The 72,089-nt window shown below is 37.0% G+C and overlaps 1 protein-coding gene and 3 non-coding genes across 6 annotated transcripts; all 4 read left to right on the forward strand.

The window, feature by feature from the left end:
* Positions 1-4,628: 4,628 nt before the first annotated feature.
* Positions 4,629-35,806, forward strand: LOC113338644 (flavin-containing monooxygenase FMO GS-OX-like 4). Of its 3 annotated transcripts, XM_026584020.1 has the most exons (9): positions 4,629-4,792; positions 29,558-29,997; positions 30,480-30,536; positions 30,899-30,969; positions 32,432-32,584; positions 32,704-32,786; positions 34,851-34,986; positions 35,111-35,284; positions 35,417-35,806. In XM_026584020.1, the coding sequence occupies exons 1-9, from the start codon at positions 4,647-4,649 to the stop codon at positions 35,609-35,611; spliced, it is 1,455 nt and encodes a 484-aa protein (XP_026439805.1). In that variant the 5' UTR covers positions 4,629-4,646; the 3' UTR covers positions 35,612-35,806. The 3 variants fall into 3 exon arrangements, with proteins under 3 accessions (XP_026439805.1, XP_026439803.1, XP_026439804.1); XM_026584018.1 differs by lacking the exon at positions 4,629-4,792 and having other exon boundaries at positions 29,264-29,997; XM_026584019.1 differs by lacking the exons at positions 4,629-4,792; positions 30,480-30,536 and having other exon boundaries at positions 29,266-29,997.
* On the forward strand, positions 7,900-7,971 carry TRNAP-UGG. The gene has a single exon. It is a non-coding gene; the product is annotated as a tRNA-Pro (tRNA).
* Positions 33,363-33,434, forward strand: TRNAP-UGG. The gene has a single exon. It is a non-coding gene; the product is annotated as a tRNA-Pro (tRNA).
* On the forward strand, positions 34,023-34,094 carry TRNAP-UGG. Its single transcript has one exon. It is a non-coding gene; the product is annotated as a tRNA-Pro (tRNA).
* Positions 35,807-72,089: the final 36,283 nt, after the last annotated feature.

The raw sequence follows: 72,089 nt of genomic DNA on the forward strand, positions 1-72,089 counted from the left end.
TTGTTACACCATTTCTCATCAAAGCAGTTTTCAAAGTGATTGAAACATATCATGACTTTCATCACTAGGTAAAGATAAACATGGTCGAAGTGAAACGCTTACCAACACATATTTAGAGATATAGATAGGCGAGGTATACTCGGCTCGAAATACCAAATATGTATAATCTAAGTCTATATATATAGCATACGACTTCTTGTCTTAAAGAGTAGGAGATAGGGTAGATAGACTTTTGAGTGACAGATAAGTTCAAGTCTTCACATACCGAGAATTTCCACCGGTTCCTTGAGTAGTTCTTCTTCTTGTATGATGAATCGCCATGAAGTCCTTGAGCTCAACTATACTTTCTATGCTAGTCCGAGACTTAGCTACAATAGACTATAAATCAAGACTTATAGTTTTGATCACTAACATTGACAAACATGCTTGATATAGAAACGCATGCGAGTTCGACCGAGCAGTGCTCTAACACTTATATTCATCTTGTGGTTGTATTGTGAGGCATAAATTATGAATGAATAACTCTTATCTATTCTTTATCATCTTTCTCTATTTCCCTCCCTTCTAAAACCCTACTTCTAACCCTCTGAATCCTCATCTTCTTCTCTCAAATCTCTATCAAGAGTTTTTCCTGCTTATCAACTGTTCATCCTCAATCGCCAGCGGCGACCGCGCGTCATGGCATCAGATGCTGGCGTTAGAACTCCAGCCGCGCAGCTTTCATTTGGCCGCCAACGAATATATGTGAATGGATAAACATTTAATCATCCAACGGCTCTAATTATTACCCCCTATAATCTCAAATCTTCTCAACTCCAAATTCACACGTTCTACACCTCTAATCTCATTAAAAAGTTACCTAAAAATGCCTTCCAGAGTTCGCGGTCCTAGATATATTGTAGAATAGGATTTAGATATTTGTAGAGCATATGTTTTTCAAACATGAGAAAATATCAATAGTAATTAATCTAGGTTGATTCTGAGTTTTGGGGAGAATTGTTTTATAATGTTCATCGCAAAAACGGAGAATCTATTTATCCGTGGATATGAAGGATTTTTGCATCGCTTTTAACAATTAGTTATCAAATCACGCACTTGCTAGGTCAACTAGTGAATAATAACCGTAACAGATTGAACGGTGATGGTGCACATGAATTGGAACAAAGAAAACTAGCGGTATCGGAAGTATCCAACGACAGACCTTTTGTTATCCAATCTTGTTTCAACATTCTTAGAGAGATCCATAGATTCAATCACTTTTGCCTCCCGGATGCTCCACCACCCGGCCATTGAATGAGGACGTCAATCACGTTATGTGGTATTTGCTTTAATCTAATGTAGTTGTTTTAATCCAGTGTAGTTGCTTTAGTCCAAATGTAATTTACTTTTAAATTAAGAAAGTTTCAAATTAATTATCATATTGATGGTACGAATGTAAATAAATTTTCACTGAATAAATAACCATAACACAATTTTGCACCAAAATAAAACGTAAAACGACAGTGAATCAGTTAGTTCCTACACTTAATCAGTCTACTCCATCAAAAAAACACCTAGGACATTTCCAGAAATGCTTTCCTGGTCGTTTGTCAGCCAAGAAAAACTATTTCAAGTCTTTTCACTTCACAAAGTATAGTAATAAGACAAGTTTGATCTACTGGAAGATATGAGGTGTTATATGTATATGAAAACTTATACAAACAGAGAGGATTTTGTTATTTAAAATAATCCAAACTAAAACTTGAGTAATAATTTTTAAGAAAGTATCAATATACATGTTACTCAATTAAACAATCAATATCAGTATTTACTTTCTCTCTATCGTTACCAATAACTATAAGTATCCCCAATCGGCTTAGTAATTTGTTATGCCTCATAATATCAACACATACTGCAATCGCCAATAAATGAATTATTTTCCCTCCATGAGTTTATATTTCTTTTGAATTTTTCGTAACATATCCAAATCTTATCGGATACAGTCGACTTCATGAAAAATAAAACTTCCTGAATTTTCCTTTTCTTCTCTTATTTTGCTCAGACACATGTATGTCCGTAAATATTATTTTTATCTGAGTTTCTCAGACTCTCAAAGTATTCTCGCAACAGGGAAAAGTAAGTCCGCTCCCTGAATTCTCTTTGTTAAGCTCCATCACTTGTCGGTCCATCACCACAAACTATTTATCTATGTTTTCTTTCATATTCGAGTTTCATCACCACCAGTCGAACCATTTTCTTATCCCTGCAATACCCATTCATCTTAAGCTATCCACCTGCAATCAAGTTCAACAACTGCCAATCTCTTCAACTATCACAGACTCTTTCATTACGAGATTCTAATACCCTGAAACCATCACTGTAGCTGATCATTCTTCCATTACTTGATTTACAGCCAACCAACAAAGAACATCATACTCCAACTTCACCACCAATCGTAATCACCAGTTCTCGTCCATAAATTTTGCAGTCACACAACCAAGATTCTCCTCCAACTCGAGCTGTCCATCTTCATTCTTGAAATCACCAACAGAATTCAGTTCGAGCTTCGTCTCTGTCATGATCATCTCTGACCACAGCTCATTCAACCATCGCTGAAAATCAATAGCAATATCCATACGTCCCTTTCAACAGCAATCACGACACTCTCCATCACCATTATCCCCACAATCCAACTCTTTTGTCTTCCACCAGCTTCTGCTCGAGTTCCTCTGCCATACTATCCATTATCCCATAGTAACAACAGTCACCACCAATCACCGATCCTCATCACCATTAACTCCGATAGCATCACAACATTCTATTTTTCCCGTTGTAGACGTCCAATGCAATCTCGTGAAGAAGATGGTGGTTGACCATGGTAGAAATTGCAGGTGCCCTTATCGATATTTGAATTTCAACTGCCCCTTTATAATTTCCATATCTGCCTTTACCAATTCCATGGAAATATGACAGCACCGAGTAAAAACAATGGAACCTTTCGAAATCCTGTGCTTTGAAACCTTTCGCCACTTTGAATCACTTCAACTGCGCGTAACTTGTTTATACAAGGTCGGAATGATCTCATTCTTTCGACATATGCTTCGTCTCTTCAAGACGGTGTGAAGAAATCCCAGATTTGAACTAGTTCAACTTATTTTTAGTTAATATAACCCCAAATACCTAAGAAAATTAAAAACAAACAAAACCAAAGAACAATGATACGAAAACTATCAATGAAGCAAAGCATTTGAGTACCAAACTAGTGAAAATAATGCACCTATCAATTTTGTATGTGTCTTCTTATGTAAAAGTGTACAAATTCATAAAAGACATGCAACAGGGTTTTGAGCATCCACTAATTCTTCGGGGATAATATTTGTATGCGTGATCTCCATCTCTACAGTGCTTGCAGTGTAATAACTTATTTTAATTTGTCTATAAGTTTCAAGTTTTTGCACAATGCTGCTAACTTTTATTCTTCTTTCTCCTTCATAGCATCATCTAACATATGTGGTTCCTCAGGACAGTTAGTATTTTGACATTGCGAATACATGAGCTTTTTCGACTGTGATTCAATGACCATTCTGATGTGCGAACAACCTTCTTGTGGACATTATGAATACACCCAAGGGCATTGTATCATACTTTGGTTAATCATGAAACATAATGGATAAACCTCTTTTGCTTCCACACATAGTATTTGTTTCTCTTTGCTTTTAGAAAACATGGTGAGTGGTGTTAGTTGGGAATGAGCTCTATAGGTTGGCTGAGAATGAAAATTGTTAATGGTGTGGTATTTATAATAAAAATAAAGTCATTATTATATAGCATCGGTAATTTTCAAAAAAATAACCGTTTATAAATAGAATCGTTTTTATATAGTTGTTGGTAATACACGTGCATCGATTAAATCAAATTAATAAGTACCAATTAATTAATAATGGAAAGCAAAACTTTAAGTCATAAAATTTTCTAATTCATTAATACTGCCTCGTTTGTTACAAGAAAATAAAGACTTTGATAAAAAATTGGGACAAATTTTGGCTTTTTGGTTATCTCCATTTGACGTATTTTCCATTCAACGCGCTCTTAAACAGTTTTTTCCTGGTTTTGTAACTTCGGTTGTTAACTTTCAAAACTTGAGCTCTTCTTTGCTTCTTAGCGGAACATTTTCCTGGATTAACTTTTAAAATTCACATATTCCTTTCCATCACATATCTTAGAAACAACAACTTCAAGTTTGGTAGCACAAAGACATTTCAATTTAGGAATCCAAATACTACAATAAAAATCAGAAAAAATTTAGCAGAGAAAATACAAAAGAAGTGAATTTTGGTGTGACTTGAGTGTTTGAAAGTGAGGATAATTTATAGCGGTAAAAACATCTAGCTAGTTTTTCACTGTAACAATCTAGCCGTTGGCGGCTAAACTTCGACCGCCGGCTTAACCTTAGCCGCCTCCTTTATCACTCCGGGCGGTTTTACTTTAGTCCGCCACCACTTTCATACTGGAGTGACCCACTTAACCCATCCACGTGGCATGAAAAAAAAAACATTAAATTAACAAATCTCTTATTAAATTACTACAGTGAAAACCTTTAAAAGATGTCATCACCAGCATACGGTGGTGGTGACATCCGTCGCTTCCCAAATCCTCTCGTCTCAACAATGAATTCACGAATTCCGTCCTCTCTAACATCAAGAAACATAGAAGTGATTGGCGCTGGAGCTGCTGGTTTAGTTGCAGCTAGAGAGCTACGCAGAGAAGGTCACAAAACAGTAGTCTTCGAACGCAGTAACCAAATCGGAGGAACATGGGTTTACGATCCAAACGATTCATCCAATCTCGAAACATAATCCATACTAGTCTATACAAGTCTCTTCGAACAAATCTCCCTAGAGAATCTATGGGTTTCCGAGATTACCCATAAAGAGGTGTTGCATTATTTGAAAGATTTTGCTAATGATTTTAAACTCATTGAGTTGATTAGGTTTGAAACGGAGGTGTTTCATGTTGGGTTGTTGAAAGATGATGATAAGGATGGGGAGAAATGGGTGGTTAGATCAGCTCAAAATATGAGAGGTGGTGGTGGAGAAGCTGTGGATGAGGTTTTTGATGGTGTGGTTGTTTGTAATGGGCATTGTACAGAGCCAAATATTGCTGAAAGTCCAGGTATATATGTGAATTCCATCACGTTTTTGAGTTTAGTTGATGTTTTTCTTTATTGCTAATGTTGGTCAATTGAATGATGATATGTGAGACTGTGGGCATGTTTAGTAAATCAGGATAGCCTGTAAAATAAATCTGAAATATGTAAAATGCCCTTTGCAAGGTAACTTCGATTGTTTACTGCTGCTTATTTTGGTGCAAATGGTCATTGATCTGCCTACTGAACATTAGAGCTTAAGAGACTAAGCTTACTCAAAGACAGTATCACTGTTTTTGTGTAGACACTGTCTTTGATAGAGTGAAATGGAAGTATTTTGAAGGTCCACATGATTTCTGAGCTTCAGAAACTGCAGGTTCAATTCACATATACCTAAAGCGGATGATTGTACTTCAAATTTTGGTCCTTAAGCTTAAGTAATTTTAGCAACAAATGTTGTGGTCATGAATGTTACATTTGTGCTCCATTTGTTCTGTCTAGGTATTAATGAATGGCCTGGAAAGCAAATGCATAGACACAATTACCATGTTCCTGAGCCATTTCGTGATCAAGTATGAAACAATCTATTTTTCTCCTTATACTTTTAGGTTTTGCATAATGAACTATACTTTGTTGTATTCGTTGGTAGATGCATGCTCTAGAACTTGCTTTAGTGATATCACTAGAGTTAGATGTTTTGCGGCTCTATGATGACGGAGGAATTAAGTCATTCGTTAGAAACAATATTCTCCAACAAGAGAGACGATGTAGTCGTTCTTATTAATGATTGAAAGTTGTAACTAAACAGTAAATGGTTCAGAAAAACCTATACAGACAATGGTGACAAGGAGGACAGTATCAACTATAATTGTATAGGGAAAGTGACTTTCTGTAGCAAATAATGCCTTTCATGTAGTAGCACAGGTGGATTAACCTAACAACAAAAGTTGCTATTATTAAATCATATGAAATGTAGTATTCTTTAATTTGCTGGCAAGTTTGAACCTTCTCTACTGCTAGCAATCTAAATTATAACTGCATATCCTGCTTACCTTGTGAAATGTTTTTCTATTTCGACGTTTGTCCACTGTTATATAAATCACAAAAGACACCTCCTCGAGACCCTTATAGTCATTTGTATTGCCAAGAACGTAGGTTGATAGTGTGTCCTGCTGCCAGAAAACATTTCTGATTTTTTTAAGGGAATGAATAAGAAAATACTGCTTAACTTAGAGTGTATTCTCTTACTTCTATTTTATGGTTACGAGTTCGTTGGACCTAATGCGAGTGTCCTATTCTAATTAAAAAAACATCATTTATTCTGATATAAGAATTCAGTTAGATATAAAGCTTCATCGTTTCTCCTTTTTTTTTTCTTTTAAAGAGAAGCTTCATTACATTCTGCAAGTCGAATTCCAAAGATTGCTTTGACTATCTGTGGCTAACTTGGCAACATTTAGGAGTTTGAAGTTTTGCACACTGGTTTGTTGAAACGAAAAATGAACTCCTTAGACTTACAAAGATCAGCAATGTGAAATACCATCTTCTTTTTTACGTTCCTCGGCGTTCTTCATCATAGTTGGGGAAGAAATTGACTGCAGTTAAACAAGTTTTGTGGGAAAAAAGCAACGAGAATATAGAAATGATAGACTTACCCGATTCGGAGTCCCGACAGTAAATCCCGACTGAGACAAGCAGTGGGCCCATTTGCCCGCACAGGTCTAGATGCTAGGAGCGCTACCCTCCTGCCCGTTGGATGTCCAGTCGGGATTTCAATTGGGAGCCCACTTGGTCAGTGTAGCGCTACCCATCCAAGCGGTCTAACGGACCCCAACCAAAAGGCGCTAGACGGACTAACGGCAAGCGAGATAAAGAAAGCAGCTGCTTTAACTTTTGTCGCGGGAGATCTCAAATGAGAATCAAGACTTTTGGCAAGACCAGAAGAGAATATGCTTGAATGTCATTGATGTTTGTGTCATCCTCCCATATCCTTTTCTTTCTTTAGTTAAGTATGTTTATTATTTTCTTGCCACTTTACAGGTGGTGTTAGTGATAGGAATGTCAGCTAGTGGTCAGGACATCTCGAGGGACATGGCTGTTGCGAAAGAAGTTCATGTTGCAGGAAGACCTTTCTCTCACTGAAGGCGTACCTACAAAGCTGCAAGGCCATGAAAACATGCGACTTCATCCTACCATAAGCCAATTCTTTGATTGCAAGTTAGAGCTGCTTGTTCCAAAACAAATCTATTCCAGAATTGTTTAGATTTAATGACACCGAGGAGACCTGCTAATTATAGACCGAACAGCACAGATAGAGAGTACCCATGATGATGGCAGAGTGGCTTTTCAAGATGGGAACTCGGTCGCTGCTGATGTCATTCTGCATTGTACGGGGTATGTTTTACTACCCTTGCTTTGGCCATTTAACGTAGCTGAATCCTATTCCTCCACTCAATTCATTGTAGGCTAGGCCATATTGGTGGTACTTGCACATTTTTCATTCCTGATCATTTCATACATGACTGACCCATTTCAATTTGCTATGATCATATCTCTCTAAACGTAACCCCTTGTAACTTTCTAGTACGAGTATCCAAGAGGCACTACATAATAATCAAGTGATCAGCTACACAGAGATTTTCTTTTCCTGAATCCTATAGTTGTGCTAGTCCTCTAAATTCAGTTAATAGCCTGTAAAATTTGAAGATGCCTGATAGCTGTGCTCAGATTAAAACTCTGATCATAATAAATTAGTTCTATTTTCTATAATAACAGGGCATTTGGTCTAGTGGTATGATTCTCGCTTTGGGTGTGAGAGGTCCCGAGTTCGATTCTCGGAATGCCCCAAATCCTTTTTATGGTTGTGCTTCTAATGGAAACATAAATGTGCAGATTACTTTGATATGTTGTTTTTTATTTTCCAGGTAGAGACCTATAATATTGACTGTGGATGAAAATTGCATAGGCGTGTGGGACCTCTTTATAAACACGTTTTCCCACCATTGTTGTCTCCATAGCTTCCTTTTATCGGTTTACCCTGGAAGGTACATCTTCATCTTCTCCAAATACAGCTGACCCTAATTTTTCAAGGGGAAGAAGGGGTAGGAGACAATATTGGAGGGACAATCTTCCATCAAGGGGCTATGCTTTGGTAAGGGATGCTCTTTATTTCACTATGATTTTTCCCCTCATCAACAACAATTTTTTTTTTTTTTTTTTCATCATCAAACCATAAGTATTTCATTCCAAATAGAAACTTTTACATGATGGTTTTCAAGAAGAACAAGTACATCATAATATGAAATAAATAGAAAGAAAGATGCAAAGAGCAAATAAATCGCGAAGAGAAAGAGCGATCTACAACGATAGCACCTAAGCCTTGTATTTTTGAGATTGGAGAAGAAATGGTATCTAAAATTATAATTCGACCATTTTGATAGATTTTTTTTTAGAAAAAGAGATGGTCCCATGATTGAGGAGTGATTTGCCCAAAAATTCTTCATATGCAGCGAATAACCCGGAAGACGTTAGATCTATTTTTATGATGAAGAAGAAATTGATCTTACCCTGCCGAATCGTTGATGTACTTGTAACAAGATAACCAAACACGAACAAAACGTTAGAAAGAAACACTCTGAAAGTGTTGATAAAATCGCCCCTAATAGCGAAGATAAAATCGCTGTAATAGCGAAGAAATTATTGAAAAACAACAAATAAATCTTAAATCACTCAAAACAAACGAATCTTTGCCCCTAAAGGACTAGATCTGAGCAAAGAAAGAAGAAGTTGATGAGTATTTTTCCTTTTTTTTTTTTAGGTTTAGGAGAGAGAAAAAAAATTTCTTTCTAATCCTCGTACACTCGGATTAACAATAATTTTACCCAACAGCGAAATTGGGGGTTGTAGTTTTGATTTATATTTAGAGTTCTCGGTAGTTAATGTATGCATACAACTATTTCTTATCAAGAATAATGAAATGAACAGCTCCAATAGAATGCTTATTCAGTACTGCGCTGACCGTGTGGACGCTTTTGTTCAGCATAATTGCCTTCTGTTTCCAGGTTAACCCTTTCCCTTCATCGGAATTACAAAGCGAGTTGCTGGTGTCTTATATGGTTGGATTTCACCTTTGTAATGGGTACAAATTACTTTTTTTTTAATGCAAACCAAACTATAGATTAATAAGCACAATATTACTGAATACTGTTTAACAAGAATGGAGGAGGTTCTCTAATCCAAGTACCAGAGATACCTACTACAAGAAAATCAACCTATTACTGCACCATATATTGCCACACCTTCAATATAGGTGTTGCAAAAGCAAATTTCTAGTCACAGTACTTTTCAGCTGCAGCTAAAAACTATAATTTACTGCTATAAAATAAAACTTTTGCCACACAACTGTAGCAACAATATGAAAAGAGTGTCGTAGAAAAGCATAATCTCTTGTTGCAGCAATAAAGATTGGATGCAGCAATAGACTTCTTGCTACATAGGTTATCGCGGCATTAGTAGGGGTTTATGCCATAATCATTGGGTGATGCAATAGGTTAAGTTTCTTGTAGTGGGCCTTCTTTTCGACCATATTTTGCAAGATTATTTGCACACTTATTTGCTTATCTATTTGTGTGCTTACAATACCAAAATTCAAAAGAAAAAATAAAATAAAACAAATATCTTCTACGATCCATCTTGACTCCCAAGGGACATCAGATTCTTCACCCTGTCATGCTTTAGCTAATGCTTCATAATCCACTTAAATGACTATCTTCTTGAATTCCCACTGAATTGCAAGCTTTAACAATTCCAAGACAGCTAAGCATTCCAAATGTTCTGGACCTGGTGCATCCTGGAAGTTCTTGTAGGCTGAAGCTAAATGAGTACCTGCAAAATTCCAAAGCAGACCATATCCTCCCTCCTTAGTTATACAACAGAAAAGATGCATCAGTTTTTAATTTAATAAAGTCTTCAGCAAGGAGGAGTCCATCTGTGATCAACAACTGCTCTGACAATACGATGGTAAGACCTGCATACAGAGTCAGAATCACTAAGAAATTTATTAATACGTGGATTAATTGCTGAGGGGAAGAACGTTTGTTGCCAAAAAAAAACGCAGTTTCTATCCTTCCAGAACTGCCACCTGATTACTACCATTATAGTCACCAATTTCTTATCAGAGCTTTGAATCTGGGAAGAAATCCATTTTGGTGAAGACCATTGTTGATCAGAAATCACATATCCAGCTCCAAACCAGACAACTCTTGCATATGGACAATCTATGAGAATATGCATGGTAGTTTCCACTGCACAACCACATCTGTTGTATTTTATATCCTCTTGAGGCAATCTTTTACTTATTCATTATTTGAAAGATAGAATATCTTTAGCGCATTTCCACAAGAATAACTTGATTCTAGGGACCAAATTCAGGCCCCAAATTCTTGTCCGGAGGTTTTGTATTATCATATGGAGGTTGTTCATTTCCATTACGATACTTTAAGTTTTATAATGCTTGATATGCAGACTTCACAGTAAAACGACCATTCTTAGTTCTTGTACAGACTAATTTTTCTTCACTATGAAGATGAACTCTTATGGCTAAGATTTTTTGAGCTATTTCATGATCAAAAAGATGAAGAATAAGATCAGTCTTCCATGTTTTACTAGTTGAGTCAATAAGCTCACCAACATACTTATAACCATGAGGGTTTTCAGAAGGAGGACCATTCCAAAGAGGAGACCCACTTATCCTGCCATATAAGAATCTGAGTACCATCTCCAACTGACCATAAGTTGTATTTGTATATGAACTCAAATTCTGAACTGATACTCTTCCAAGACCATATAGAGTTCGCCTTTTAGGGGCATGAAGATGATTGAAGTTTTTGAAATATTTAGCTCTTAGAGAACCTCTGCAAAAGTTATTTTTAACAGTGCAGAGTCTCAAGAAGACTATAACAGTTAAGCATGATTGAAACATATCACATCTCTGAAGTTAAGACCACCATCCGCATAAGTTCTGCACATACCAAACCATGTTGTGGGATAGAAACCTTTCCTAGACGGATTGTTCCACCAGTAATGCAGCTGTAGAGAATCAATTTTATAGATAGCTTCCTCAGGTAATATGAATGAACTCATCTGATGAAGAGAAACTGAATATAGAACATTTTTCAGCATCACTGACCTGCCTAATTGAGATTGTAGCTTACCACACCATATGGATAATTTTTTCTCCATGTTCTCAATGATAAAATTAAAGGATACTTTCTTCTTCTTATTCAGGATAAGAGGAATCCCTAAGTATTTCTCATTTGGATTTATTTTTTTAGCATTGAGAATGCCAATAATATCTGAAGCAGCATAGTTACCAAGTGCTTTTCAGAAAGAAATACTAAATTTTTGATAGTTTAGTAACTGACTTAAATCTAAGCTGAAAGCCTCAAGAATGCTCTGGAGATTTCTGATATTGTCAAGATTTGCTTTTACAAAGATTAAACAGTTATCCACAAATAACAGATGGCTTATGGGAGGTGCCTTTATCAGTGAACACCACTTCTCTCCAAAGCACATTCTCTTCATAACTTCAATGACAAAATTCCATTCTAGCATGTCAAAAGCTGTCTATATTTAACGCCAAATAGTTATCACCTATCTTTTTCTTTTTAAGTGTATGAATAATCTCATGAGAAAGAGAGACATTATTTGAGATGAGTGTACCTGGTACATAAGCAGATTGTAAAGGGGATATCACTCTATCTAGCAGAATCTTCATATTTCTTGCCATCAGTTAAGATATAAGCTTATAAGTGGTATTACACAATGCAATCGTCCTGTAATCATAAGGTGAACTTGGAGTCTTGACTTTAGGAACTAGCATAAGTCGTGTTTTATTTAGTTTCTTGCTAAGAAAACCATTCTTGAAAAAATCTTGAACCATAGAAACCAAATCATCCTTAAGAACCTCCCATTAAAAACTAAAAAAACTCGGAGGAAATCCATCCGAACCTAGAGCTTTCCATTTATCCATACTCTTTAGAGTGTCCTAAATCTCTAGCTCAGATGGTATACAGATTAGTCTTTCATTCTCTTGTGGAGTGACAACCAGAAAAATATGCTCCATAAAGTTGTTTGTACCACGATAAAATTGTCACAAATTGGGCCAGAATGTTGTTTGAACCATCATTCAGCAGTCATCTAAGTCTGCCATCCGGCCAACCAACACAACCCACCAGCCCGCCCAGTATGCCATGAAGTCTAATGATGGCCAATAGTCAAAGTCAACAACAATTAGTCAAGACCCTGTCTGCCATACCGGTCCGCCGGTCCATTTTATCTAGCCTACTTCACCGGTCCAGTTCGCGCAACTCGGTTTGTGGACTGGTTCTCCCAGTTTTGGTCCAATTTGCCAACCATGCTGCCAGTCGTGCTATCATCCAGTCCACAATTCAGTTTAGGAAGGGTTTCAAGAACATACAGAAACATAATGAAATTCCTCGATGGTATTTTTGAGACGCTGGTTGATCGTTCTGTATTAAATCCGTAGACCGTCTTACATAGGTTCCTTGCAAGTTTCATCTTTTCCATTATTACTCTTTTCGATTATTGTATCTATAAACAAAAAGTATGTTCAATCTTTATCTAAGGATCCATAGGAACACAACAATTCCTAAACAAAAAAAATTTGAAACAAAAAGAAAAAAAAGACACTACAGTCTACACTGATCGATTAAGAAAATAAATCAACTATCAACCCTAAATCGAACGAGATAAAAAGAGATAACGCTTATGTTTATGTTTAGGGTCGAGATCGGCGGCTTACCTGGTTAGCCTTCATCGATGATGACGACAGTATGTTTTGATGTTAGGATCTACCGTAACTTTGAAATATTCGTCCTTGGTGCACACAGTTATAATGCATCCATTTTTAAGATTAAAAAAAAACAAAAAAAAAAAACACAAAGGTTACAAGAAAATATAGTAGGGGTAAAAAATTGTTTAGCCAGGTGGATGGGCAAACAGGTTTTTCCACTATGATAAATGTACTGCGCGCATTAAAGTCAGACGCACGGATTAAGTACAACCACCGGGTGGTAAACATAATTCGCTGGCGGGTTTTCTTGGACCACACACGACTACTTTTTAATGGTCACCTGAATGGCTAGTGTTTCTACCCCAATAAATACTACTCGAGCTTGAGATCCCAAATTCACAACAATCTTTCATCCAATTATTTTTTTTCGCAATTTCAACCCCTTTCAATTTTCAACCATGAATTCTGGTTTTGATTCTTTTGTGGACGATATGGAAATGGATGAAACCTTGTATGAAGAAGAGGAGGAAGTTTATTTGCGTCAAATGGATGAAGACGCAATTCAAAATAGAAGGAGGCAAAATTTTATGTTGCAATTACAATTAGGGATAATACCAAATCCTTTAGAGCCACATGAAGTTATGACCAAAAGAAGAACATGGCGAGATCGACATTTTTACCACGACAAGATGATGCTAGATTATTTTAATCATGGATGTGTCTATTCCGATGAGGATTTTTAGCGTCGATTCCGCATGGGCCGCAACTTGATGCAAAGGTTATTGCCGAGCTTTGTCAGATACAACCTTCATTTAAGTATCAGTATGAATGTATGATGCAGGACATGTACGAGGATTTTGTCTCGAACAAAAGGTCACTAACGTCCTTCATATACTACGTTACGAGGTAACGGCGGATTCCACATATGACTATATCCGTATTGGAAAAACAACCGCTTTTAGGTATCTCAAATTGTTTTGCGAAACAATAGTTGAGCATTTTGGTCCAACTTTTTTAAGAAAGCCTATTCAGGAAGATGCCAAAAACACCACGAGGGGTTTTCCATGAATGTTAGGTAGTCTTGAATGCATGCACTAGACGTGGCATACGTGTCAGGTTGAATGGGAAACTCAATATAAGGATCATTATCCAAAACCAACTATAATTTTGGAAGCGTCGGCTACTTATGATTATTGGTTTTAACATGCTGTTTTTTGGACTCCCTGGTTCAAACAACGATGCCAACGTTTTGCATAAGAAATGAACAAAATTATGCTAACTTGCATCATTCTGTATAACATGGTCATTGAGGAAACCATATATGACCCAACCTAGACTAGTTTTCCAAACGACGATTTAAGGTCGAGGCTTGAGTGCAACATGGCCGTCCGGCAAGAGATTCTAAGCTTGCCATCGACAGAATCCAAAACCGAGGACTCTATGGAAGGATAAGGGAGGACCTAACTAAGCACCTTTGGGATATAAAAGGAGGAAGAGACGATGCGTGGGGGCGTCAAAACCAGGGTGGACGAGACCGAGGCAGATAGATGTTGTTTTTCAATTTAATGTTGTTTTTTTATTAGATGTAATGCAGTGAGACTATTTAAATTAATTGATAGGTTAAGACAATTACATTAAAAGTAATTTTTACTAAACATTAAAATTAAACTTAACCAATAAAAATAAAAATTAGCTGCATAACTAATCAAGACGGTGTTCATCTTCGTCCTCTTCTGAGGTATCATCGGCATCGTCTTCCTCATTCTCATACCGGTTAGGTTGTTCAGGGACTTGTTTCCGCTTTATCCATTTCTCTAGCCCATGTAGCAAGTTGTCGTGGATTCATTGTTGAAGTGTTCAAGGAGAGTATCTTATTCATCTTAAAATCCATGTAGTGTTATTCTCGCGAAAGACAAATTTTTCGAAGTTGCCTTATCGCAATGTCACAGTCCCTGCTTTTATCTTATTTTACCTTCAGCTTGAATTCCTTGTGCTCAGAATAGTTGAACTCGTTTGAACATCTTTTTGATGCTCTTTGGGATGCGTCTCTTGCTTGCTTTTCCATCTTTCTGACCTCCTCCTCCTCTTCTCTTGGCGCTGGTGTTAACGTCCAGATTGGTGTTGTGTTGTTCCTGACTACTTGGAGATCCAACATATAGAGATCTATTTCCTTCCGGTGAGGGAAGCAGACCCACCATTCTAAAATCTCCATAAGAAGTTGTGGTAGTCAATTTGTATAGCTGCTTAGTTCTAAGAGTACTCAAAACTGTCTAGGTCCTAAGGTTTTTCCGCCTTGCAGTTTCCTCGTTAAAAAAATCTTAAGTGTCGTGTTATTTACTTTACTTCCTCGTTATATTGCTTAGTATTTATAATTAAAGTAAATATAATTATATTTTAATCAACACTTGGTTTGATACAATTTCGAACTTACGCTATGTACCAAGTGTACATTTTGTTTAAGTAATCTTCTTGAAAGTTCGTGTCTGTATTAGGTTACACAAGGTGTGGCTTGCAAGGGTTTATACGAAAAGTAGTGTTCTTGGTATCCTCGTTATTTCAAAATCCATGTATAAAAAACTAAATGTGAGTGGTTTGAATAATCTTAATATGCAAGATGAATTCTGGAAGTAATTAATTATGGAACACTGATTCCTTCGTTTTTTTCTTTTGGGTGTAATGAGGAGTAAACAAAAACATATTTTTTTCTCAACGTTCTTTTGCTAAATCACTTTGGCTCTGGATCTAACCCTTGCAGTGAAACTCATTGATATTTGTAAACTTTTTGGATAAAAATCCTAGTAGCTTCGTTCCTATGGAAATTGTACTAACTAAAATGTGGTTCGTATGGAATGAGAGATGCAATAGAGTGTTTTAGAGAAAACAATGCACTCCTCAATAGTTTTCTTTAGTTACACAAAAACATATTCTTTTCTGGACAAAAAAAAATGGAAACACTAAAAAGAAAATTCCTAAATCTAAACCGTTAACAAAACCTTGGACTGGACCTGTTAAAAACAAACAAAAAATCAATGTTGATGCAGCTTGGATATCTAAGTATAAAGTGGCTGGATTTGCTCTAGTTCTTAGAGATTATGAGACGAAACTTGATTATTATATGGTCTGTATGTTCTGTTATAAGGCCACTCAAGTTTGTTTCAGGATTGACTATTATAGATCTCGTGATTCAGGATCTGTAAATAAAACAATGATCAATCGTTGCTAACAAACACCGTTATGTGTTTAATCAATTATCAGTAAGAGTCAAGTTATTTGTGCAGGGTTACTTTGAATATTAAAGATTGAAGACTATAACACTTTTTCTTTTTGGTATCTGATTTTTGTGATACTTCATGCGCACTTGATTCCATGGGATCCAAACAATTATTTTATTTCGATGGACATCAGACTTGTGAAAGATCGAACACATTGTCTAGTTGCTTCTTCTTGTAGAGTTGCTTGTGAAAACGCAGGGGTACCAAGTGCACCACCAACTTTTTTGTTTGGAAAACCGTATGGACAAAACCTAATACAATTGCAAGTTGACCAACTGAATGATGCTTGAAAATATGTATATAGAGTTTATATCTCTAACCTCTTCTCGATCAGTATGTATATAGACAAGAGTCTGTGAACCAGATTGTTAAAAAGAGTACTTGGACGATCTCAAAAATCAATATCCAAGATCAATCTAGTCGTATCTAAATAATCCAATCGGAATTCTGCCAAGTAATTAAACTTGTTATCTATCTTTCAAGATACGAATTCTACAAGAATGAGTCTCACAATCGATCACAATTAGATGGACGTATCTACTAAGATCGAATACTTACAACTTGCATAAATCCAATTATAAATATAAACAATGTAATGTGAAAAAGGAAAAACACAAGACACCAGAAGTTTTGTTAACTAGAAAACTGCAATAGCAGAAAAACCCCGGGACCTCGTCCAGATTTGAACACCAAACTGTATTAAGCCGCTACAGACACTATCCCACTATCAGACTTCACACTGAAATGTAGTTGAGACCAAGTACACCCTCCAAGCGATTTAGTTACAGTCGTACTCTTTACGTCTCTTGAACATCGCAAGGATCTACGAAATTGATTCTCTTAGTTGACATCCTTTATGGCCTAAGATTTTTTGATACCAATCTGCCTCTAGTAGATAAGCATATTTGATTTCTGTTTAGATTAAAGATCAAGGTGAGAAAATTTGTTTGCAATAGACAAAGCTAGCAAACCTCACATATCCGGAACTTATGACTCAAGATCAGCCTAGATTCTTAACCACCTCTCAAGAAAAATCTCCAAATGATCAATTAATATCAGTTTTCAGATATCTATATTGAAAAATCACAACGTCTGAGACGAAGAGAACTTTGCGATTACTATCTATCTTGCCTGAAAGAGACTACGAAAACCTCGATAACTAGAAAAAAAACAATATCATGATACATGAACTATCAGGGTGAAGATAGTCGGACCTGATTTCACGAATCCCCAAAGTGAAATCTTTTAGTTGTAGACCTAATTATGTTTCTTAGAGGAAACCTATGTCTGTAGAGGACGACTCTAGAATCAACTAGGACACAAAGTGTCAGGGATTGAATTTCCCAGTTGAAAGAGCATCTTTATTTATAGTTTTTAAAGACCAGGGGTTGCTTAGAAGTCAAGCTAAGATAACTTGAGAATCAAGCAAACACTTTTAGGTTTTGAAAATATAATAGAATAATATACACTAGGAACCGATTCTGGAACTGTGTATAATGATTGTTCGGTTTGGCAAGTATGCCAAAAGAGTTAAAGTAATTTGATGTTCATTTAAACACTAAATAATTTAATCATGATGCATACGCATAAGTAATTGATTGATCAATGAAGTCATAAAAATGTTTAAGAAAGTTCAAACAATGCTAACATATTTAAAAAATAAGTCTTTGAGCATCTGCTAAAATCTACAGGGACGGTTGGTACAACGATTCATGAACCATTAGGTTTGTACGCGAATCAGGATGCAACAGTTCGGGAACCGGGCTCACCAGACCTATAAGACTAACGAACTCAGTTGACTATGGTTCATGAACCGGGTTCGTCGATTACTAGTCTTTAATACCAACTTCCAAATTTCAGTTCACAACGATTTGTGAACTGTCCCCATCTGATCTTGCGGTTTGCGAACTGGTTCGCCAACCCTCATGTATTTCTGAAACTCAGATATCTATGGTTTGCGGTTTGCTATCCTTTAATAAGATAGTTCAATACTTCTCTCTTATGATGTTGAAACATTCCCGTGTGATAAACTCATTTGCTTGGGAAATTTTCAATTGATCCACAAATTAATTCACACAACAAATTGTTTAGAACTGCTATTGTTAAGGATCGGTGAACATCTCTGCTTAGAATCATACTTCGAGATTTTTAACGAGATAAATTTGGCTCGAAACTTCTTTTTTATAAATTAACTAAAAGTCATACGACATCGTCTCAAAAAGCTTGAATGGTAAGATAGTGAGTAAAATAGAATGGTTCAGTCTTCATATACCTGATGTAGAAGTTCTCCACATGTTTTCTTCGATCTTCATCTTCGAGGGAAATGTCTGATACTCAACTGCCAAATTATAACCTAGTCCGAGACTTGACTTAGTAGACTAGAAATCAAGATGTAGTTTTGATCATCTAACATTGACAACAAGCTGAATATAACCAAACTTGTGGGTTCAACCGAGCATTGCTCTAATATCTTGGATATAACTTGTTCACCATGATTTATTATTTCTATAATCTTTGTATTGGTTTGATATTTGGAGCTTCTATTGATTAAACCGAATATCCTTTATAGTCAACTTTATCTACAATCATTTTCGGATTTGGGAGATATACAATGAGGTGGTTAATGTAACGGGTTATTCATTTACTATTTCGGGTTACGATACAACATAGTTGAGAGCAGAAGTCTTCACAACAGGTGAAGCAACTCATGATAATGGACTTTGTCTTTGGATTCACATGGGCAGACCAGACTGGTTGTAGCATAAAGATACTGAAAGAACTAAGTAATTAGGAGTAGTTGACTTGGTCTCAACTATACGAATTTACAGTAGCCAATTTGTATAATGGCTTAATTATGAGAGTATTCAAAACTGGATTAGGTCCCAGGGTTTCTCGTCCAATCAATTTCCTCATTAACAAATTCTTGTGTATTGTGTGATTTACTTCACTTACGCATTATATTTGTTTATCTTTATAGTTAAAGTAAATACACTGGTACGTTAATCCACTTGGTATTTGATCCCATAATTGGTTCGGTTTTGAACCTATGCTATATACCAAGTTACTCCTTGCAGTTATTTTTTTCTGTAAGATTACACAAGGTGTGTATTTAATAGGTTAATATGAAAACATTGTGGTGTACCAGATACTATCATCATTTCGTTTTACATTTCTGTTATTGTTTACTTGGTACTCAAGATCAACAGTATGGTGACATATAACAAGATCCATATATTTTACAACATAACAGATTAGCTTTATCCCTTGATTTTCAAGATGATACATAGTTTCATTATCCATGTGATAAATATAACTCGAGATTTAATTATTTAAGCCAACAAATGCATTCATTCTTATCCAATGTTTTATCCTTTTCAGAATGGACAATATTAATATCAAATGCATGAGTGACGCAATAGACGAGAATGATCCTATAAGAATTTGTTTAGTTCCTACATAAATCCAATACGAATGGGATGTTAGCTAGAAGAAAAAAATCAACCATCTAACTCGAACTTTAATATATCTTCACATTATTTTTATAACCAGTGGAGACAATAAAACATGTTCAGTCATATCTAATGTAATAATAATCTACTGAAATTATTATGTTTTTCGGATTGAATAGATCAACCAACTCGATTTAACTTAAGTATTGTACTACTCTGAAAATGCGGGGGTCTAACAACCATACCCAATAATTCGTTTGGCAATCTGAGAGGACTTACTCTAATATACTTTCTATAGAATCAATTAGACATTCAGACTCAATCTAGAGAAAAGTATATACAAGAGTTTTATATCTCTAACTCTTAATTCAATCTGCAATCAACAAATAGAAATCTGCAAGCCCGATTAAATATAAGAGGAGTAACTTGAACGGTACCAAAGACCAATGTTCAAGGATCAATCAATTTCAATCAACAACCAAAGGTTGGATTTCCCAATTGATTAATTCAATGCACAACCTGTGATATTTAAATTATATAACAAAATATAATGTGGAAAGAAATAACACATACACCAGAATTTTGTTAACGAGGAAACCGCAAATGCAGAAAAACCGCGGGACCTAGTCTAGATTGAACACCATACTGTATTAAGCCGCTACAGACACTAGCCTACTACCAATTAACTTCGGCTAGACTGTAGTTGAACCCTAATAAATCTCACACTGATTCAAGGTATAGTTGTGCTCCTTACGTCTCTGATACCAGTAGGATACTACGCACCTGATTCCCTTAGCTGATCTCACCCACAACTAAGAGTTGCTACGACCCAAAGTCGAGGACTTGATAAACAAATCTGTCTCACACAGAAAAGTCTAATAAAATTGAATAAATCTGTCTCCCACAGAAATACTCAAGAATTTTCATTTCGTCTTTTGATAAATCAAGGTGAACATGAACCAATTGGTAAACCGGACTTATATTCCCGAAGAACAGCCTAGTATTATCAATCACCTCACAATAATCTAAATCGTATGATGACGAAACTAGATATTGTGGAATCACAAACGATGAGACGAAGATGTTTGTGATCACGTTTTATCTTGCCTATAGGAGAAATTAATCTCGAGCAAATCTTAGAGAAGATAGTACTCAAACGATAGAATCGGGCAAGATCAGAACACGCAACTACAAGAAAAATAGTTGAGTCTGGCTTCACAATCCCAATGAAGTTTTTCAAGTCGTTAACCTACAAGGTCTCGGTAGAAACCTAAGGTTAAAGGAAAATCGACTCTAGTTGATGCAACTAGTAACACACAAGAGGTGTGGGGATTAGGTTTCCCAGTTGCTAGAGTTATCCTTTATATAGTTTTCAAATCAGGGTTTGCAATCTAAGTTACCTTGGTAACAGAGCATTCATTATTCACCGTTAGATGAAAAACCTGATTCAACCAAGCTAATATCTTTCAACCGTTAGATCGAACTTAGCTTGTTACACACAAATGAAATGTACCCTCATTTAGGTTTATGTAACCGTACCCAAACGTGTACACCATGTTGGCTTATCAATAGTTAACCGAAGTCAGCCATATGATTAACTCTCATATCAACCATATTCATCTTAACCATAACTAGTTCAAATGACTCAAAAGAAACTAGTTAAAGAGCCGTTCAATTGTTATATTCTCATAGAAGTATACAAGAACACAATTGAAACAAAATTGGTTTGATTCACTCGAAAAAATTCATGAACATTATAGCCACGGTTTGCAGAGATTGCATTCCTTATTTTATAAATGTTTAAGTTCATGTACACAACCGATTTTAGAAAGTAACCCACTCAAGTATGCAAATGGGTACGCATACTTAAGTATCCGGACCGAGTTTGGTTATGCCAGTACGCGTTCGGGTGCGCATACTTTAACACTCTTCCAAACTCCAGCAGAATTTCACGGAGGTGAACTTTTCGTCAAAATGCGTATGGGTACGCATACTTGCCCAGACATCAGCAACCACCAGTACGCGTACTGGTACGCATACTTCAGGCCGGTTTTGGACTTGCACAGTAATGTGATTAACACACTATGTTTATATCCAAACATGGTTACTTGATTTTAAACTCTTTATTTCAATCATGGAAACTTTCTTAGAGGATGACAATAGTCGTTTTCACAATACTATTAGCATCAAAGCGATTTTCAAGTTATTGAAATTATCATAATGAAACATTCCAAGTCTTCACCAAATGAGTGTATCACACAAACCATGTAAGATGTTACTCGGAAATTTTCAAATGATCATATTCTGACTTTCGTCAAGAATGTAAGATGAACTTGGTGGAAGCGAAAGCTTGCCAACACATATTTTGCGAAATACGTAAGCGAGTTAAACTCAGCTCGAAATCTCAAATGTGTATAGTATAAAACTATATCGTAACACGACTTATGTCTCAATATAGGATATAGACTTTCCAAGTGATAGATGAGTTTCAGTCTCCACATACCTTTTGTTGATGAAGTTCCACACGCTCCTCTTAGTAGTTTTTCGTCTTCAAATGATGAACGCCGTGAAATCTAAAGCTCAACTACACAATCTATGTCCTAGTACGAGACATCTAAATAGGCTAGAAATCAAGACTTATAGTTTCGATTACTAACATTGACAAACATGCTTGAGATAGCAACGCATGCGAGTTCGACCGAGCAACGCTCTAAAAATCTCCTCCTTTGTCAATTTTAGTGACAAAACTATCAATACATATGGATTACAAAATAAATAAAAACTTTGTAGCTTCTCATCCAAATGCTTGATCTCCTTGGCATATTCAACACGACTCGAAATCTTCGTCACTTCCAAGTACTCCATGATTCTAAACGTGTTCAACTCAGCATCATAGTTGTTGAAGATCCGTAGCGATAACAATGAGAAAAAAAGTGCTCTCGATCATTGTTATATAGTGTCATAGTATTATTATACAACATCAAAGTTCAATTGTATCACAACTTTGACAACAATACTATGGTGATATGTATCACTCCCCCCTAGTCAATACATCATATCAGTATGAAAACCACTCCCCCTTACATAATGATCCGCAAACCATATGTACTTGTAGTATGAAACTACACATTAATTCTCCCCCTTTTAGTCAATATAAATTGTCAAAGGTACGAAAACTAGTGGGATCCTCATGAAATTTCCATAGAGATTCTTCATGACTAAAAGAGAACAACATACCAACAACTTTAGATGCAATCATAAATCCGAAGCTAAATGCATTCATCATGGAGTTTATAAAGATACAAGATAACCCCTATAATATTCCACAACCACACTCCCCACAAAGATATGGTAATTAAGCACAAGTTCAAAAAGAACTCTCCCCCGTAAAATTTTATTCCCGAAATAACAACAAAGGCGACCTTAGTTTTACAAGAAAAAAAGGATTTCTTTGGATATAACCAAACCACATGAACACATGAATTTGTATCCAAAAATCTCAATTGAATCAACTACAAAAATGATCAATTCAATTGGTCATGCTCGACATAAGAAAAGTTACGGAGCAACACAGTACATATACAAAGATGTGGATCAGGGAAGATCAATATTGCGGAATAAACAAGAATTCATTATATTTTTCATCACTATTTGCATAATGACATATAATAGACTTAATCCTTGTAAACAAAAGTTCATCATTTCTTCCATCAATATTTGCATAATGACATAAAATGCTTAACTTTTGTAAGTCAAAAGTTCATACTATCTTTTATCAATACTTTCATACCGACATATAATAAAGATAACTTTTGAACAAATATGGGACAGTCAAGGTTCACGTACGTAAACAACATATCCCATAAAAATTTGCAATATATAAAACCATAAAGATTAATACTGCAAAAATCATCTTCCAAATAACTTAGAATTTAAATAAATCTAAAAACATTGAAGATGAAAACCTTTGGAAATAGTTATGTGTAATCACAATAATGGCTATTCCAAACCCTAGTAATCCTTCTTAAAAAACAAGAATAAAAATTCTTAAAAGAAGTTTCCTAGACAAAATCAAAACAACTTCTATGAAGCATTTCACTTACTTTGAATACTCTTCTCATATTTCTTATATTCATCAAGCTCATCTTCGATCAGATCAATCCTAGATTCAAGATTATCCATCTTTTCTTCAAGTCTCTTGGAAGAAGCTTTGAGTTCAATTTTCAGGGCACGTACTTGTTCCAAGACGAGATTCATTGTTAAAGAGAGCTTATCAAAATGAGAGACAGATGAGTTCCCATCTGGAGAGGAATCACGTTTGTCAGAGCACATCTCATTATCGGAAGAATCAAAACGAATCTTCTTAGAGGGAAAAAGAACAGTCCAAACATCACGTTCTTTGCTTGAAAGACTTGAAGAGGACATGATATAAGAGATAAATGAAATGTTCATACCAAGGAGAAAGTCTTCATATTTAAAAGGGATGAAGATAGGGGATAAATTTCCAAAAAGACCTTTGACCAAAACCCTAACAAAAATTGGTTATCCCCAGAAAAAATCTTAAATGAAGAAGCCATTCATGAAAAAAGACGGTTCTAGGCTAAAATAAATAGAAACAGAACAACCCTAGAGAATTAACAGAAATATTTCATCACAACCCTCTTGAAAATTATGATTCTTGTCTAAGAGAGATAGACAAGAATCATCATAAACAAAATTACAGAATGTAACTGTTCCAATCCAATGCAAGACCGGGAGATTTCTTGCGAGGGGATGAAGTATTTGTTATTCCTTATTTCTGTTTTTTCTTTAAGAAAGAAGAGTTACGCACATCATTATTTTCCTTTTTTAGCACAGTTTTGAATACCTTGATTGTTAATTTTCGCAAACTATGCAGCGCTTTGGAAATCTCTTTTGAAAAGAAATAGGGTTTCATAGGAGATTTCTTTTTATTCTTATGGAAACATCGTTTAGCAGAGGAGAACTGATACTGATATTTAGTGCTAATGAATTTAAGATGATCCTGATGTTCACACAAGGAGACCAAAATATTTGGTAAGTTCTTGTGGTTCTCCATATCATCCTTTTTGTCAGGGACTTGAGAATGATATGAAATCAGGAGGAGTTTGTTGATAATGTTTAAAAGACTCAATCGAAGAGGTTCGACATATCTTATCACAATCACAATTGAAATTGACAACCTCCAGTCTTAAATTAAGCAGTTGACATTCCAGATCTTCAATCTTTTTAATCAAAGCTTCCTTTTCCAATTGAAACACTTCTGGAGAAGTAAGATTGTTCATCACGGAATAATCAGGACTATTAGGAGGACAAGTATGATTATCAGCAAAGAGATTAAGAGGACATTCATAGATTTCATCCTCTATACAATAGTCAAGAGTATCCATCTATGCTTTAGTTAACTCACCCAACTCCTATCAGGATCTTTAGGAGTATCATGGATACTTCTGTAGCACTTGAAACTAGTTTTGCTAACATAGTTTTTCTGAACTTTCTTATCCGTTTTATTGATTGACTGAACTCTCTTTTGAGACTTTCTTTTATTTCGTCCAGATCTTTCTTAAGCTGTTGTATAAACAGTGATAGAGTAGAATTAAAGCAATCCTCATCCCTTTTATCAATCAATTTAGGACGTCGAGACTTTCTATCAGATGTAGCAACATGGTTGCTTAACAAATGACGTTTATCTCTTTGTTTAAGTTCAAGATCGAAAATTTTAAGCTTTCCAACAAGAGTATTTCTGTAAAGTTTCTCAAGGTTATTTCCCTTAACGATAGCATGCTTCTTAGAATCGTATCTAGATGGTAGCGATCTGAGAATTTTCATCACAATATCCTTTTCAGGAATAGTCTTACCCAATGCAAAAGATGCATTAACAATTTCAGACGCTTTGTAATTAAACTCATCGAATGAGTCTTCATTTGCCATACGAAGGTTTTCCCAATAGGAATTTAGGATTTGAAGCCTGGCTTCCTTCTCACTGATATTACCTTCAAATATGGTTTCTAAGATATCCCAAGCATCTTTAGACCGAGTGAACGTAGTCACATGGTGCTGAAGATATGGGGTAATGGCATGTATTATAACATTCAAACCGTCGTAATTTTGCTTTGCAACAAGAATCTCAGCAGCATCATATGCACCAATATTCTTTGGAACGGTTGCATCTCCTACTGCAACAACGGGAGCATCATCATAAACCCATGATTGAAAATCACGCGCTTGAAGAAAGGTACGCATAGCAATTTTCCATCATAAGTAATTTGAGCCATCGAAGACTGGTGGTACGTTTATAAAGATAACACCTCTGTCCATATCAGATCGCCACAAACACAGACTTATAAGGTCTTTAACGTGTTTGCCTGCTCTGATACCAATTGAAAATGCAGCTCTCTAACAACCACACCCAACAATTCGTTTGGCAATCTGAGAGGACTTACTCTAATATACTTTCTAGAGAATCAATAGACAGTCAGACTCAATCTAGAGAAAAGTATATACAAGAGTTTTATATCTCTAACTCTTAATTCAATCCGCAATCAGCAAATAGAAATCTGCGAGACCGATTGAATGTAAGGAGTAACTCAATTTCAATCAACAACCAAAGGTTGGATTTTCCAATTGATCGATTCAACACACAACCTGTGATATTTCAATTATATGACAAAATATAACGCGGAAAAAAATAACACAGACACCAGAATTTGTTAACGAGGAAACCGCAAATGCAGAAAAACCCCGGGACCTAGTCCAGATTGAACACCACACTATATTAAGCCGCTACAGACACTAGCTTACTACCAATCAACTTCGGACTAGACTGTAGTTGAACCCTAATCAATCTCACACTGATTCAAGGTACAGTTGTGCTCCTTACGTCTCTGATCCCAGCAGGATACTACGTACTTTATTCCCTTAGTTGATCTCACCCACAACTAAGATTTGCTACGACCCAAAGTCGAAGACTTGATAAACAAATCTATCTCACACAGAAAAGTCTATATATTGAATAAATCTGTCTCCCACAGAAATACCCAAGAGTTTTTGTTCCGTCTTTTGATAAATCAAGGTGAGCAGGAGCCAATTAATAAAACAGACTTATATTCCCGAAGAACAGCCTAGTATTATCAATCACCTTACAATAATCTAAACCGTATGATGGCGAAACTAGATATTGTGGAATCACAAACGATGAGACGAAGATGTTTGTGATCACGTTTTATCTTGCCTATCGGAGAAATTAATCTCGAGCAAATCTTAGAGAAGATAGTACTCAAACGATAGAATCAGGCAAGATCAGAACACACAACTACAACAGAAATAGTTGGGTCTGGCTTCACAATCCCAATGAAGTCTTTCAAGTTGTTAACCTACAGGGTCTCGATAGAAACCTAAGGTTAAAGGAGAATCTATTCTAGTTGATGCAACTAGTAACACACAGAAGGTGTGGGTATTAAGTTTCATAGTTGCTAGAGTTCTCCTTTATATAGTTTTCAATTCAGGGTTTGCAAAATAAGTTACTTTGGTAACAAAGCATTCATTATTCACTGTTAGATGAAAAACCTGATTCAACCAAGCTAATATATTTCAACCGTTAGATCGAACTTATCTTGTTACACACAAATGAAATGTACCCTCATTTAGGTTTATGTAACCGTACCCAAACGTGTACACCATGTTGGCTTATCAATAGTTAACCGAAGTCAGCCATATGATTACCTCTCATATCAACCATATTCATCTTAACCATAACTAGTTCAAATGATTCAAATGAAACTAGTTAAAGAGCCGTTCAATTGATATATTCTCATAGAATTATACAAGAACACAATTGAAACAAAATCGGTTTGATTCACTCGTATAAATTCATGAACATTATAGACACGGTTTGCAAAGATTGCATTCCTTATTTTATAAATGTTTAAGTTCATGTACACTACCGATTTCAGAAAGTAATCCACTCAAGTATGCAAACGGGTACGCATATTTAAGTAGCCGGACCGAGTTTGGTTACGCCAGTACACATACTGGTGCGCATACTTCAACACTCTTGCAAACTCTAGCAGAATTTCACGGAGGTGAACTTTCCGCCAGTATGCGTAAGGGTACGCATACTTTCCCAGACATCAGCAACCGCCAGTACGCGTACGGGTACGCATACTTCAGGCTCCCGGTTTTGGACTTGCACACTAATGTGATTAACACACTATGTTTATATCCAAACATGGTTACTTGATTCTAAACTCTTTATTTCAATCATTGAAACTTTCTTAGAGGATGACAATAGTCGTTTTCACAGTACTATTAGCATCAAAGCGATTATCAAGTTATTGAAATTATCATAATGAAACATTCCAAGTCTTCACCAAATGATTGTATCACACAAACCATGTAAGATGTTACTCGGCAATTTTCATATGATCATATTCTGACTTTCGTCAAGAATGTAAGATGAACTTGGTCGAAGCGAAAGCTTGCCAACACATATTTCGAGAAATATGTAAGAGAGTTAAACTCATCTCGAAATCTCAAATGTGTATAGTAGAAAACTATATCGTAACACGACTTATGTCTCAATATAGGAGATAAAGTAAAAATAGACTTTCCAAGTGATAGATGAGTTTCAGTCTCCACATACCTTTTGTTGATGAAGTTCCACAAGCTCCCCTTAGTAGTTCTTCATCTTCAAATGATGAACGCCGTGAAATGTAAAGCTCAATTACACAATCTATGTCCTAGAAATCAAGAATTATAGTTTTTATCACTAACATTGATAAACATGCTTGAGATAGCAACGCATGCGAGTTCGACCGAGCAATGCTCTAACATACTCGTCGATATATTCAAATATATAATATATGCAAATTTATCGGATGAAAGGTGACAATACCTATTCCAGAATGAATTAGGGATATTCCGTCTGTGATCTTATGAAATATTTGGAAAGAAAGAAATCATAGAGCTAGAAAAGCTCTAAAGTTGTTGTCATCAACAGAGCTCAAAATATCATATATTCTCTTCGTGCTTAGCATTTAGGGGATATTGATGAAAAATGCTAGCTGACATGATGGTTAATTGGCCTATTACCATCTGTAGTTATTGTTGTTTTCTATTTCTTTTATTATTAGATAAAGAGTACTTTTACAAGAAACTAGTTGTGAACCTAGCAAGAAGCTGAACTTCATCCTACTATATCAGTCGAACACGATGCCTTGCTAGCCTACCAGCGAGCCTTGTAAAAAATCGGCCAAAGGGATCCGAAGCAGACAAGGATACAAGTTTCATTGTACTTTTTCTTAATCAATTAATTTTTATTTTTTTATTATTAAATAAAGAATATTTTTACAAGAAACTAGTTATGAACCTAGCAAGAAGCTGAACTCCGGCCTACAACATCAGTCGAACACGATGCTTTGCTATCCTACCAGCGAGCCTTGTAAGAAACCGGCCAAAGGGATCCGAAGCAGACAACGGTACAAGTTTCATTGTACTTTTTTTTTTAATCAGTTAATTTTTACTGATCATAAAAGAATAAAGACCTCAGTTAAAGAAAAATTCACAGTCGATACGACACCCATATTCTATCGGAATAAAAAACATTAAATTAAAAAAATCTGCAGCAGAATAAGGAATCTCTTATCAAATTATTACAGTGAAAACCTTAAAAGATGTCATCACCAGCATATGGTGGTGGTGACATCCGTGGCTTATCAAATCCTCTCATCTCAACAATGAATTCACGAATTTCGTCATCTCTAACATCAAGAAACGTAGCAGTGATCGGGGCTGGAGCTGCTGGTTTAGTTGCAGCTAGAGAGCTACGCAGAGAAGGTCACAAAACAGTAGTCTTCGAACGCAGTAACCAAATCGGAGGAACATGGGTTTACGATCCAAACATCGAAAGTGACGATCCATTAGGATTAAACCCATCTCGTAATATAATCCATACTAGTCTATACAAAAATCTTCGAACAAATCTCCCAAGAGAATCGATGGGTTTCCGAGATTACCCATTTGTAACCAAAGATGGGAATGATCAAAGAGATAATCGAAGATATCCTGGTCATAAAGAGGTGCTAAATTATTTGGAAGATTTTGCTAATGATTTTAAACTCATTGAGTTGATCCGGTTTGAAACGGAGGTGTTTCATGTTGGGTTGTTGAAAGATGATGATAAGGATGGGAAGAAATGGGTGGTTAGATCAGCTCAAAAAATGAGAGGTGGTGCTGGTGACGGAGAAGCCGTGGATGAGGTTTTCGATGGTGTGGTTGTTTGTAATGGCCACTATACTGAGCCAAACATTGCTGAAATTCCAGGTATAGCAATTTTATCATGTTCTTTGTTTATTGCTAATTGAATATTCTAATGTTGATCAATTGGGTTTGATAATATGTGAGACCATAAGCATGTTCCAAAAAATAGGTTAGCATGAATCTTATAGTCCTGTAAAACAAATACTCCCTCCGTCCCCCATTAAGTGACCTATTTACTTTTAGATTTTGTCCCATTGTTAAGTGACCTATATCACTAAACAAGAAGATATTTCTTAAATTATCATTTTAATTGATTATAAGAAATATATGAAATATGCATAATTTGATAGGCATAATTATATTCGTTATGTAGGTGTTTTAAAATGCTTTTCAATGATATAAAGTTTGTGAACATCAATGATGTTTTGAGAGATAAATCATTTCAAAATTTCACTAATTATTATCTATAAGGATATAATTGTAAAATATGCTTAAAAATATTCTTTTCCATTGCTTGCCTTAAAAATTGTGCAAATTTGAACTAGGTCACTTAACAGTGGGACGGAGGGAGTATCAAATATGTAAGGATGACATCTTGCGAGGTAGCTTTGAGTGTTGTTGGATCTTATTTTGCTGCAAATGGTCATCAATATGCCTACTTCCATCCATGTATGTAGGAAAATTAGAGCTTGAGCGACTGAGCTTACCCAAAGCCAGTATCACAGTTTTTACTTGGACGTCTTTGATATAGTGATTCAGTGAAACAGAAGTGTGTTGAAAAGGTCCACATGATTTCTGAGCTTGGTGATGCCAGAAACTGTGGGTTCAATTCAGACATACCTATGGCGGATGATTGTGCTTCTAATTTGGTCCTTAAGCTTAATTAACTTGAGCAGCAAATGTAGTGGTCATGAATGTTTCTTTTGTGTGCCTCATTCGTATGTGTTGTATATGTTCTGTATAGGTATTGATGAGTGGCCTGGAAAGCAAATGCATAGCCACAATTACCGTGTTCCTGAGCCATTTCTTGATCAAGTATGAAACGATTTATTTTTCCTCTTATACTATATGTTTTTCATAATGAAGAATATTTTTTTGTATTTGTTGATAGACGCATGCTCTAGAACTTCCGTTAGTATTAGCACGGGTTAGATGTTTTGTGACTCTGTAATGGTTAGAAACTAGATAAACGATGTGATCATTCTTATTAATAATTAAAAGTGTAACTAAGCAGAAAATGGTTTGGAAAAGAAGCTATTCATATAATGGTGACAAGGAGGAGGATAGTATCAACTTAAATTGTGTTCTTCATACTCCATTGGAAAAGTGACATTGTGTAGCAAATTATGTCTTTCATGTAGTACAAAGGTGGATTAACCTAACAACAAAAGTTTGTATTATTAAACCATGTGAAAAGTATTCTTTAGTTTGATGACAAGTTTAAACCATTTCCACCTCCAGTAGTCTATATTATAACTGCATATCCTGCTTACCTTTTGAAATGTTTTTCTACTTCGACGTCTGTCGACCATTATATAAAAATCACAAAAGACACCTCCTCAAGACCCTTATAGCCATTACTGTGCAAGATACATTAACGTTGCCTTTTCTGAGTTGTGTTGCCAAGAATGCGGGCTGATAATCTGTCCTTCTGCTGCCAGAAAACAAATGTCATGTCTTTTTAAGGGAATGAAAAACAAAAGAGTGATTACGATTGTGTTGGACCTGCAAACCCAAGTTCCATATTATAGCTACTCCTCTTGCTAGCAGTTTTTACTATTTAGAGCAGATGACCATTGTCATTTTACTACTATATCTATACTCAAAGGCCACTGGAGGTTGCTGTTCTGAGACAGAATGCAAGTGTCCTATTTTTTATGAAAAACCTCATTTATTCTGATAAAAGAATTCAGTTAGATATAAAGCTTCGCCGTCTCTCTCTCTCTCTCTCTCTCTCAGAAAAAAAATAAAATAATAATTTATATTGAAGAGAAGCTTCATTTTTTTTTTCAAACTAGTAATCCACAGAAACTAATCCTTGGCGAAGAAAATAAAAAAGAAGCGATAACTTTTTAATCAGAATGCTTTCCATTGTGTAAGTCGAATTTCAAGGATTGGTTTGACCATGTCTGAGGTTAAGTGAAATTGTTAAACTTTTCTCAGTGATTGAAGTGAAATGCTTTACATTGTGCAAGTCAATTTCCAAGGATTGCTTTGACTATACCTGTGGCTAGCTTGTCTTAACATTTAGGAGGTTGACGTTTTGCAAATTGGTTTGTTGAAACAAAACTGAACTCCTTAAGTTTTCAATACCATCTTCTTTCTTACATTCCTCCATGTTCTTCATATTAGTTGGGGAAGATATTGATTGCAGTTTAATAGGTTTTATGGGAAAAGCAAAGAGAACATGCTTGAATGTCATTGATATTTGTGTCATCCTCTCATATCCTTTTCTTTCTTTAGTTAAGTTCGTTTAAGCTTTCCTTGCCCTTTACAGGTCGTGGTCGTGATAGGAACGTCTGCTAGTGGTCAAGATATCTCCAGGGACATTGCTGAAGCTGCAAAGGAGGTTCATATTGCAGGAAGATCTCTCACTGAAGGGGTGCCTACAAGGCTGCCAGGCCATGAAAACATGTGGCTTCATTCTATGGTAAGCCAATTCTTTGATTTCAAGTTTGAGCTGCTTGTTTGAAAGCAAATCTATTCAATAATTGTTTAGACATAATGATGCTAACAAGACCTGCTAATTATATAGACTGAACAGTGCAGATAGAGAGTGCCCATGATGATGGCAGAGTGATTTTTCAAGATGGAAGCTCGGTCACTGCTGATGTCATTCTACATTGTACGGGGTATGTTTTACTACCCTTGCTTTGGCAATTTAACATAGCTGAATCCTATCTGTCTATTCAATTCGTTGTAGGCCATAAGGGCCATATCAGTTGTACTTGCACATTCTTCATTCTTGATCATTTCAACTGGCTATCCTTATGTGATACTCATCTAGCACAAAGGGTTATTAGTAGAATAGGGAGGAAGTAAGTGATGCAAACTTCAAATTCTCATTGTATTCATTGTCAGGCATTATATTTACTAAAACTAAACACTGTCGTAGATATAACAATAAAGGAGGAATTCCAACTAATCATATCTCCTAAACATAACCCCTTAAAACTTTCTAGTACGATTACCCAAGAGGCACTACACAATGCTTAAGTACATCACCTGCTCAGAAAGTTCTTTTTTATTTTTCCTGAATCCTATAGTTGTGCTAGTCTGTTAGATTCGATTATTGTTCTCATCTTGTTTATGGTGCCTTCCTTAGTATATCATCGGAGCCTGTAAATTTCGATGATGCCTGATAGCTGTAATTAGATTGAAACTCTAATTTTGATAATAATAAATTAGTTGTGTTTTCTTTAACAATTGGGCATTTGGTCTAGTGGTATGATTCTCGCTTTGGGTGCGAGAGGTCCCGAGTTCGATTCTCGGAATGCCCCAAACCCTTTTTGAAGAAGGGTTGGGTCATTTCTGTTTGATCTAAGAGATGCTTCTTCTTTTTTTATGCATTGACCAGAGCGTAATGAGTTTTATCTTTTTTCTGAGCTGTTATCTGTTTAACCCTACAGTTGTTAATAACACTAAATTACACATTTAATTGTGTTGCATAGTTTGAAGAATGGCTGGGTCATTTCTGTTTGATCTATGACATTTCCTCACTTATATAATCCATAGACAATTAGAAAGTGAAAGGCTGATCTGAATCATTGAAGAGATGCTTCCTCTTTTGTATGCATTGGCCAGAACATAATGAGTTTTATCTTTTGTCTTAGCTGTTGTCAATTTAACCCTACTGTTGATAGTAACAGTTGGCTACACAATTACTTGTGTTGCGTAGTTTTCATTACATAATTAGTGTAGCTATATCCTTCATTATATTCCCTGGTTTGAAGTCATTGGATTCGATGGAAACTGATATCATGTGTCTGAGATGCTGATTCTGGAATTCCAAAGCAGCTCAAATGGGTTCGATCAGTTAGATCTCTAATTATAACGAAAAGAAATGAGTTCTATTTTCTCTAACAACTGGGCATTTGGTCTAGTGGTATGATTCTCGCTTTGGGTGCGAGAGGTCCCGAGTTCGATTCTCGGAATGCCCCTAACCTTTTTTTGATCTATCTCGCTTTGGGTGCGAGAGGTCCCGAGTTTGATTCTCGGAATGCCCCTAACCTTTTTTCTTCTATTAAGATGGTCAAGAAACGAGACGTAGATCATGTTATGTCCGTCCGTTCTTCATGGATCATGGTTTTTACCATTTTATTAAGTCACCAATTAAGTTTAATTAGAAACCACATAGAAATAAAGGACATTCATTACCCAACTACCTATTTATAATTTCCCTTTCAAAACAATTTTTTGCATCACTTGCTTTGATGCACTTGGGCTACCTTCATATTTTATATCAATGATATGAAGATGGAGAAAGAAAGATGAACTTTTTGATATTGAGAACATATTACCTTTTGCAACATCTGCATAATCCATATTGTGCCATGGTTGTGTAGATTGTGGACACCTTTAGCAAGTTATGAAGTTCTATTATGTATGACTTCTGTTGGACAAGACACCTGTCAGTACTCATTGGGTCCAGCTATGTGTTTATGTTGTGTCGAAGTCTTCTCAGTGTTTTGTAAGAGACCGTTAGCAGATATCTTAATCTGAACTTGGCTTTACCATGTCTAACCATTTTTCAGTTCATAGACTTCTAATGGAAACATAAATGTGCAGAACTCTCCATTAGCAAATGAAGCATATAATGAACTACCGAATTACCAATCCAATCTTGAGTAATGATTTTATTCGATAAGGTTTTTTAATATCACAATAACATTTTTAAGTTGTTTTTTATTTTCCAGGTACAAATATCACTTTCCTTTTCTGGAGACCAATAATATTGTGATTGTGGATGAAAATCGTGTGGGACCTCTTTATAAGCATGTTTTCCCACCATTGTTGGCTCCAGGGCTTTCTTTTATTGGTTTACCATGGAAGGTATGAATTGATCGCCTTTTGAAATGACTCCAGCAGAATGCTTATTCAGCACTGTGCTGACACTGTGGATGCTTTGGTTCAGCATTTGGTAAAAGGTGGATTCATAATTGCCTTTTGTTTCCAGGTTATCCCTTTCCCTTTATCAGAATTACAAAGCAAGTGGGTTGCTGGTGTCTTATCTGGTCGGATTTCACTTCCATCTCAAGAAGAGATGATGGCAGATGTAGAAGCCTTCTATTTGGAACTTGAAGCTGCCGGTTTACCAAAACGTTTCACTCATAACATGTCAGATTATCAGGTATACTTTGAGCAAACTCAACCTCTTCGTCAATTAGATTACTTTAACTTGTAGTGATTGAAAATCTGAATGAAGGCCTTATACCAATTTAAGCTAAAATGGTGATAAATTTCTTTCTTTTCATCGATTCAGTTCGAGTATGGCGACTGGCTTGCTGCTCAGTGTGGGTGTACACATTCAGAAAAATGGAGAAAGCTTATGTATTACGAGGCATCAAAGAAAAAGAGAAGTCAACCAGAAACTTATCGCGATGAATGGGAAGCCGAACATTTGATTTTGGAAGCATATGAGTACTTCCGGCAGTGTATACCAACATCAGTGCGATAACGTGGTTACCTTCTCGTACTCATTGTGCATGATACACTGTAATACTGTATTGATTAATTTTCAATGGGCTTAGACGTAAACCCAAAACATTCAATAGGTCGATGCCCGTGTGCTGTCAATGTCAATCTTGATTCTTGAGCAAGACGCATTTTCTTATTCCTCCCTGGCTAAGAAAAAGAAACATATTTTGAGCCATACTCAAGGTTCGGCTGATAACCTATATTTTTGTCTAGATTCGGCCGATAACTCAAGGTTCGGCTGATAACTTTTCAGCCAAACTTAGACAGATGTATGCCTCAAAACAGGTTTCAAGAAAAAGGTATCCATCCATCTGCGCCGTATGGAACTACACTGCGGATTGATTTTAGGACCAGGAGGAAATTTCGACCGCCCGTAGACTGGGTATGTCTCATTATAAAGAGCACAGAAAACTTCTACATTGCTAATAAACAACATTTGCTTATATTTTCATTTCATTTTCAGTGATGTCTTTTTGTGTATACTCGTATCACTTATGGCTTTAAGAGTTTATGCAACTGCAAACAAGTTATCTTTTCTTCCTGTCCCGAAGACTTGGGAATTATTTGGGGTATATTGGGATTAAATAGATGGGTTGAAGGTGGAGTCCATATTCAGCTGTGACGTTTAAAATCTCAGTCGTTAAAGTGTCATGTAAACTGTAAACATTCTCTGAAATAGTGTCCAAAGTACTGCCTTCCTTGCTTCCACCCAACTAGAAGTTAATCCATCACCTGGATAACCAGGCAGTGAATGCCTGAAAAGAAAATATCCTGAAAATGTTTATATCTCCATTTTTCCAGTTATCGCGTGGATATATTCATGAGTTGTGCAAAGTAGATTAAGAGAAACTGACAAGTTATTTTCATGATTCCTATGTAGAAGTTGAACTATTCATGCTATAAATACAGACGTTTGTTGCTATTTGCATCATTGGGGAAACATCCATGTTATTATTTAATTATTTAATTTGTTGGTGGATTTGTTATGAAATGGTCATGGTTGAATAAACGAATTATCAGTAGTAATATTTAAAACAGAATGGTAGGTATCGGTCCAGTTAGAGGAAACGAATTTAGGAACTGATCCAACTACCTCTTCAAGGAAAGAGTTTTTTATTTTTATTTTTGAACACTGAATTATTTTATTTTATTTTTAAATCAAAGAAACTTGGCCTCCCATGTGTCATTTAATTTACTTAATTATTCGGGGATTTCCTTTTGTTTTTTAATGCACAGCCAAACTGAGAGTGTGAAGCCAAGAAAGTTGCCAAGAGTTCAACCAGTAACAGTTCTAACTTATCTGGAGAGTTTTCTGATGTGCGCGTCTTGCTTGCTAGGTACTACTACTTGCTAAGGTCAATGCAAGTTGGAATTCAGTTGTCATTAATTAAGGAAAACATGAATGTGACTTGGGTCGTGTATTTACTTGTGATGCCTACGGCCTACTGCACACTCTTGTGACTGGCATTTGGTTTATGCTCGTGACAAATAAATTGCTTCAAAATCGTGTAGCTGCCGATGGTTCTTAGTTTTCCACTTGAATAAATTTTGTTATATTTCTGATTAGTAAGTGATTCAATTGTAGGAAAGAAGTTCTGGTCAAACACTTGGGGTTAAACTGAAAAAAGAAATGACGACTAGACTAAGAAAAATAATTTCAATTTTTCAGTTGAATAAATTTTGTTATATTTTTATTAAAAATTCTTTACAGACCGAGCTGAAAAAACCAGGTCAAAGCCGCCAGTCACAAATCCATTCCTGCACGTCTTCCGAGGACATGAGCCCACTGGAACCCACAAAAAAGAAAAAAAATTGTGTATGGCAGTTTTGAGCTGGTTTGGTTTTCTCGGTCCGTAAAGAAGCACCGTATTTTTATTTAGTAATGTGATTCAAATGTAGGAAAGAAGTTCAGATCAAACACTTAGGATTAGACTAAAAAAAGAAAATGATGACTAGACTAAGAAAAATATATTGAAAGATTCATATGCAATGTCTCTCGGTCGAGATCTTGCTTAGATTCCCGGTTTCGCCCTACGACCGAGGCGAATTTTCCAACTTTGGCAGGATGAGATCTGGCCATAAGTCAAAGGGTTGAGAAATCCGACCTCACCGAGATGAGTTAATAAGTCAAAGGGTTGTACATGAACTTTATTTTAAAAAAACTAAAGTCGTCTCATGAAGACTCGATTTCTTTTTGTTGTGTGAAGTTATGTTCATAGTACAAGGGTTGAGTTCAAACTATTCTAAAATTCCCAATGTCCTTATCAACTACTTAACGAAGTGCTGTAAAATTTAGAAATAAAAATTCCGAGGTTTTACCGAGATAATATTGTCATGTTGTTTCGGTTCTGGCGGAAATGAAACCAATATTTGGGATTCACTACATTCAATATATGCATCTTAGTTTGACAAAATACAAGGTTTAAAAGAAAAATCTTTTCCTAAGATAATAAAATAGGTTTTAAACAAAATCGTATTGGCTAGTTTGCCCGATTTTTCAAATGACGTGCTATTTATTATCCAATTATCGAAAAATTATTGCAATTCAAATGGGCCTTTTGTGGGGAAAATATTCGAACTCCAAAGATATATAATCTTACTAACTAAAGAGATAGTTGATCATCCCGATGCCTTCTGGGCATTTTTTGGTTAAAAGTAGATATTTCTACAACAACTCAGCTTAGACGGCTAAGGCTTGTAGTTCTAGATCTTGTATATGGAAGTGTAATATCTAATGTCTAAAAAAGGATTTCAAAATAAGATGATATCATCTGACATGACAACTAAATTTCAAAATAAAATGTTACCTAGTGTCTGAAATCTGAGTCGAGATAAGTTTATTATAAAGTTTCCGGAATTTTTTTTTTTTTGACTACCAATGTCCTAATTCTGTGACAAATTCGTTTCTAAGTTCTAGCTAGACAGGAGTTCATTTGAGAAATTATGCAATTCTTCCGATTCCAATCCATACTTAACTTTGGTTGGAATAATAATTGTTTTAAACTAACCAACTTTTAGAGAGAAAAAACACTTTATGGAAAACAAAATATTATTTGATTGATACTCGATTGCTTGGTTGTTTTTTTTAACAAAAATGAATAAAAATTATTTCTTTTTAAGGAATGCTTTAAGGTATAGATGGGAGTTATATGATGAACTCTCTGTAAGCAAGCTTGGTAGAGGTTTTTATCTGATTAAATTTGAATCTCGTAATGAAATGTTCAAAGTTCTTAGGAAAGGAACTAGAGTGATTTGTGGAGATACCTTTTTAATTCAGATTTGTAACTTTTCGGTCCTTCCTGAAAATTTTGATATCACTAGTGAGGTTTTTGAGATAACCTTTCACAAACTATACCCTGAGCAGACTAGAATCCTCAATGTAATGGATGACACTCATGATTTTAGAGAGATGATATCATTTGATGATCTTATACACTATTTCAATAGTTACAACTCCATGAAAATTAGGCTCAGAATAGACATTTCTCAACCCTTTCAGTATTGCTCCTAATGACAGACAGGGTGTCAACTGGATTGATTTCGTGTTTCAAGAACTTCCTAGGTTGTTTTGCAACTTCTGTCACAGACTTGGGCATTTGCGCGAAGACTGTATTGATTTATATTTGCTTAACCATCAAGAGATGCTGATTCAAGCTCCTCATCAACCTGTCCAACAAATTATTGAGCCATTTATTTAACCTGAGTATGATGATTATTATTATGAATATATGATCACAATGCTGATATAGACGATCTTGGTTATGATTGGAGTGACTGGGGTTTAAACCCTTTTGATTCCCCTGCTTCTTCTAGCCAAGACAAGTCTGCTCTCTTTTTCTCTGGTGGTGAAGGATACAATCAAGATGGTTTCCATTCTGACACCTCTTCAGATTCAGAAAGAACCATCTCTGCAGTGTGGCTTGTTGAAGAAAACATCAACTTCATTGAAGACCACTACTTTTAGCAAGATTCTATGCCTTCAGCTCAGCAACCATCTCAGTCTTCTGAAGTGCAGCAATATTTTAGTCCATCCAGATTTCTTGTATCAGACATTGAAGATACTGAACTCATATCGGATGCTGATATACCAATTCCATCTCTTAAGAGACTCAACCCTGAACAACAAGCTTTCATCTTCAGTGATGGAGTTGGCTCTTCTTCAAGATCAAATTCTTCTCGACAAGCTAGTCATTGTTGAAGAATCCTAACAATAGACTGTTGTTTATCAACCTGTAAAAAGACTCAAGCTTGACATCATAGACCAACCAACCTATGAATCCTCTTCCATCTCTTTCAACTCTACTGTCAACAATGCACTAACTGGTGAAATTTCTTCGCGTCCAACACCTACTTCCGCACCTGCAAACTCTAAGTAGTAACAATACCAGAATCTAAATATGATCATCCACACCCAATGCAACAGAGACACATTCAGTGGCCGGTGGATGTATATACCACTTTTTGGTTACATTCCTTGTTAATAGTCACTCTGGATTATGTTTAATAGTGTGCTTTAATTTTTCTTCAGTATTAGTATCTAGATTGAGCTGATGGCCACCACCTTTTTTTGCTTGTTCTCTATGTTTGTATTACAATCTATATTTTGGGTATTGTATGCATCTACTTAATAGGGTTATAGTTATATATAGGTAGATCTATTCTGATCCTTGTATTAAACTAAACTCTACATCTTTCATGCTTTTATATTGAATATAAACCTGTATAGTTTTATAGCTTCTTCATCTGTCTGTATTGTCCTTCTATTAGCTAACAATCCTCTCATATATAATCATGTTATATATTAGTCTTGAATATGCTATAATCCATTTAAGTTCCTAAAAATTGTGGAAAATCAGTGAATTTCACTTTACTCTGATAAATTGTTTACTTTTTGTGTGCTGCTTGAGCCTCTTTTTCATTTTTTCTTACTGTTGTTCGATCCAGATCAATAACTCTCTATTGCCTCTAATTTAGGTCCTTATAGATCTATTTGATTTTGCATTTAGATCTTCCCATCTTTTGCTGCTAAATTCTATCTTGTTGGGTAATTATGTTCCAAAATATTTCTTCTTTCTTCAACCTTAAATCTTTAGTTAACCCAATGTTTGACTCTTTGATTCTACTCTTATCCCGGTCTCGTATAAGCTATCCAATTAATTTAATTGTGTACTCTTTTCGATTTAATAGCTATGTGGTCCTAAGATTTTATCAATTCCTTGAAAATTGTTGCTTTAGGTGTTAATTAATGTTTAAATTACCATTTCTCATATTTCTCCCTGTTATTTGTTGTTTTATTTACAATCCCTAACCTTTCTCCTCTCCTAGTTTTCACCATGATTCTTTTTAGTGGCTAATCACATTGCATGCCTTTTATTACTCTCTAAAACCTCTCATCAATCTCCTTTTTTGGTTATATCTAAGCCATATTTCACTTTTCTTTAGCAGCAAGGCCCAATAATCTATTACTTATACTATTTCATAATGACTATCCTAGCTTGGAATTGTCAATGTATAAACCATCCAACATCTATTCAACATTTAAGAGGGCTGGTTACCCTCCACAAACCCATCATTTGTTTCTATCAGAAACCTTAACTAACGATCATCATATGAGAAACCTAACACAATCCCTTTAGTTTCATAATTACTTTTCCATCCCAAAAATTGGAAGGCGAGGCGGTCTCTGTCTAATGTGGGACGATAACCTCAACGTCCAAATATTATTTTACTTACAAATTACATCCATACAAAGGTTACTCCACCACCCCATGAACAACCTTGGCTATGCATAGGTATTTATGGCCCACCGCATCCAGATATAAATAAAAACCTATGGCTAGACGTGCCAACAATCTTCAGAAACACCAACTTGTCTATGCCTTGGCTTTTACTAGCAGACTTCAATGACGTCTTAGATCAATCAGGAAAAAAAAGGAGGAAGGAAAGTAACTTATGCTCAATCTCAACCTCTCCTCACAATGATGGACCAAATGGGATTTATAGATTTGGGATTCAAAGGCGACACATACACTTGGACAAACAACCAAATGGGGAAAGATAACATTTTAGAGAGATTAGACAGAGCAATGTGAACCCAATATTGGCATACTGCGAACCCACATGCAGCAGTTATTCATCTCCCGAGAATAGCATCTGATCACGCCCCAATTCTACTACAAGAGAAAGTAATAGATTGGCAAGGAACAAAAAATTACAAATTTGAACACCTATGGATCTCTCATCTGAAACTCAAGCGTGGTTGAATCGTCTTGGGAACAACAACAAGAAGATATCAAACCTACCCTTGACCTTTAATTAAAACTCATAACAACTGGTCAAACTCTCTTGGAATGGAACAAGGAAACTTTTGGTCACCTGCCAACTATGATCAAGAAATCTACAACCGAGATAAAATTTGCTCAACATCAGTATCCTACCGAATCTGGCAACGATCTGGAATTTTGGTTGACTCAGGAAAAATAGTTAAGAATTGATCATGCACAACTTCTACAATGTCATGCAACATACTGGCATCAAAGATCCATAATTCAATGGTTACAATCGGGCGATCTTAACACAACTTTTTACCATACTAAAGAAACCATCCATAAGTATTGCAACAATATAAAACTACAAGACCCACAAAACAACTGAGTTAACAAGAAGGTTGACATTAGTCAACTCATTCTTGATCACTACTCTCAACATTATACAGCCCCACCTACAGTGATATACGAGGATCTTTTTATAAATATCAACTCAAGATTAACTCCCAGACAATCAGACCTACTTACCAATAAGGTAACTACAACATAAATCAAACAGTCCATGTTCTCCATAAATTCAGAGAGTGCTCCTGGTCCAGATGGTTACACAAGTAAGTTTTTTGAAGTTTTATGAAAAATAACTCGATCCCAATTGTTACCAACGGTTCGAAGTTTTTTCAATGATCTTAATATACATCCTCTAATGAATCACACAAATATAATACTAATACCTAAAGTCGACCATCCATCAAAACCCTCATAACTCAGACCCATAGGGCTCTGTAACATCAGATATAAAATCATTACAAAAATCCTAGTCAACCGTATTAGACCCCTTATACCTTTCTTAATAAGCCCTTATCAAAGTGTCTTTGTTCCACAAAGGTTAATTCATGACTACATGGCAGTTGCAGGAGAGCTCTTTAACCATATCAGAACCTCAAACATCACTAAAGATCCAAAAATAGCTCTCAAATTGGATATCCAGAAAGCCTACAATAGCTTAGATTGGGGATTCATCAAAACCGCTTTCACCAGGCTTGGATTTCCATCAACCTTCATAGATTACATTATGCTATGCATCACAACTGTTACATATTCGATCAACATAAATGGTTCACCTCACGGTTACATCAACCCAACTAGAGGTATCAGACAAGGAGACCCGGTCTCTTCCCACATATTCATCATATGTGCTGAAATCCTGTTTACAAATTTAGGAAACCTTCAAAACCAAAAACTAGTTTAAGGACTTAACATATCAAAAAAAAAGCACCACCCATTATTCATTTAATTTATGCTGATGATCTACTAATCACATTTAAAGCCTCGACTCAGAGTAACCATCATCTTAAGTCCCCGCTTCACTCTTATGGAACTTCAGCTGGCCAGGTAATTGATACTTCCAAATCAATAATCATCATCACCCGAGATTGAATCCGATCAAGATAAGTGATCTTCAGAAATTCTTTGATATGATGGCAACATCAAAACCTCAAATAAGGTATAGTTTTTAATCACACCTTTGCGCCTCTCCTATAAAGATTAGCTCGAAAGGCTAAAAGATGGATGATAAAATGCCTAACTCAAAATGGAAGATTCTCTCTCATCAAAACCTCCCTAATCCCCACCACAAATCACCTTATGAAAACACAAAACCTACCCAGCAATGTCCACAAACAAATAGACCGTATCACCAGGAATTTTTTCTTGGGACATGACTCGACGGTTAAAAAGCTTTACCCTCTTGGTTGTAATAAAATAACAAAATCAATATCCGAAGGAGGGCTAAGCGTAAGAAAAAGAAGTGATCATAACAAAGCTCTCCTTTTGAAAAGAATTTGGAATTTGCATGAACAACCTAACTCCACATGTGGAAGCCTTTTAAGTGAAAAATATCTTGATTAGTAACCAATTCTACAAGGCAGCGATTACATACCATCTTCCTCTAGTGCTCGATGGAGACAACTAGCATTAATTGTCCCTACCATGCAAAAATTGATATTTCTTCATATTCGAAATAGGGTATCAACACCAACAGAAGCCAATTAGATTCCACACTCACCAAATCTAGACCCAGCATAATGTTACCTTATCCTAATGGTAGATGATATCATTGATCCGATCTCTCATAACTGGATCCAGTAAAAATTAAGCACCCTTCCCAATCTTGTAGCCCGAAAAATCATAAACATGCACCTTCCCCAAGATAGGATCCAGGACAAATTTATCTGGCCACACTCAAAATCTGGAAAATACACTACTTCATAGGGATACAAATGTCTTACTCATGGCCAACCTACTCAAACCCCCATCCCACCTACCACATTCCCGTGGACCTTACCATGTTCACCAAAAATTCGGTTTTTCTTGTGGAAAGCAATCAACGAAGGTCTACCAACCTTTTATCGCTTACATCACATCCATCTGACCAACTCTGACATTTCCCCCTGATACAACACTAATCCTGAATTAGTGATTCACTTGCTAATTCACTGTCCAACGATGACTTCATCTTGGAACACCTTGCTCACTCAACTTTCAACCACACATAACTCCAAAAATCCCCCCTCATTTACCTTAACGCCCCAGACAACCATTTCTCAAATCCTACAATAAACAACACCAATATCTGTAATCTCCTCTTTTTGTTTTCTATTCTGTACTGTATGGTTGGCTAGGAATGAACTAATATACCGCCAAAACCAATCAACATCATAAGAAATCTTAACATGGGATCAAAAACAACAATAAATTTTTTTGCGGCACTAGATTCCTTACTTCCGGTCCTACCATGAGATTCAACAATACTTAACCACCCAAGAGGCACCAAAAAGATCTCAACAATCTCGCTAGGATGGTCCACTCCGAACATGAACTGGATTAAGATTAAGACAGACGTGGAAGCCATGGGTCATTCTGGTTTTGCAGGTTTCATTTGCAGAGACTCTGACGCACAGACTATAATGACTCTAGCTCAACCTTTAGGAATTACGACTTCCTTGATTACAGAAATTTAGGCTCTACTTTTGGCTTCAAGGGCAACAACAGAAAGGTAATGACCAAAAGTTTTCTTTGAGACAGAATCATAGAACCTTATGCGATTCATTACTTCCCCGACACCACACGCGCACGCGCGCAGACACACACAAACACACAAACAAAAACACACACACACACACACAAACACACACACACACACACAATGATTAAGGAAATAAAAAATAGAATTCGACAGATTCCGCAGGATGCTATCCAACACACCTATAGAGAAGGCAATCAAGCAGCAGATGGTTTGGCCAATCATGTGGTAGATGGAAGTCATAAGGAAAATTTCTCAACTAAAATATGAGACCAGAAAATCCCGATTTTTATCAGTCAAATTATGTATCATGATTCTGTGGGAACCACATACCCACGTCAAATTGCACCTAATCTCTTATTAATAAAATGCACATTTCAAAATAAAGGAAAAATACAAACTCAATTAGTAATTAATATCAATAATCTAATCCTTTATTCATGTTTCAATAAAAAAAATAAGAAAAGAACTAAAGGAAAAATAGAAACTCAACTGATAATATCTAGGGCTGAACATCGGGTCGGTTGGGTCGGTTTTGGCCTCACCCGCCACCCAACCCACTGATGGTGGGTGATAGAGATTATCACCCGCACCCAACCCAATATCACAGCGGGTCAGTTTTCACCCGACCCAAATTAAGGCGGGTTGGGTCGGGCGGATGGTTGGTATACCCGTCCAATTTAATGGTAAATTCAGGATCTACTCTTCACGAGCAATTGAACAAGATGATCAATTAATTCATAGAAAATAAAAATATCATATATTTTAACTTTTAATATATGAAAATAAAAGAAGAAATTTACAGAAAACCATTACAAACAAATCAAACCCTGACTACAAGGTTTGTGTTTCTTCAAACCAAAATTTACTTACCACAACCTCCAAACTACAATCTATCACCATGATTCCTCAAACTTCAACTTCGATTACCCTTCCCCACTTGGATTCACCAAAATCTCAATCCAAGGTTGTTGTTTTATTTCACCAACAACTTGTCTAGGTCGACCCCAAGAAAGAGATCTTCAAGTCTTCTTTCAAAATAAACCCTTCCAATTGTAGTAAGTATACGAATCAACACACATCCAGCAAACAATCTCTGTAACTTAACATATTTGACAAAATCTTGAAAAAAGCGACCATGAATAAGAAAATGAAAAACCCAATACCACATAGTAACATCCCAGAGAATGAATATGATATCTGCATTAACAACTGATCATGCGGATTTGATCCTAATAGTTTACTAGATGTTTCAGTTCCATGACCAAATTCTAGGTCTAATTGAAATCAAAAAGAAAACCTTAATAAATAATAATAATAATAATAATGAATTTTAATTTCCTTTGCTAGCTTCTTGTTGTTAAATTTTGATGGTGGAAGAAAAGACGATAATAGAAAGAAGCGATTAGGTTTAGTCTCAGTTATATATGAGAATTAAACGACTAGGATTAGATAATTCGAGGATTGTGATATTTTGGGCGGGTGGGTGGGTTGGATTGGATGACATAAGTTATCACCCGCACCCGACTCAACATACAACGAGTTTTGATATTGTGACCCACAATCGACCCACACCTAGGCGGGTTGGATCGGATACACGTATATTTTGGTGGATGTAGGTTGGGTTGGCGGGTTAGGTCGGTTTTGTCCCGTCCTAATAATATCAATATCACAAGTTCACAACTACTAGCTTATTCATCTTATGTATATAGCTTTTTGTTTTTGAAGGATGGTTATCTCATAAAAGGGTTCAAGAATCGGAAACGGGAATCATGTGCAGGACCCAAGAAAGAATAATAAGTGGTGGGGGAGAGTCGGGAGACTACTGTTCAAGACAATAAATCTTGTTCGATTATTTTAAAATAAGTAGCTGCATTTTAGAGAATCTAGTTAAATAGTCTACTCTAGCCTGCAAGTTTCAATGTTAAACAGCTATGCCACGTTATGAGTTCCTCGTCTTCCCAATCATGTTCCACATCTTTGTCTATTCTGACAATTTTAATTTAACAAACTTAAGAAACCAATAAAATACTCCATAATGTGCGTAAATTGTAGTAGCATAAAATCGCACACTACATCCACGGATGAAACTACTAAACTAAATCAAAGTGAAGATGCATGAACAAACATGAACACATAGATATACGTGGTTCGACGTCCACAGGGTGAAAGGAATGATTAATATTACTTCAAGTTTGGTTACAAGTGATGATCTCTAACAATAATGACTTCTTTTCTCTCTAAGTGTGAACTTTCTCTCACTTACCCTTTTACTCTCTTCAATCCCTTATATTTATAGGCTAAGACTGGGATACAACGAAGTTACAATGTAATTCATGGTGTATCTATCTTGTTGTTCCTCCTCGGACCTACCTTGATGCTCCTCCGACTTGTTGGTGGGTCGATGTGGTTCAGGTTCCTGATGGTGTTATACCCGAGGCCGATCCCTTGATGTTATTTGGTCCGATGTCTCCCTCTCCTTTCTCGTCTCTTTGTTTTGACTCGCTTCCTTTGCTTGACCGAGTACCTTTTGATCTTCTGTCAGTCATTTCAGATGATTGGAGACTTGTCACATCCGACAGCTAGGTGGTTGTCACACTCGGCCCATGTGATTTATCTTTCTTCGTGCATGATCGAGTTATTCGGTGCTTCTTTTCCTTTGTTTCCTGGTAAAACTTAGCTTAGGATCTTGCCACCTAGACCTGTGGATTAGTTACACCTACATTTATGCCCCTTCTTTCACTCGTGTGCTTGACACGAGAGGAAGAAAATCGTTCGACTTCCCACGTCCCTAATCATGTCGTGAATCCCGCCATGATTATCGTGCTATGAAATGCTGATGTTAGGGAATCCTGATGTTTGGTCGCTCTTCTTGGTTTTATCTGGCTTTCTTTTCTGATACAAGTCTGGCGGTGTGTGTCTCTGTCGTGGGTCCTTTATTTGGCCAGGTTGGCTGATGCATCAAATGTACTTTGCCGTGGGAAGTATGGATTTACATTATGGCCGAAGGAACTGAGCAGAAGAATACAAACTGCTTCTACAGTATGCATACATGCCTCTAGTCTTATGCGAAATTTCGAAGCAACTCTTGGTTCAAAGGTTGTTGAATGTTGTCGTCGTGCTGTGGTATTTCTTGTAGCTCCACTAACGAAGGATCTTACTGGTTGGTCTCTGCTAACAATTGTGGATCGCTACATTTTCCCCGAGCTATCCGCCTGCCTTGGTAATCATCGAAGCTTTTTTCAAGATGACCTTCTAGTCTTTGTGTGAACCATTCCCGAACTAATTAGCCCCAAGATAATCTGGTCATGCATTTTTTCTGTTTGAAGTTGTTGCGATCATGCCTTGGTGGTTAATGTTCGAACTTCTTCTGGTTCAGTTGTCGCCAGTTCTTGACCAATCATCGTTTTTGAAGCTCTTTACAGGAACGAGGCTACCTGCTATTCATGAGGGGAAATGGTACTTGTTATACCTCAAGCACCTTTTATGAGATGCATTCAAAAACTTTGATATTAGCTTAAGCATCACAACGAATCAAGCGACAAAGACATGACAGATTGTCCACAAATTAGGACGCGAGCGGAATACTATTCATGTTCAATGTTTCAGTATGCTTTCATAGAGTTAAATCAAGATGTGTACTAGTTGATAAAGTTCAAAATGAAAGAGCAATACAAAGCTGTAGGCTTTGCACCTTACTATCCTATTGTCAAGGGTTTTCCGTCTTAGCTACCTTGCACCAGGTTCGTGACAAGCCCCGAGAAGCCCGCATTTAATTTTTATGACGAAAGAGAGGGTATTCTATATTTAGCATTTCTACAGCCAAGCATGTTATTATGCGATTGTAGGTATGCGAATGATCGTTTTGGTTCCTGCAATACAGTTCACTAAGCTTGCTCATGAGACATTATGTATCCACAGTAGGAAGACATGCATGGCTAATTCAAGCTATCAATATGGCATGTCAAATTGTCGGGTGTCTGTCTACTGTGTTCACTACGGTTATGCGAATGAATCAACAAGTGAAATACATAATAGGACAATTTTTCGTGGTAGATGGTACTTATCTTTCTTGCTAATAGGCTGACAGTCTTAGCATCCCCGGTATGCTCCAAACGATGAGGGTGTTCTCGTGCCCCTCTAAAGCATTTTTCTTCCGTCAGTCTTGTAATTGTATGATTGTTGTTGAAGGGACTGCGCAAAGGAATACAATCTGCCTTGTCCTAGTACGCGTACTTCCCCCTATTCGTTTGTGTAGTCCCGAGACGACAATCATGACCCTGCCTTAGCTCATACTGTTGACGATGAGGTTTCATATGCTGATGATTTGGTAGGTCCTCTGTCACCATTGTGTTTCCCCTGTTATTGATATACATCGCGTGCCCCTGTGGGTTCCCAAGTGAATCCTCCAAGTGCCACTTGCCCTTGACAAGTTAAGTCCATTACAAAATGTGCAATGCCCTTGCAGCTTTCATGAGTGTTCCTAGTTTAGCGCACATGTATTCCTGTAATACTAAGCATTTCAAAGTAGGCATTAGTTAATATTCCATATCTGTCGAACACACTCAACAAGGAGGGTCATCGGGACCAATGCCATATCCCGATTGAGGTATTTCATCATTGGTGCTTTGACCCAATGGAAGTGTATTAGGTCTTGCCTAGGTTTTATAGCCAAATATCCTGGGTGCCATCAAACGACTATCTCGGATCAAGTGAGTTACCAAGTACTCATGCCTTGATAATCGATCACACTTGCGATGGGAGTAATGTTGTATGATCGACTATCAAGTACTCATGCCTTGATAATCGGTTGCTGGTTTCCAACCACCGGAACCCTTAGGCTACCTCGGAACTTGCACCCTGCCACCGCCCCGAGTATCGAATAGCCAGTCGACTGTAAGTCACCTCGGCACTTGCACACTGCCACTGCCCCGAGTACTAATAACCATTCGAGTGTAAGTCACCTCGGCACTTCCACACTGGCGTTGCCCCGAGTACGAATGATCATTCGAGTGTAAGTCACCTCGGCACTTCCACACTGGCGTCGCCCCGAGTACGAATGACCATTACGATTAGCTCCTGACTCGTTCAGGACTCTTAGATCACCTCGGATCATTCCGTTTGATGACCCGAATACGAATGATCCGTGTGTTACAATACGCTAACAACCCAAGGCGTCCCCCAGGTTATTTAGTCACCATAATATCGTGTATTGGTAACCTCGACTCGATAGTTTTGGTCGGGACCAAAACTTTTGTACCATCACGGGCCATTCCATTTGATAACCTGAGTACGAATAATCTGTCGCTGCGTTTGTCACATCTTCTTCTTACCGTTGTATGTTTGATCCAACACATATTGCGTTCTTCATATATTCAGTTTCGGTATCACTTGGCTGCCACAATTTGCCAGTTCTTTTATGGATGTTAAAGTTACCGGTTATCTCGTGACTCACTACAGACTTGTGACTTTACAAGTTGGCACAAATTTACTGTCAACCTCCGAAGTCTTCCCCGTATTTATTTCTCTTTGAAGGATGTGTTCTTTCCGATGTTTGTCCTGGTTTCTTTCGTTTCAGGTTTCACCCTCGGGTATACGCTTCGACAAGGTTAGATAGCGTCTCACTGGTAATATATCTTGGTATCTTCGAAAGATTTCGATAAGCGGTCAGTTTTGTTATTTCCAGAAGTTGTAGTCGGCCGTTGCAGCGAGGTAATCGATTCCGTACTGATGATGCCCGTGATGATTTACTGTCCACTGATTGAGGGTATGCCCAAGTTGTTTCATGTTGGCCCGGAATGACTTTCTCCCGATTTTTTGAAACGGAAAGGAAGTAGTCGTGAGTTGGTTCTCTGGAGAAGCATTTGCTCCTTGTTCGTTCAGCGTCACACACTAGAGGGATGTCTCAGTCACACGTTGCTCCAAGTATCGCCGAATCTCCCACGCCTGTGGACTAATTGGGAAGACAAGTGATTGCTGCTTTTTCGGTTCACGACCATTCCAAGATCGATGCTCACCATCATATCACCATCGTATCTCGCCCGATTAACCTCAAAAGTCCTTGTGAATTCCAGTTACAAGTTAGAAACTGCAAAGAAAGTCTAGCCATAAGACAGTTTGTATTATCGTGTCAAGTTGTGTCGTACACCATCCTGGGAAGCTAAAGTATACGGAAACAATAGCAAATGAGATAGAAGATTATATCGGCACTATCAATCGAATATTATGGCATGTTTCGCTAGGTAAGGAAAGTTTCTAAGATAAAATATGCTTAGCCTTTTATTTTTTTATAAGAAAACCGATCGCAACATTCGTAAATAGAATTCTCAATTTCTGAAGCTCTTTGCTGGACTCGTCAAGTGGTTTCAATCAGCGCCTTCTCAAGAGTTTTTGCAGATGTTACTCAAACTATCAGCAATTAAAGATCTAGAGACAAGAGGGAAAGGATTCTCCCCTTTCTTAGGTGTCGTTCGTAAGTTGAGGAGCCTTGCAAGATGGAATCGACAATGTGATCAGTCCGAGTTGGCTGATATCGCGATGATCATTCGCAACAAAGAAGTGTTCACTGCTAGGACCCGAAATGTATTGGATATTCCCCGACACGAGTAGGCACAGAAGCTTGGTATATTTCTTTGTCCCGAGATGACTGATTGTTGTTCATAGTCCGACTGGCATATCCTAATGAACTTCGCAGACTTAAGCACACTGGATCATTCTGTCGTGCCTTCATTGTGCAGATTCTCTAAGCAATCATGATCTCCATGTTTGGACTTTCGAGCTTCTGAGTTTCTTGCAGAATTCTTGAGTTCATTTTAATGAATTCCTATGGCTCGGTGACATTCCTTAAAGTATTCCATGTAAGTAATAAGCAAAGGGAGTCAACATATAAGAGAAGTAAAGTGTGATGTCTGATTTGTTGTTTCGAGAAAAGCTTATCTGTGCAATCCTTGACTTGTCATATCTGGAGCTATCCTGAATTTTAATTCTGCATCGCGGCAAGCTTTTGTGTTTTGGGATGCAGCAGTTAGGAAAACATTTCTCAGTTGTCGCCCTAAGAGGATGATTTCCCGATACAAGCTGGTCACAGACGTTTCTGGTTCGAGATACTTGAGTCCGAGTGGATTCTATGTGCCCCGACTGACTTGGCATGAGTGGGTGCATCTTGAGATGCCTCGAGATACTGGAGGCCTCGGTTAATTACTATTGTCACAAACGAGCTTATTGACCATCATCATGTTGATCGGTGCTGCACAGTCTGATTTGTCTGAGCTATGTAGAATGCATCTTGACCAAAACTTTCCCTAAAATTTCAACAGCAGACACCGTACGTTAAGAATGATAACCACTAATATTAGGGAAACATAAATGAGATTCTTGAATTCATAGCGGATAAGCACGGATCGATGTTCACGGTCTATTTCCAAACTTTATAGTGAGATTGAGACACCATCCTCGTCCTATGCCAACACATGTCCTATAGTTCTTATTTAGTGTCATTTTATCGTTGCTAGGCATTAAATCAATCTTGAAAACTCAAAGCTGCGGGAGGTACGAGCAATTCATGTCTTACACACTAAACAACAATAATTCGTTTTTTCAAATCTCAGATAAGTGCAAAAGTTTGTCATGTTTCCTATCATTGGTCTGGTCTCGTTCGACTAAGATGAATGTTATTTTTGTCGAGGTGTGAGATAAATGTTTTTATTGAAGGTAACGACTATCAAAGATCAGAGTCGGGAGTGTAAGAATCCCCTCCTTTTATGAGTTGCTCGCAGTCTGTCTGGCATAATGATTCAGGATGAAGTGAACTGGATCATTTTGTTGTGCATCCATCATACATATTCTTTAAGCGACCAGTCTTCTTGTTTGGCTTTTCGAACTCCTTGTTGTCCCGAGACGAGCTATCTGGAGCCGAAGCCGAAGTTTAGAGCAGTGATCGAGGGTTTGATCCAAGGTGGTCAGATATGAGTAAAGTATGCGAGTCCGAGTTGATCGTGTGGGCAATTCTCCTCCATATATTGGGTGGCGACCAGAGATGGATTCTCACATTAATAACAAATTATCATTCTTGGGTTGTCACTTCCCGAGATGATATTTTTCGAGTTAATTTTATTTTTTTGTTAAAGTTCTTACATCACCATGTATTTCTTTCATGGCCCAAGATATTACTGACCATTTATAGTATACGAACATCTATATCGTCGGAACTTTGTTTTTCACAAAATCAAGTGATTTTTCTGTCATCTTTGGAGATATTTGTATGTATATCCATAACGATTTATGATAAACTCCAATTCACTATCTCATTATCGCAGTGAAACTCTGTTCGGTCACCACATTGATCATTATTATGGTCCCAAATAATGGGTCTTATTTTTCTGATCATCACGACGATAAGACGGTTGAATGAGCTTTGCTCCTTATCATAACGTGATTGCGTAGTCCTTTATGATCTCAAACGAGTGGTTTCCTCTTCGTTCGTCATGGTTGAAGGTGTACTCATTATAAACGTTGGCTTAGATGGCACGAAATGACATACTCCGAGGTTGGGCTGATCCGAGATGGTTAATCATAAAAGATCGTCTATAACAGCATTCCTCCGAGATAGTTTCGCCAAAGGTTCAATAGATTCCATCCCCATCATCACTTTTCTGCAACAACAAGATATTTTAAGTGATCATCCACGAAAGAACTTAGCCCATATTGCACATTCGACATCCCAATAATAATAGTACCACTAACGACATCGTCCGCTTTCCCGAAAGCCTGGCCAAAGACTTGGTACTTAAGGTTTTCAAAATAATATGATCTACTTTAACAATTGCATGCGAAATCAGATTTGGGTTATTCATTAGGATTTGAATGTTATAAACAAACAAATATGAATGTTACAAGCGATGTATTGAGTGGACTAAGTGCTAGAGAAAGGTGGAACTTAGCTTTTATTTCCGATGGTTGATGCCATGGCCTGCGCTTTGGTAAGCGACACCCCTTGACACAGGACGTCAACTTCGATCCTTACTCCTACTTCAGAGATACATTTGATGTCGCCGTGAAACGTCCTTATTTCATAATTCTACACCCTATGTTGCGTGGTTGTCCCATTTCGTCGCATGATTAGAGCAGGTTCTCCCAGCACAGCTTCAAAGTTGAGCTGTCACGTCGGTTGTGTTGGGCAAAATTATCACATCCGAGATGGTGACTCAAGGTGATCCGATGTAGGAAGGATATATCAGTCAGAGCTGATCGTCTATTCAGTTCTTATCCTGGCGATGGGTAGCGACCGGAAGTTGGTGAGACAAGAGCTAAAGATTGCATGGAGGTGTCCAGAGGTGATTCTACTCCGAGTTAGTCCGATGTAGTCTGAGGTGACTGGAAACAATCCCCATCCGAGATGATCTTACACGATGCTGCGAGGCCGATACTTCACGAATTCAGTGGGTAAGGTCTGGTGGCTTGGTCATAGAGGATCATTTCATCACCCCTTGCAAATCTACCCATCCTTTGGAGTCTACGTCATTGCCCGCAGCTCGTGTCTGTGCTGCCAATATTATTCTCTTCTCAATTGATACCCGGGATTGAATTTATGCACCTGCGACTTTTAATTCGGATAAGTGACAGTTGTAAATATTAAATGACCACAATAAATTCATCGAAGAATTAAGCCTGGCGACAATTTAAATGGTAAATGGTTAAGGTGACAATTAAAGCAATCGGGTTGATGTGCCATTAAGAAGTCCAATGTAATTTTAGGTTTGATGGAGTGGTAATGAGATTAGTCAATTGAAAGGTTGTAATTCATAGCGAATAAACATGGATCGGCAACGGTATTTCATGATGACTAGATAATAAGCCAAGTTAGTAAAACTAATTCATATTTGCATGCCAAACGTCTCGGATTTATGTTCTCAAATATTGAAACCAAACTATTCATGCTTTCCTAGGTGGGTTGCATTTGACTAAGCCGATCTCTCTTGCACCAGATTTATATGAAGAAGATTTTAAATAGAAATCATCAAAATAACTAGCATAACGAGGATTTAGGAGTTAAGAATGTTTCCCTATTATAGATGAATGTCCCGTTAAAGTGTGCTATTCTGGAAAGAACCGACTCGATTCTCCCGAACTAAGTTCCCGAAGCGAGTCAATTGAAATCTTCCCGAGTTAATCAGCCCGAGTCGATATGAAGTGACTGCCTTGTACGATATGATTCATATCTCCCGTTGTAAAATGACCTGACCCGAGCTAGGCGTTGCAGATGAAAAGGGAATGGCCGACATGGGTAGCTCCGATCTGTTACTTGGGTATCTGCCCGATTTGACCTGGCGTGAGGTGATGTTGCTCTGAGTAAGTTAAGTGATTCGTCCGATATGGAATCACGCTGATCCGAATCGGTTAACTGTGTTGGTGTAATTCCCATTGATGCTACGAACAAATTTGGACGAGTTGGTTATTGATTGGAGTTGCGCCGATGAACCCAGAGATGGCCAGACCCGATATTGATTCAATGAGTTGCCATGGTAAGTTTGGTTGAGCTGTGATGTTTGGTCCCAATGATGATCTACCCAGAAGCTGAGTGCTGGACCCGACTAACTTGATGATGAATTCAAAGGTTTTCAATCACTTGAAGAACAATATTCGATGGTGCCCTGAATTTGACCCTTGCAAAGTTGCAAGCACGCCCATGATATATTCCACTTAAGCAATCAATCTGACCCTGATTGCAGTTCACAATCTTCAATTGCCCCGAGGTGGAAGTTAGACGAGATGACGATGATCCGAGCCAGTTAGTCAAAGCTTCGTTCAATTGTGGCAGTTTGTCCCGTGACTAGTTGATGTGGCCCGATTAAATTGGTGGTGTTTTCATGAATTTTATCATCAGCTCCCGATGATGCAGACAATAGATGATTCCCATCGCGTATAAGAAAATCAACTGTGAGGTTGTCCCTTTACTGTTACACCATTCCAATCATCACTGCAACAACTAATCGATTGAGTGAATATCCAAGAAGAGTAATTATATCATTCAAGATAGAAAATCCCTAGATGAAACAAATAGATAAATCCCCAAGTCAGCTGAAAACTTCGTCATTCAATATTTTCAAAATAGCTTGATTGGGTTTGTAAAACAAGATCTTTTGTTAGCGAATCTCTGATCAAAATTGAAATCGAGTTACGATTTCGAAAAAACATTCAATTTTTCCACCAGGACAAAACCCCAATTTTCATAAGAAAGCGTTTTGGAAAATCTTTTAACATAAAACTTCCAAATCTCAATGTTTAAGGACAAGACAGAAGAGAAGATCAGGAAGAAGATTGGTCCTCTTTAGATTTTTTATTCGCTGAGCTTCAAAGTTGTTGAAGTTTTCTTCATGCTCGTATCTGGTTTTGCACACAGAACCTCCAACAGTTTCTCTCCTCAGTTTTGTCGCATGTTTGTTGAAGATAACTCTCTCTGGATGAAGTCCCACATTTACCCTTTATACTTCAGTCTCCGCAGCTGATAGATCATTACTCACTTCACTGGAACTACTTCAAAACCAAAAGCTGTAAAAGAAATCCAGTTACTATCCGTTCTCTATTCTCCGATCTAACTCCTCATTTTGGAGTTGATCAGTCGAAACGGGTTTTGTGAAGTCTAAAATATTCAAAATATCGACAAGGAACTTCAAGTGACTACAACCAAACATCAAAGATGTTACTTGGGAGTTTTTATAAGTTCACTAACTGCTCGAATCTGAAGGTTAAAAGAAGTAAAGAAGACGAAAACCAACACTTAAAACATCATAACTTTACTCGCTACTTCCCGCAGCCAAGCGATTTGTTGACAGAGTTTCGCGGAGGCTACTACCAAACGCCGATGGATTTATTTGGGAGCTCTTGGAAATCTTCCTGTTAACTTGACTAACCAGACACAACCGGACTGAGAATCTTTCTTTCTATCAAAACCTTATAAATGAAGACCTAACTTTCTTAACTAAACGCGGAAAACAAACAATAATGGAAAGAGTCACACCAATAGAGTTTATCTCTTAGCATCGACCATCACTCAAGGTGTTCTTAGGAGCTTTAGATTATCTCATTTGGTGGATGAAATCAAGGTATCCGAAGATGTTAGACGGTCCCCTTAGTCGGCGCCAAAATGTAGTAGCATAAAATCGCACACTACATCCAAGGGTGAAACTACTAAACTAAACCAAAGTGAAGATGCATGAACAAACATGAAAACAAAGATATACGTGGTTCAACATGATTACCTACGTCCACGGGGTGAAAGGAATGATTAATATTACTTCAAGTTTGGTTACAAGTGATGATCTCTCACAATAATGACTTCTTTTCTCTCTAAGTGTGAACTTTCTATCACTTACCACCTCCCTTTTACTCTCTTCAAGCCCTTATATTTATAGGCTAAGACTGGGATACAACGATTACAATGTAAGTCATGGTGTATCTATCTTGCTGTTCCTCCTCGGGCCTACCTTGATGATCCTCCGACTTGTTGGTGGGTCGATGTGGTTCAGGTTCCTGATGGAATTATACCCGAGGCCGATCCCTTGATGTTATTTGGTCCGATGTCTCCTCTCCTTTCTCGCCCCTTTGTTTTGACTCGCTTCCTTTGCTTGACCGAGTACCTTCTGATTTTCTGTCAGTCTTGTCATATGATTGAAGACTTGTCACATCCGACAGCTAGGTGGTTGTCACACTCGGCCCACGTGATTTCTCTTTCTTCGTGCATGCTCGAGTTATTCGGTGCTTCTTTTTCTTTGTTTACTGGTGCAACTTAGCTTAAGATCTTGCCACCTAGCCCTGTGGATTATTTACACCTACAGAAATATTAAAGTAAATTCTTAAGAGATTTTGTGACACAATCTTGCAACCCTACGTGGCGCAAGCATTGCTTTTTGGAGAATTTTATGTCAATTGTTGGAGAACGGCGAGAACGTAACAGTATGTAATTGGTCGATCTAATACTGTATGGGTTGACATATAAATCTGGAAACTGAACGCCAGTGACATTTCTGAGGTGACATGTTCTAGATGTATAATTTTGACATTGTCTTATTGCAACTCTAGATGCGAAAGTTTAGATAAGATCTACTAAGTACTAATCAATTTGGCATTTTCAACAAACTCATGACGAAGCTGTTGTTGGTGCATAAGGCTGGCAGACAATAAAAGCAGTTGACTGATGGAAGTGCATTTACTAACCATGAATAAAAGCAGTAGTCATACAAATGAAGGAAGCCGCCGCCAAGACGTGTGTTTAGACTTTAGATATGTAGCCGCAAAGTAACTAACATTCATAATGCGAATTGATCGAGACCCAGTTTGAGATATGCATGTGGGGAATGTAACAATGAAACACAACAAACACCAAGAATGAATCGTTGAAAAGAGACCCACAGAGATGGACCAAGCCACTTGCTCTGCCAATTGTCTTAAACACAACAATGTACGTCCACTGTGAAGGAATAGTCCCACATTGCTTAGACCCTTAGCCTAGATCCTGCATATAGGTGTATGGGCCACTCCACTCATTGGTAATTGGTTGTGAGTTGGATTCCCGTATTCTAATATGTTATCACAGCCAAGCCCTGTATGAGATGTGAGACCCAGTAAGACCCAAGAAGGCAGGGCAACCATACATCGGTCCATATAAGGTGTGGAGCTACTCCACTTATTGCCAATTGGTTTTGAGTTGGAACCCCATATACTTGTTTGACAGTGCCGAGTCGTTTGACCGCACCTTTATTCCGCGTCACCCGATTTATTGTCCACGTGTTAGACCCAAAGAGGCTACACGTGAGGGGGCGTGTTGAGATTATTAGTCCCACAATGTCTGGGCAATCTAAGATCCTACGGTTTATAACTCTATGGGCCTCTCCACTCATTGCCAATTGGTTTTGAGTTGGATGCCCGTATTCTAACATGGTATCAGATCTAGGTAGGCGCGTCAAACAGCGTGACACGTATTAGTCAAACGACGTACGAAGGTCCACGTGTAGAGCCAAGTCAAACGACTTAGTGCCCTATACGTGAGGGGGCGTGTGAAGTAATAGTCCCAAATTGATTATACCCTTAGCCTGGATCCTGCATATAGGTGTATGGGCCACTCCACTCATTGCCAATTGGTTGTGAGTTGGATGCCCGTATTCTAATATGTTATCACAGCCAAGCCCTGTATGAGATGTGAGACCCAGTAAGACCCAAGAAGGCAGGGCAACCATACAACGGTCCATATAAGGTGTGAACCTACTCCACTTATTGCCAATTGGCAATGAGTGGAGTGGCCCATACACCTATATGCAGGATCTAGGTTAACGGTCTAAGCAATGTGGGACTCATTTCCAATTAGTTTTAAGTTGGATACCCGTATTCTAACAGCCACATCTCAAAAGAGTGATGCTAACAACTCCACCAAACAGTTGTGTAATTGAACTATATCAACCTACATGAATTAAATATAAGAATTAAAGATATGGGTCGTGAGTTATAAGCGTAAAGGTGTCATTATCCATCCACAAAAAACCTATCAAAAGAAAAGTAACATAAAAACCCCAAATAACAAAAGTAACACAAAAACCCCAAAAGTGTCACTATCCACTACCAATCACCACCAACCAGTAACACCATTATTAATCAATGGTAACATGACAAACAACATCACTGCCACCATCCTACCATCACCAACCAGCAACACCATCATCGCCGACACCACTACCATCACCAATGACCACCACCATATCCACCATCATTATATACCAGCACCACCTATCACCATCAACTTCATAACCATCATTGACACCACGTACTACCACTATTAGCAACCAACACCATATCCACCAACATACTAGCACTACCATCACCATAAAAAGCACCACCACCAATCAACACCACCACTAACCAGAAATGGTACCACCAAAAATTTGGTTTCATCATAAACTTACGGTTACATCATTAAAATCTTTGGTTTCATGATAAAAGATAGGCAAAAATAAGTTTAAACCAAATTTGGTTTTGATGAAACTAACTTACATTTCATCATAGAATTTGATGAAAACAATTTTATTTTGGGTTTTTGTATCAATTTTTAAAAATTTGTGGTTTTTATATCAATTTTGTTTAATATGGAGTTTTAATAGATCCCAACATTTAAACGGAGTTTTTGTACTCCAAATTTGGCCACCTTGATGTTTTACTACTAGTTCTGTTTAATATATGTTAAAAAGAAATGCACAACACAAGGTAAAAAGAAAAAGGTGAAACAGAACATGAAATAATAGTCAATTTTGGGATGATTGGAAATTTATCCGTCATTTAAAGGCAGATGATATAGGGTGTAATAATGTCCAGTCAAAGCTATTGTTAGACCCGATTAATTTGGGTGTCCTATATTTAGGGCTTATCACAAGAAGACGAAGACGAATAATTTTAAAGTAAAATTAAAAATTATTTAACTATCTATTTTCGTTAATGGTTAATTTATCCTTGATTGGTTAGGGTTAATTAATCATTTTATTTGTTAATTAAACGTGGCTGATGTGAAGTCAACTAATGTTAATCGAATTTCAAAACATGAAAAAAATGAAAAAAACTGATTTTTTTTCAAAGAACCCCGACCCAAAATCAATGGATAAGACATACGTAACTCGATTCTGGGTTGGTGTTCTTCATCTACCCAAAAACATGAAAAATCGGTGGATGTAGATAAGTATAATAGTTAATTCTGGAAATCGGTAGATGAATAAGATTATATAAACCAATTATCACATTTCCATACAGAAGATTTTCATTTATACTCATTCATTTCGAATTAATCTAACTCACTTTCGTAGGCATCACAGATGCACTTAGCACGTGCAACAATCCTTTGAATCCCTGGACGATCCTAGTGGACGAGTTATAGTCTCATGAGGGTTTACACAGAAATCTACCTATAAAATATACACAAAAACTTTCTAAAACTCTCAATCTTCATCGGAGGAATCTCTATCTGGAACATTGAATAACATATAATCCGGCTTGAATTCTGGAATTTTGTACTTCATGAATTCATAGATTTTGAAAAAGCGGGGGTATAACAACCATACCCAATAATTCATTCGGAAATCTGTATGGACTAACTCCAATATAATTCCGAAAGTACCAACTTAAAAAGCGAGCTCAATCAAGAAATATACCAAAGATTTATATCTCAATTTATTAATACAATCTGCAATCGAACAGATAAGAATCTGTGAGCCCGATTTATATGAGAAAATAACTTGGACGGTATCAAAGACCAATGCCCAAGTGCCAATCAATTGCTATCCAACAATCAAGGTTGGATTTATCAATTGATTGAACCACGCACAACCTGTGATATTTCAATTATATAAACAGATATAATATGGAAAAGAAATAACACAGACACCAGAAGTTTTGTTAACGAGGAAACCGCTGATAGACACATTTATGTGTCTCTTTTGTTCTCAATTATGTGTATTGTTAGTGCTCGAATTTGTATTTATTATGGATTTTTATGTCTTTGCAGGTGCTTTTGGAGAAATAAGCTTTTGCGGAGAAATTGGCTCGAAAAGTGGTCCTAGAAGAATACTACAGGAACCCCGGAAGTATGTTGGAGACGCCCCAGAAAAGTTAAATTGGCATCCCAAAAGAATTGCTAAAGGGACCCCAGCAGTGGATAAGGGGTAACCAAATTACTAAGGGGAGACCACCTTCTATTCGCACCCCTGGTCTGGATAAGGGGCACTCATACCCTAGCTTTTGAAAATTCAATTTGGCGGGAAAATTTCTTTCACACTACAGAATTAGGGATCGAGATTTGGGACTGTTTTAGAGAGATTCAATCAGAGATTTGTGTCGGGCTAGACTTGAACTGACCAAACAGGGTTGGTACATGTGTTTGGATTGATTAGGTTTGGTTGGATCAATGATTTGAAGCGAAACAGAGAAGAACGAACTCTGCTGAAATAATTTTGCACGAGTTCTTCTCGGGTCTTTTCATGGATTGGGTTTTCTTAGGGCCTGTTAGGTCGAATCAGGTTTGGTAGTTGGTTTGAGATCGAAGAAAAAGGAAGTTCACCGGAATTTCTTTACAAACAGGGAGAGGACTTATTTACGGGAATTTTGAGTGAATATTTGGGAGGATATCTTCTCTAATTTGATTTGAATCTATCTAAAGAAAGTTGCACTGTAAGAAGGAAAGACAACAGACGCGTAGAAAAGCTGGTAGGGAGTTATTTTCGTTACTTGCCAGAGGGTGAAAAGAAAAAAAATTCGAAGATTTCTTGCCTTGGAGGTTGCTGTGATGTATAAATAGAGAATTGGTTCGAGCAATGAGGATTATTGAGACCTAGTAAAGACTTTGGGGTAGAAGAAAGCCATAGAATAGAGTTGTAGAGGAGAAACTAAAGCTGCAGAGAAAACATAGTCGAGAGAGGACGAAGAAGACCAGAAAAACCATCACCATTTGTTTCAAGTTGTAACACTTTTCAACAACTATAACTGTTAGTATTACTCTATAACACTGGGTTCTGTAACAGTCATTTCTGTAACAATTATATCTGTTACAAACTCGCTGCTTTAGTAGTTTTCCCTTGTTTTTCACCCTTTGGAGCTATGAACACCTATTTTGAGCACGTGAACAACATAAGGATCTAAACCCCATTGCTGAGGCGACGAAGGAAGCCATTTTTCCAATTATTATGTTGTAATTTCTGTTTAACTTAATTTTTGCAATTCTTTTATGATTATTTGCACTGAATTAAAATTGAATATATGATTCTGATTAAGTGGTTGTGATTTTAATTGATCGGTCATGCTTAGGTTAAGTCTTTTGATGATCCATGCTTTCGATTTACCACTATTGTTTTGAGAATCTACTTGTTTAGGCAATATTTAAGAATTAAATTGAACATATGAGTTGTATAATTATTGTTATTGATTGAATCACTAATAGTTGGTTAATGGTGGAATCCATAGTCTCGGTGTTCTCAACAACCTTGGTATCAACTTTAATTTAATTTTCAGTTTTATTAGAATTTTGAGTCTAAAACTAATCTTTACAAGTTCGAAAATCGAATCCTTTTTACCACTATCTACATCAAATTAAAATCACATCAATTTTTGGCGCCGCCGACGCGGACTTGTATTTAGGTTTTAGATTTATTTATTTATTTTTTAGAGTTTTTGTTCTCTTTTACGCCTTTGGTATTTTTTTGATTCTTTTCCAGTTTTGGAGCGAAGCTAATAGGAAATAAAAAGTGCTATAAAAGGAAAGCAAAACCAAAGAAGGAAAGAAAAGAGGAGTCCAAAAGGAGTGGAAAATTTAATTTTTATTTTTTTTAGATTTTATTTTTGGAAAATTTTATTAGGGTTTGTTGTATTTTTGTAATTTTTCTTTTTATTTTTCGACACTTTTTGGACTTTATTTTTGGGACTTTGGACATTATTATTTTTAAACCCTAAGGAAGGGTTAAAATTAAATATAAACTGCTGCAGGGAAGGACGACAGTTACGATATAGTCTCGGCCCCTCAGGTTCGTACACTGACATAGGAGTCGGTGGCCTGAGTCGACTACAACCGATTCGTCGCTCGTCTGGTACGGGAGGTAAAATTCTTTCCACCCACGAATCCCCTGTTAGTGGGTTTTCTTTGTATTGAAGCTCTGAAATCAGGAACGCATACGTGCACTTCATATTGCATCGTCTGGCACCGATTAATAGGAAAACACGTGGTTTAGTATGGTGAATCCTCTGGGCGTCATCATCTGAAACACCACAAGCCTCAGCCTCGTACCTTTGGGTATATTTTGTTGTAGGTAACCCAAGCTTACCTAAATTAGTGAGACCAGCATTTGCATGTGCACAAATTTTTGCTGAATTCTTGTTTATGCCTTAACGTAAAAGAGACGCTCTAGGTCGGTTTGTATGAGCAAAACCTAGTGGTTCCATTTTAGTAAACAAGGATCTTGATTACCTTAATCTAGAGACCTTTGATTTTGTAAAGTCTAGTTTTGAATGTCAATCTCTTGGTGAGAAACCTATTGCTCCGATAGATCCAGGAATGGCAACTTTGAAAGATTTGTTGAATCCGACTAGGACTACTCGTCCCTCGTGTATCAGGTTAGCTGAAACGGAAGCAAATTATGAAATTAAACCTGGGACCTTACAGATGCTCCCAATCTTTTTAGGTAAAGAAAATGAAAACCCCTATTTCCATGTTAGGGACTTTGAGGAAATTTGTAGTACCCTAAAAATTAGAAACCTTGATGATGATGCTTTGAAACTTAGGTTATTCCCTTTTCCCTGAAAGATAAAGCCAGATCGTGGCTATATAGTTTGGCTTACGGGTCAACTGAAACATATGAACAACTTATATCTGCCTTTTTGAACAAGTTTTTCCCTAGGCACAAAACATCGTCTATTAGAACGCAAATCTGCACGTTTTCTCAATAGGAGGGAGAATATTTGTATAGGTATTTGGAAAGGTTCAATGATTTATTGACACAATATCCTCATCATGGTTTATAAAATGTTAGGCTAGTTCATATCCTTTATGAGGGTTTAGATTATTCCACTACAACCACAGTAGAATCTATGTGTACATGTGGGTTTGAAAACCAAACAGTTGATGATGCGGTGACATTTTTGAATGAAGTCGCCGAAAAGACCCAACAATGAGAAAATAGTACGGAACCTAAGAAAATAATTCTTCTAGGCAGAGGAAACGTTAATAGGGTAGAAGGAGGATTTGAATCATATGCCAAAATTGCAGCAATAGCTAAAAGGTTAGAAGCTATAGAATTGGGTCACACTAGTGGTAGAGTAGAGCCTTTTTGGGAAGGCCAGACTATTGAAGAGTAAGCCAATGCTCTATATAATAATAACACTAGATTCGATAACCGTTAGAAATTTGACACATATTCAGAAACCTATAATCCTGGTTGGAGGAACCATCCGAACCTCTCATGGTCTAAGAACCAGAATCAAGGTCAGTTTAGTAATTCAAATGCCCCTCCAGGTTTTGGATATACTAAGAATCCTTCAGGACCAACTCAGTTTCAGAATCAATCCGATAGTCTAGAGGAATCTCTCGCCGTGTTAACCCAATAAACTACAACGTTTCATCAATCAATGATACAAGGTTTATAAGAAAATAAAAAGATGGTCCATGCTAACTCTCAGGCTATTTCCGAGTTAAACACCCAGGTTGGTTTAATAAATGAATTCTTGAGAGAAAAAGGTAGGTTTCCTAGTCAAACACAACCCAACCCTGGAGGAGTTCATCAAGTAGGTGCAAAACCATCACATCAGTTGAATTCAATTAGAACCCTTAGGAGCGGTAGAGTAGTAGACAATCAGGTAACCATTCCCGATAGTGAGCATACTGTAGTTCACCCCCAGGACCATCCATAGCTGAGGAGACTGATAAAATCTCTGATGATGCCAACTCGGTTCCTAAGAGACCCTATTTTATGCCTAAAGCCCCATTTCCACAGTTACTAGTACCAACAAAGAGTGAATCCAACTTTAATGACATAATGGAGGTTTTTAAGAAAGTTACCATAAACCTTCAATTATTAGAAGCAATTAGGCAGCTGTCGGATTATGCCAAGTTCCTTAAGGGTATGTGTGCGCGAAAGCGCGGAAGCTTAGTGTCCCTAAAAAAGCCTTTTAGATAGTCATGTAAGTTCGATCATTCAGAACCCCACAACTCCTAAGTATAAAGACCCAGGTGCGCCTACCGTTAATTGCACGATAGGAAAACACAGGGTAGAAAAAGATTTACTTGACTTAGGAACTAGTGTAAACTTACTTTGGTATAATGTGTACTTACAGCTGGGACTTGGTGAATTGAAATCGACAAAGATAACACTGCAGTTAGCTGATAGGTCTGTTAAAATTCTGCGGGGTGCTATAGAGGATGTTCTTATTGAGGTTGACAAGTTTATTTATCCTGTGGATTTCGTAATCCTAGATACCCAACCCAACCCTGACCCAGAGAACCAGATACCTGAGATTTTAGGTCGCCCATTCTTAGCTACGTCTAATGCGATCATAAACTATCGAAATGGAATCATGAATCTATCTTTTGGTAATATGACTATTGAGATGAATATTTTTAATGTCAATAAGCTACATTCTGAGCTAGATGACACCTGCATTGAAGAGGTTAACATGATAGGAACCTTAGTTCAGGAGTCATTACCAAACATCTTGTCGGAAGATCCATTAGAGAGTTGTCTGTCCCATTTTAGCCTGGATTTCGATGATGATAGCAATATTGAACAAGTAAATGCTCTGTTGGATTCTATTCCTGTATTAGATACTGATAGATGGAAAGCTAGGTTCGAACCATTACTAGCTTCTGAGTTTACCTTAATCTCTTGTTTAGAAGAGCCCCCTAAGTTGGACCCTAAATATGCATTTTTAGGCCCATCTGAGACATTTCCTGCCGATTTGGATAGTGATCAGGAGAGTAGGCCATTGACCGTGCTTCAAGACAATATGGAATCTTTAGGGTGTACTCTAGCGGGTTATAAGGAAATAACTCCTACATTTTGTATGCATTAGATGCGTTTAGAGGATGAACCACCTGATTATAATTTAGAGAAAGCAATTGACCTTTTTCAGGAACCTGATGGTCTAGAAATTAGGAATATTGTGACTAGTCTGTCTAGAGACACCCAAAATTCCAAGTTTCGGGTGGACTTGAAATATATGCCTCTACCATTTCACAAGAATATCTTCATAGAGAAACTCTATTGTTAGACACTGATGCGTGTCGTAACCACAACAAATTAATTAAGATATTTCCCACTAATTAACTGGTAATATAGCGATAGTAAGAGATCGTTCCCACATAGAGCTGGGTAATTGATATGTTATTTATATTAGCAAAACAAAGGAAAACATAAAGGTGGTTGAATAAAAGTAAAATAAAAATAATAACAAATAAAAGAAAGATGATCAAGGAATCCTTCGTCGTTACCAAGCGGTAACTGGATTAGTATACTTATCTATCTTCATTAGAACCATTCATCACCAACCGATGGAAAGCAGCTGGCGGAGTGCTATCCTCAAAGTCCCTTATGTAACAGGATACCGAAGCGCTCACATATCAAGTTTTATCCAACCGAACCACCAAGCAGTAGCGCACTCAAGGTGTAACCCAGCGGAAGCTTTAAGTTATGTAAACTTAGGTTGATCCCAGCAGTTAGACTCTTAGCGCAAGGTCCACTTACTAGTGTTGTCTTCATACACGATTGATCCACAGAATCCCTCTGCAAGGTCTCGCGTTCTCTACTTTTGTAAGGATTATTCAACAATTACACGGATATCCTAACCCTTTACTAGCAATAGAATGATCAATAGATTAGTCCAATTGTACACTTGAAAAATCTAGAAATCAATCATAAACCTTAGAAATAGTGAAAACAAACGATGATGTGATTAAAACTTCGAATAGATTTGTATAATAATAAAGATTCATGCTTAGAACATTGAATTCATCCTCAATCAATAAAAGTTTAGCTTCTCATGATTACACAATTACCCGGTTTCCCCCTAAAGGGGTAAACCCTAGAATATTTTATGAAGAACAAAAGTATAATATGATATGAGATATGAGATGTTTTCTTAAGGATCTGGATGTCTTCTTATATAAAACTCTCAAATTTAGGCTTTAGAATCCTTCTGGGACCGTGTTTCCTTGAGTTAGAAGTCAATTTCGCGTCCAAATATGTCTCAGGAAGTTGTCAGGTTCGGTTCATAATGTTCCGACCTTTCCCGGACGAACCTGACAAGTGAAAACTACTTCATGCGAATGTTAGGTTCGCTCACTCGATTAAAATAGTTTTGAGCCGAACATCCTCCTGTATACTCTTCGAAAATAGGGATTTTTAAGCTCCAGGTTCGGCTGACTCGAGCTGATGGGTTTTGAGCCGAACCTCTCTTTGTAACTTCAAGTATCAACCTTGTTTTGCATATAACTTCTTCGTTCGAACTCGGAATGACCTCATTATTTTTGCGTTCTTTTCATATTCTCGTTCTCTTCAAGATGTTGTTAAGAACTCCTAGATTTTAATGAGTTGAATTTGGACTTTGGCTCTTCCTTCATTGATAGACTCCACTTCCTTGTTCATTTAAGCACTTTATAGCTCCTTTTCGAATGATTCACCTGATATGACACATAAAATAGAAAATAATCATAATAACAAGTAATATGCAAGAATTATATCTAAAACAAATATGGAATTGACACTCTAAACATGTAAATTAAGCACTTATCAAATTCCCCCACACTTAGCTTTTGCTAGTCCTCGAGCAAACTACCTAAAATACAACAACTCCATGTCGTCGAGGATACAGTCATACTTAGTATGTGTAACAATACTTTAAACCCATAGGTGTCCCTAGTGGACGAGTTATAGTCTCGTTAGGGATTACAAGAGATATACCCACAAAATCTTCTCCAACTTCAAAGCGTTCCAGCTTCCCAAGCATCCAAAGAGCTGTGAGGACATAGAGTTTTTGCATGCTAGTAATAAGAAGTTAGAAATAACAAATAACATATTCTCATTCTTAAATGTTGAGTGAGAAATAACCACACTGTAATGAGAGAACGCGTGTTTGAGAGCGATCAATAAGCATTTCACCTCGACTTCTGCCTCACTTAAAAGAACTTTATGATAATTGCACTCAATAAGATGGTTTTTTTATGGGTCTTACATGTGTGCAGGTAGGAATGAAGATAGAATCCTACAAACGTTGAATGGTGGGAAGGAAACCTTCCAAATTATTTCTGGAGAACCCACAAGATCGTGGGAAATAAAGATACTTTTCTGATGATCTCTAAGAAAGGAAATCAACCATTATTGCGAGGATGAGAGTACTTACCACCTTCACATCTGATTGCAATGATGAAAACACCACTCTCACAGCATCCAATAGAAACCTAATCTTCAGCTCATCTTCTTCATTTTCTTCGTCTTCTTCTTCGGTCTTCAACGATTGATGATAAACTCTTGAATTTCGTAGAACTTCGACAATTTGTAACTCTTTTCCTCAATTTCTTGTTTCTTGAAACTTCTTTATATATTTTTCTTCCCCATGGCCTTATTAAATAAATAAAAATAAAAAAACAAATTTTTCTTGTCTTTTTTCTTCGATTTTTTTTTATAAAAGACAAGAAAAATAATACAAAAATAACAATGAAAATGGCCATGGTGAAGTACTTTACCACTTGATTCTTCACAACTTGTATTGTCTCGTATCATAAACTTCAATAACTCTCATCTTTTGATTTTCTTCGCTCTTGTACTTAGTCTTCCACTTTGATATAGAATTCCGCTCCTTATGTGTAAGTCTTCAACATGTATATAAAAATATGCTCATCATATGTTGCTTTACTTGGATATGAAATCTGCTCATCCTTGTATTGTTGCTTGTAAACCTCAAACGTCTTCAACTTTCCTTGTAGATTTTGATGTCGCTCCACTTGTTGATGATGATGGTGTTTATATGGATCTGTTGTTGGCGAGAGATAATGGTGCTAACTGCAAATCAAACTACAAGAAGGTGGTTTTCATCTATAGACGTCACCCTCATGATTGACAAAATTAGCACTCAAGAGATCAAAGATTAGTGCTTCTATTGGTGGGAGGTTGGGTAGCTCACCATTCTACCCGGAATTAACGTACAGTGACACACACTCAAAAGAAAGCTCTTTAGTCATATACAAAAAAAAAAAAATTTGGTCTGGTGCCTCAGTTGATATGAAAATACGTAGTCTCCACTAATGATTGATCAGAAACTCTAATGATGCATTTCTCCATGCTCCTAATTTGCATCACCGACATGATTAAATCCATTATTTAACACTCTAACAAGCAAGAAATCCGAACGTAGTTCCCTAACACTTCCAAGTTCAGTTATGTCGGTCAGAATTCTCTAAGTAAACATACCTAGAAGTACGTTAGTGACTCTAAAATCTCTACAACTTGGAAGTTTTTTATGCAAAAATTTTCAAAATTTTGAAAAATCGACTCAAAAAGGATAAAAACTCTACATGCAATATATCCAAACACTCCCCCACACTTAAACTATACATTGTCCTCAATGTAATTGACTCGTCCTAAGTAAAATCAAGGTGGGAAATCCTAATATGATATACAAAAGAAGAAAACAAAAAACAAAAAGGATAGAAAATACAAAACCTATGGGTTGCCTCCCATGCAGCGCTTAGTTTAACGTCCTCAGCCTGACCCTCTGGTTATCGTCCATACACCAACAATCTGAAAATATGGTAGTCTTCCCGGACAACAATCTGCAATTCAAATAACAAATTCACAAAAATATTAGCACAAAATATAAATATAGAAACTATCACTTTATTGAAGTTCCCCCACACTTAGTCCTTTCTACACTTGGAAGTGGATAGAGAACATAGAATTCGGGAACTTCAAAATGTTCTTCAGCTTGGTGAACCTGCATAATGCTAGAATCAAACACATCAAGTGGTGGATACTTAGAAGCAAAATAATCCGTTAAAACTTTGGAAGCACATAACTCCAATCCTAAGTGAGGTATTTTCCTAAAAGTTGTGTTAATAACTCTTTGAGAAGCTACTTCAATTGGATGGAAAGGATTAATAGATATAAAATTATGCAAACGATTAGACAAACCTTGTACCGGATCCTCATAATTTATCTCTAGTAAATTATTTACCTCAAGTAGATCGTGGTCCTCTATCGAACTCCTGACAAGCTCAATTGGGTCTTCCACAACCTTAATCAATTTGGTTTCAATCTCAATCTCCATCTCTTCAACAATCTCATCATCGAAATCAGAATCCTCTTCCAAATCATCAATAGAGAAACGACGTTCGAATTCCATGTCTATGGCGTGGTTAATTTCGTTAAGAGTCTCTTGTGAGGCACCGACTTCTTCCAGTTGGTTGTATCGCGCATAGAGTTTTCTGATGTTAATACGCTTTCCACCATTAATAGAATTTCTAGACTATATCTCCTCTTTTGGAAAGAGTGAAGGAAAAACACGATGAAGAGGAGTATATTCCAAATTCTCTGTCTGCACATTACTATAAAACAATTGATCAGAAGCATAACTATCATTCCATCCTCGTGATTTTTCACTTACATACTCGTCATAAGGTTGTTGACATGTATGAGAATATCCGTAAGGTTTCGTGGAATATTGATCATAGACAAAAGATTGGTTTTGATTATATCCATAGGATGGCTGGGAGTTATCATAACTTTGAGATTGAAAATCATATTGATTACCACTATAATTTGATTGATCTTGTGCTTTATACATGTTATTTCCGTAAGGAAACATGACGACTCACAAGATAGAAAAAATCAAAAAAAAAAAAAAAAAAAAAAAAAAAAAAAAAAAAAAAAAAACAAGCTAAACAAATAAAAAAATCAATTAGAAACTGCTCCCCGGCAATGGCGCCAAAATTTGATGCGTGTCGTAACCACAACAAATTAATTAAGATATTTCCCACTAATTAACTGGTAATATAGCGGTAGTAAGAGATCGTTCCCACAGAGAGCTGTGTAATTGATATGTTATTTATATTAGAAAAACAAAGGAAAACGCAAAGGGGGTTGAATAAAAGTAAAATAAAAAGAATAACAAATAAAATAAATATGATCAAGGAATCCTTCGCCGTTACCAAGCGATAACCGGATTAGTATACTTATCTATATTCATTAGAACCATTCATCACCAACCGTAGGAAAGCAGCTGGCACAGTGCTATCCTCAAAGTCTCGTATGTAACCAGACACCGAAGCGCTCGCATATCAAGTTCTATCCAACTGAACCACCAAGTAGTAGCGCACTCAAGGTGTAACCCAACGGAAGCTTTAAGTTATGTAAACTTAGGTTGGTCCCAGCAGTTAGACTCTTAGCGCAAGGTCCACTTACTAGTGTTGTTTTCACACATGATTGCTCCACAGAATCCCTCTGCAAGGTCTCGCGTTCTCTACTTGTGTAAGGATTATTCAAAAATTACACGGATATCCTAACCCTTCACTAGCAATATAATGATCAATAGATTAATCCAATTGTACA

Source organism: Papaver somniferum, unplaced genomic scaffold, assembly GCF_003573695.1.
Source record: "Papaver somniferum cultivar HN1 unplaced genomic scaffold, ASM357369v1 unplaced-scaffold_19, whole genome shotgun sequence".
Classification (NCBI taxonomy): Eukaryota; Viridiplantae; Streptophyta; class Magnoliopsida; order Ranunculales; family Papaveraceae; genus Papaver; species Papaver somniferum.

What these genes read in the sequence shown, in the direction of transcription:
- LOC113338644 (XM_026584018.1), top strand. Translation starts at nt 29,349, where the DNA reads ATGTCATCACCAGCATATGGTGGTGGTGACATCCGTGGCTTATCAAAT. An exon ending in ACATGTGGCTTCATTCTATG is followed by an intron (nt 32,585 to 32,703) that starts GTAAGCCAATTC and finishes TGAACAGTGCAG; the next exon opens with ATAGAGAGTGCCCATGATGA. An exon ending in GTCATTCTACATTGTACGGG is followed by an intron (nt 32,787 to 34,850) that starts GTATGTTTTACT and finishes TTTATTTTCCAG; the next exon opens with GTACAAATATCACTTTCCTT.